Here is a 70,873-nt window from a genome sequence, read left to right as displayed (position 1 = left end):
ACAACACCTCATCCATACTTAGGGACACTTCTGGCCTAGTGTCCAACCAGTTTGAACAGGGAGGTGAGAGGTCCTCATAGGACCTTTGGGGAAGGTCAAGAGAGTCAATATGAAGCTTCTCTCTCCGACCATCCAATGGTTGGGAACTGGTAATTTCCAGATCTGGAGTCCAGGAACCTCCTACTGAAAGTACCTCCCCTTCACTCACCTCAGAGGGTATGACAAGGGGGCTAAGGGACTCAATTGGCTCTTTGTTCTCACCAACAGGTTCCTTTTCCAGTCCTGTGAGCTCCCTGGGCCAGAGTTCCAAGTCTGGCAAACACCATTCTTCCCCTTCGATCCAGTTCTTTCCTGTTTCTGTCAGGTGATAGCTAGGGGTCCTGCAGCCCTCTGCTCCAGGACTTTGCAGAGACCCTATGGGGGGCTCAATGTCTGAGCCACACAGCATGAAGTCCAGGATCTCCTCCAGCTCGCTGGTGGCAGCAGCAGTCGTGATGCGGTACTCCTCGGCTTCGCAGGGCTGCCCCAGCAGGGCTGTGTCAAATGCATACGGCTCTCTGCAGTCTATATCCAACCCAGTTTCCTTCCCTATCAGTTCTGGACTGGACCCGAACTCAGACTTCACCACTGGGTGGTCTGGGGAGCGGCTAGCAGAAAGCAGAATGTCTTGGAGTCTAGAGCACAAGGGGGAGTCCTGACACAGTTCTACCTGAGCAGATGACAGTTCCTGCTCTCTATGTGAGGATGGCTGAGTACTCGCAGTCCCTTCTGAGTGTTGTGCTTCTGGGATCTGAGGGCTGTCTTGAGAGTTTTTGAGGGGAGGCTCTTGTACCACCTCCCAGCATGTCCCATTGACAATCTTCCGAAGTTTCACTCTTCCAACTTGCCCCTCTTCTACAGAGTCTGAGTTCGGTGCCCTAACTTCAGGGCTCCGCTTCTTGCTCCCACCTGTCTTCCCAAGGCCAGATGGGCTTGGGATGCTCTGTAGAGGACTAGCTCTCCCTGGTTTCTCCTTGTCTTCTGGTACTTTATTTATACTCTTCTGCCGCCAAAGGCGCCGGCCAGGGGCTGTGGGTACTGAGGTGGGTCTGCTTACCATGCTAGAAGGCTTGGATGTACAGATATCCGGAGACGGCTTTGAGCGACTCAGTCTGATCTTTCTGGGCAATAGCCGCTCATCCACAGAAGGGTACATACTGGGTGGAGAAAGTGCTGTAGGAACAATGGCAGGGTCACTCTTGTTCTCTCTTGGTCCCTGACTGTGGCTTGATGGTGAAGAGCTTTTTTCTTGTGGAGTTGGGCAAGCTCTGGCCTTCTTCTTGAGCAGGTTGCCAGACAAGTTCTCTGCATTCTGTCGGTTGCTTTTTTCTAGGGGCCCCTCCTCCTTCCCTGAGGACTTCAATCTCACTGGCCCAAGAGGGCAAGGAGTCTGGGTCACAGGCAGTGGAGTCCGAGGGCGGCGGCTGGATGCCACCACCCTGGCAGAGATTGGTGCAGCTGCTGGAGGCTGTAAGCACTCCCTGTTCAGTCTTCGGCCCTGGGGAGCCTTCACCAACTTCCCACCCTCTAGCTGAAGGGATTCTAGCTCAGATACACGGAGCTGACGGGCAGCAGAAAGCACATCCTGGGCTTCTTCTCGAGATACTTCCATCTCTGAGGTATATAAGAAGTCCACCAGCTTCCTGAGTGTCCTGATCTTCAAGCCCCCCAGCTCCAGCACCACCTTCCGACCCTGAGCTGGCCTCTCCCGCTCCAGGCGCTCTGTGAAGAAGGGGCTGCAGGCTGACAGGATGCAGCAATGAGCTGGGACTGCCTCACCTGGAAGGAAATCCAAACACTTTATCTTAAGCAAACTGGCATGTTCATGGTCTGCGCAGAGTCTTTACTATCCAAATGTGCTGCTCTTTCTCTCAGTTTTCCTCCATGGAAGTTCAAATAGGAGAAATCTGTTCCTTCTGTCCGCCTGGAACCTTCTGTCATTACCTAACTAACACCATTTTATCTTTCAAAATCTAGTTTAGGGGCTGCTGGGTGGCTCGGTTGACTGTCTGCCTTGGGCTTCGGTCATGATCTCAGAGTTCTGGGATTGTGAGGCTCCCTGCTCAGTTGGGAATCTGCTTCCTCTCCTTTTGCACGCCCCCCGCCCCCGACCAACCACCACTCCCGCTCTCTCTCTCAAATAAATAAAATCTTAAAAACAAAACCCTGAAAATCTAATTTGGTCATTACTTCTTCAGAAAGCCTTTCTCCATCCCATGTCAAGTCTAGGTTAGGTGCTCCTGGGCACGGGGAGGTACTCTAGCTGTCAGAGCACTTAGATATCCATATTTTAAGTGTCCACCTCCTTCACTGAAGTGAAGCTCTATGACTGAGACTATCTGCTCACAGAGGTATAACCCGCTGCTTGACAAAAAGGAGGAGTTCAGATTTTTTTTAAACTCACAGGAGAGTTTTAAAAATTTTACAGAAGCTGTTTGTAATAGAATGTGAGCTCTGGATGTAGACAATCAGGGTTCAATTCTCTCCTGACCCTCTTAGGCACTACCCACCAGGCAGTGGTCTGTCCTCAGCCACCTTCCTTATGGGTACTTCCCTGGCAATCTCAGTCTCTCTCATGGCTTCAATTTCCAAAGGCTCGCTGCTGACTCCCAGGTCCTATTTTTGCCCAAATACCTTTTTCCTGAGCCACTAAACATGCCATAGCCTGTATCAACCTTTCTAGAAAATGAACTCCGTTCCCTAACCCCCAAACCTCCCATTTCTTACATCCAGCTGCCCAAGCCTGGAAACTACAAGTCATCTTTGATTGTTCTCCTTTAACCACTGTATCTAATCAAACAGTGATTTTTATCTATTTATTTATTTTTAAAGATTTTATTTATTTGACAGAGAGATCACAAGCAGGCAGAGCAGCAGGCAGAGAGAGAGGGGAAAGTAGTCTCCCCACCGAGCAGAGAGCCTGATGCGGGGCTTGATCTCAGGACCCTGAGATCATGACCTGAGCTGAAGGCAGAGACTTAACCCACTGAGCCACCTAGGTGCCCCTTATCTATTTATTTTTAAAGATTTTTTCTAATTTTTAAAACTTTAATATAGTTCAAATCAGTGGGCCAGGTTAACTTCAGCTCCTTCACTGCCAAACCCAGGGGGAGGGACTGCTTCAGTTTCTCTGCCTTCTCCTTGTCTATGATGACCAAGGTGTAAAGGTAACTTCTGCACCGAACTTTAAACTTCACATTATCCTTACTTTTCTTGATCTTGATGGATTTGGCATCCCTCACCTGGCTGTGAGCAGAAAGTCCTTGATTTCCTTGATTTTGCAAGGCATGGCTACGGAGAGACTGGGGAGTGCTCAGGCAGCACAGCAAGTGGCAAGGAGGATGGAAAAGCTAAAAATTTTTAGTAACCTCTACACCCAACATGGGGCTCAAATTCAAAACCCTGAGATCAACAGCCATAGGCTCCACTGACTGAAGCAGCCAGGCGCCCCTCAAACATTAATCTTTAAAAAAAAAAAAAAAAGGATACTATTTCTTGAATCCTTATTGCATGCCTTGTAATATACTAAGTCAGGGTTTTACCAGTATTCATTCATTTGCTCTTCTCTTCACTGCAATCCTGTGAAGTAGCTGCTATTACAGATGAGTAAACCGTGGCATAGCTAAGTAACATACCCACCACAATTACACGGTTAGCAAGTCACAGGAAGAGGATTTGAACCCAGGGAGTTTCGTTATGAGCCTAAGCCCTTAACTGCTCCAAGTTTTGTAAATTCTTTTTGTTTATAAACCATACATTTTTCTCTATTCTCAATGTCTAGTTTTAGGCCACCATTCCCTCTCTGGATTCCAAAATGACCTCCTATCTGGGCTTAACAACAATCCAATAATTCTCATGCATCCTAAGTGCTATTTTTAAAGTAGGCATCTGATCATGACCTTCCTCTTAATACCTTTAAATACATTTCCTGGGGCCCCTGGGTGGCTCAGTCAGTTGAGTGTCTGACTCCAGGTCTCATTCTGGGTCATGATCTCGGAGTAATGGGATTGAGCCCTGCGGCAGGCTCCACACTCAGCAGGGAGTCTGCTTGAGATTCCCCCCTCTCCTCTGCCTCTCCCCGCTTGCACACACACTCTCTTTCTAAAATAAATAAATCTTTTTTTTTTAAGATTTTATTTATTTATTTGACAGAGAGAGATCACAAGTAGGCAGAGAGGCAGGCAGAGAGAGAGGAGGAAGCAGGCTCCCTGCGGAGCCGAGAGCCAGATGCAAGCAGAGAGCCAGATGCGGGACTCGATCCCAGGACCACGAGATCATGACCCCAGCCGAAGGCAGAGGCTTAACCCACTGAGTGACCTAGGTGCCCTAAAATAAATAAATCTTAAACAAAATAAATACATTTCCCAATGTTCTGAGGATAAGACCTACTTCTTTGCACACTTCAGAACTCACATGTTGCTGCTAATTTCTCTCCCTGTATCTCTCATCAATACACTTCCTGGAGTCTGCCCTCTAGCCATAGTGAACCACTCACAAATCCTTGGTTGCATCTACATCTCCGTACATGTTGTTCTCTCTGCCTGGTGAAATCTTTCCCCACTTCCTTCTACTCCTGTTTGTCCTCCAGATCTCCACTAAAAGGTTATTTTTTCCAGAAAATCACCCTAACCCGTGTCCCCCAAACTCCTCATGTCTGGGAAGGTGCCCCTCTCTTGTGCTCCTGTCTCAGCCTTTGCTTACTCCAGTGTTATTTATTATATTGCAGTTACTTGGATCCACTGTTATCTCCGGTTTCTCTCCCCTTTACGTGATTTCCGTATAAGAAGGGATTTTATCTTCATACAGTATATATGCCCATGCTTGTACACTGTTCTAACATACAACAGGCAATTGCTTTTTTTTTAAATTTTGAATTAAGGAATGAATCCCAACTCTGTACTTACTAAGAGAACGAACAGGTAAGACGATTAACTCCCTAAGCCTCAAGTCATTCATCTGTAGAACTGGAACTATATCACATTATCTCACAAGACTGTTGTAAGAATCAAATGAGACACTAGACGATATTGTATGTACTCTGCAAAGTACAGAGTGCTACACGATGTTGGTTGTCATAATCCCTTTTTATAAATGAAGAAACTGAGCTCCAGAGAGATGAAGTGAGACTTGGGCATTTGTCACTTAATTTCTAAGTAACAAAGCTAAGACTCTGACTCCTAGTCTTGGGCTTTTTATAGGATACCAGGCTCAGGGTGCCTGGGTGGCTCAGTTGGTTAGGGGTCCGACTCTTGATCTCAGCTCAGGTCTTAATCTTAGGGTCATGAGTTCAAGCCCCCCACTGGGCTCCACGCTGGGCATGGAGCCTACTTAAAAAACCAACAAAAATACATGATCGGGGTGCCTGGGTGCCTCAGTCGGTTAAAGCCTCTGCCTTCAGCTCAGGTCATGATCCCAGGGTCCTGGGATCAAGCCCCGCATCGGGCTCTCTGCTCAGCTGGGAGCCTGCTTCCCCCTCTCTCTCTGCCTGCCTCTCTGCCTACTTGTGATCTATCAAACAAATAAGTAAAATCTTAAAAAAAAAATACATGATACCAGGCTCTACTTCATACTGACTGAACATTCCATGTATAAAGGAAAGGGGTGGAAATAAACTATATATTTTTAAGTCTAACAACAAACAATAAAACCCTTTAATTTGAAGATGAGAAAAATTAACCAAAAGCTTGGCAAGAAAATGAGAATATATGCAATAGTATTGTCTAACATTTATATTGTGCTTAGTACATTAAAAGCATTGTTTTAGGGGTGCCTGGCTGGCTCAGTGGGTTAAGCCTCTGCCTTCGGCTCAGGTCATGATTCCAGGGTCCTGGGATCGAGCCCCGCATTGGGCTCTCTGCTCAGCAGGGAGCCTGCTTCCCTCTCTCTCTCTGCCTGCCTCTCTTCCTACTTGTGATCTCTCTCTCTGTTAAATAAATAAAATCAAAATTATTTAAAAAAAATTGTTCTAAGTCCTGTGTGTATATTAGCTCCATCTTCACAATCACCGTTACATTTTAATTATCCACCTTTCACAGAATTTCTATACTTAATAAACTTTACATTATTTCATTACTTTCTTTCTTTCTTTCTTTCTTTTTTTTTTTTTAAAGATTTTATTTACTGGGGCGCCCGGGTGGCTCAGTGGGTTAAGCCTCTGCCTTCAGCTCAGGTCATGGTCTCAGGGTCCTGGGATTGAGCCCCACATCAGGCTCTCTGCTCAGCAGGAAGCCTGCTTCCCCCTCTCTCTCTGCCTGTGTCTCTGCCTACTTGTGCTCTCTTTCTGTCAAATAAATAAATAAAATCTTTAAAAAATTTTAAAAATAGTGATTTTATTTATTCACCTGAGAAAGAACCTAGGGGTGAGGGAGGGAGAAAGGGAGAAACAGACTCCCTGCTGAACAGGGAAGAGTGGGACACAGGGCTCAATACCAGGACTCAGAGATCATGACCTGAGCCAAAGGCAGATGCTTACCCAACTGAGCCACCCAGGTGCCCCTCTACTTACATTTTTTTTAAAAGATTTTATCTATTTACTTGACAGATCACAAGTAGGCAGAGAGGCAGGCAGAGAGAGAGAGGGGAAGCAGGCTCCCCGCTGAGCAGAGAGCCCGATGCGGGGCCCGATCCCAGGACCCCGGGATCACAACCTGAGCCGAAGGCAGAGGCTTAACCCACTGAGCCACCCAGGAGCCCTCTACTTACATTTTTAAGAGAAAAAAAGCACAGTCTCATTTTCACTCTTGGAAACAGTAACTGTCCTAGAAACAAACAGCTCTTTACCAAATAACTTATAGTGCTTAAGGGTGAGGGCACATTTTCTTGGTTTTGTGCTCTATTCCCTGGCCCTGAACTCATTTTATCATTCTATAGTGAGTATTCTTTTTTTTTTTTTTAAAGGTTGTATTTATTTATTTGAGAGAGAGACAGTAAGAGAGAGCATGAGAGGTGAGAAGGTCAGAGAGAGAAGCAGACTCCCCATGGAGCTGTGAGCCTGATGTGGGACTCGATCCCGAGACTCCAGGATCCTGACCTGAGCCGAAGACAGTTGCTTAACCAACTGAGCCATCCAGGCGCCCTATAGTGAGTATTCTATAGTGACTTTTTAATTGAGTCCGCACTAGTGTCTTACCTTCTGCCTGCAAAAGGACATCACAGAACACACCAGTCTGTTGCTGGTGATGAAGCTGCAGAAAAGCTAAGCGGAGAAACCTGGGATTCCTGTATAGGATTTTGGAACTGGCAGGAGAGCACATGTTGGTCTCTTAACAAACTTTCTAGGTTTTCACAGATCAGATTCCTGTAGATGAGAAAGTGTATTTCAGAAGAATGCCTATACCTAATTTGTTTTTCATTTTTGAAATGGTAGGAAAATCTTAAAAGTGGGAGATAATAGCCACGGGCTGAGTTACCATAAGCCCAGAAATTGTGCCAAGGGTCTCTTAAGAATATCATAGTGGTTACATGTGGGAGCTTAGAAGCAAGAGTAGATTTGAATCTCAGCTCTATTATTTATTAGCTTAGCTGTATAATCTCAAGCAAATGACCTAACTTTTCTGAGTCTCACTTTTCTCATCTAGGAAGTGATAATGATAACAGTACTTACCCGGTGGAGCTGTTTTAAAGATTAAATGAGTCAATGCGGGTAAAATTGCTTAGCACCGCGAGTGTCTGACACGTAACAACTATCACTTCTAAAATGGTAGCTATTGTTGTCCTCAAACCTTCTTCATTCACATTACCACTGAGACTCAACGCCTACGGTGCTGACAACTCGTATTCTTCCTGAGCAACACACTTCTGAGTTCCATAGGTATAAACCTCAATTTAACACTTCTAAAGAAACAACATTGAATAGACAATTCTCTAGGAAGTTGTACACACCTTCTTTTCTTTTGAGCTCGCTCTATCACGCTAACCAGCAGAGGGTGCACAGTAAAGAAAAGCAGGTGCTGAACTTGGTGGGAAAAATCTCTCACAGAAATAAGGACACTGCCACCCTTGCTTCAGACGTTCTTGACCAAAGCGAGCCTAATACGGCCTGGGAATTGGCAAAGATTCTAGCCTTTAGGTTTGTCAGTCTGGTTAATCGACGGGCTAACAATGGAGAAGGCATAATTAAGCATTCTACCCTCCTGATACAAGCTGGATATCCTGAATTCAGGCTTACTCCATTTCCAGCTTTTTTGCACTGAAACCCCCACACTCACTGCACAGGAAGGAACAGCTGGTGTTCCTTCCTTGGTATGCAGTTTTCTGTCAGGTGGCACCGAGGATCTGAACAGTTCCCGTCAAACTATTAGGAAAGAAAAGAGTGGAAGGGTTAATTAAGAAGGGGTAGGCTCAATTTCCATTTCAGCCAGAGAAATGGGGGCGGAGGGTGGCTGCTCTTGCAAGGTCCCAAACAGAGGCTCTGGGGAGGCTTCCCAACCCACCAGCACCCGGCCTTGCTCCCAGACCCAACCTGGAAGAGCTCTGCAGTCGGAGTTGCGCTCGCCGACGTCTTTGTGCTTGGGTCCTCTGTCCAGCCTGCCTTGCTTCCTCCCAAAGTCCAGCCTTGCGCGGGAAGGTTTAACAAAGCAGCTCAGGTGGGCCAGTGGCCTGAGGGTTCCTCTCCCTGTCCAGAACGGAGGAATCGGGGTTGGCAGAGAAAGCTGGGCTTCAGGGAAGGCCCTGCAATGCTGGGCGTCCCGCACGCTCTGGCCGCCCTGGCCCAACTCCTTTGAAGAGAGAACTCTCCGCGCGAAGATTTCTGGGAATGGAGCGTGGGGTTCCCCGAGGCCCGAATTCAGGGCTCACCGTCACCACCACGCCCAGCCGCACGGGCTTTGCAGCCACCCCCTGTTGCCTTCGTACCGCTGCGGGCCCCCCCACCCTCCTGCACCGGGGCGTGGTGACAGCGAGGGCCTGAGGCCACGCGGCCCGCGCCACACACCTCGCGCAGCCGTCCTTGCGCAGGGCGCGTTGTGGGCCCGACGTCCTTCCTCCTCCCCCAGCCCTCGGTCTGACGTCTGCCTGAATACGTCATCCCCATTGGCCGAAGGCTCCTCGGACGACCAATCACAGAGAGAGGAGCACTTTGGGCGGGAGGCTAAGTCTCGAGGGACTTGAGGGCTAAGCCAAGGTAAGATGGTCGGGCGGCGAGAGGTAGGTGGGAAGAGCCTGCTCGGGAGGGATCCTTATAGAGGCCGTCTTATCCCTTGGCTCGATGAAATCTCAGTGACAAGAGAGTCAGGATGCCCCAGTAGGGCAGGCTCCAAGGCGGTTGCAGGACACCTCTGTCTTCCCCCTGAAGAGTCTGTGGATAAACGGCCCTGGCCCTGTGATATGGCACCAGGCTTCGCGGAGGAAAAAGCCGGTGGAGGGCTCTCCTCGCACCTTGATCGGCTCTCTCTGCCCTCTTAGTGCAGGGATTTCCAGGAATGAGGTCTTTAGGCTGGAGTGCCTGAATTCAGGCTTTTCACAGATTCCACTTCACGCGAAATCTCGGAGAACCGGTGCGACCAAGGGGGTTGCTGAACCTGCCGTGTGGAGTGGCCTCCGGTGTCCTCCCAGAGGTGACTTAGTGCACTTCCTGACTGGAAACAGTTGTGTTCAGGGGTGAAATTAAAAAAAAAAAAAATGATTTCCGGTGCCAGGGTAGCTCAGCTGGTTAAGCGAATGCCTTCGGCTCAGGTCATGATCTTGGAGCCCTGGGATCATCGAGTCCCACATTGGGCTCCCTGCTCAGTAGAGGGTCTGCTTCTCCCGCTGACCTCTCTCTTTTCTTTCCTTTTTTTTTTTTTTAAATATATATATATATATAATATATATATATATATTTAATTTATTTGAGAGACAAGAGATCACAAGTAGGTAGAAAGGCAGGCGAGGGCGGGGCGGGGGGCGGGGAGCAGGCTCCCCGCTGAGCAGAAAGCCCGACGCGGGGCTCCATCCCAGAATCTTGGGATCATGACCTGAGCTGAAGGCAGAGGCTTTAACCCACTGAGCCACGCAGGCGCCCCTGACCTCTCTCTTTTCGTGCTCTCTCTCTCTCTCTTACTCTCTCTCTCAAATAAATTTTAAAAAATTCAATGATTTTAAGATTCAACATTTAGAGAGAACGCTCATTATAAATCTGAACAGCAGTTCTTACCAGTGTGTGTGTTAGGTCCTGGGGCCTGCTATCATTTAGATGCTCTGCGAAGTCCAGCTCTAGAAGAAGATGGCTGAATCCAAAGCCACTGGTGACAGAGTGTGGTGAAAACCAGAGCAGCGTTCACTGAGGCCAGCGGGAGGCAGATCGCGGAGATGCCCTGCAAAGGAACAGACAAGAGTGTGGAGAGGTGAGTAGTACCGTGCGCTCAAACACGTTTCTATTGATACCTAACACCTTTTCAAAAAGGAGTTGAGTATGTCAATTATACCATAATTATCAATTATATATAATTAAATATTTTTAAGGGATTTGGGAAAGTTGACTGAAATATGGGGGGTGGGGTGCATTTCCAAGTCAGGTAATATTTTCCTAGTTTGAGGCCTGCTCTCAAGGTGGAAAAAAGTTCAAGGAACAGAACACATTTTTGGTTGCAGTTATATTTTGAAGAGGAAACAACTGGTGAAAGGATATAAAACTTAGCAGAAAGAGGACACACGCAAGCAAGTAAGCAAAAAAAAAAAAAAACAAACAAAAAACGACAAGGCAGAACAATGTTTGTTTATGACATCTTGCTGTGGAATCAAGACTTGAGGGCCACCTGGGTGGCTCAGTGGGTTAAAGCCTCTGCCTTCGGCTTGGGTCATGATCCCAGGGTTTTGGGATCGAGCCCCGAGTCGGGCTCTCTGCTCGGCGGGGAGCCTGCTTCCTCCTCTCTCTCTGTCTGCCTCTCTGCCTACTTGTGATCTCTGTCTGTCAAATAAATAAAATCTTAAAAAAAATAAAAAGACTTGAGTGAGCAGGTGAAGTACTAGTAGAAGTGATCCTGTGGACTTATAAGAAAAACAGAAATATTGGGGTGCCCATGTGGCTCATTCGCTAAGCGTCTGCCTTTGGCTCAGGTCATGATCCCAGGGTGTTGGAAGCCCTGCATAGGGCTCCCTGCTCAGCAGGAAGACTGCTTCTCCCTCTCCTACTCCCCCTGCTTGTGTTCCTTCTCTCACTGTGTCTCTCTCTGTCAAATAAATAAATGAAATCTTAAAAAAAAGAAAGAAAGAAAGAAAGAAAAATAGAAATATTATATCCCCTCATGAATTTGTTATTATGATTAGGTTAATTTTCAAGAAATAGAGAGGACTCACTTCTTCATTTCTTCTTTTTTTTAATCCAACACCATTTAAATATATCTTGTGACAGTAGAATTTCTAAAGGGAATGGTGAACAGCCATCCTACCCAGAGCTTTAAAAATGACAAACATTCCATGGTAATGTGTAGCCACCAGAGGGTAGAAATGAGTAAAAATATTTTGTCTTCCTTTGTATTTCTAGCCAGTGCTTTTTGGAGTTGATTTTTTGTTGTTGTTTCTTCTCCTTGGCATTTATGGTTTTAGCTATTCTAGAGGTAGAGACAGCACAGCTTTCAGCCCTACATAATAATTTTAATATTTTAAACAATTTTTATTGAACTAACTTATTTTTAATATTTCTATTTTGGATACAAAATTATTTCCCAGCTCTTCCCTAATCTTTTACTATAGATTCCTATTCTCTGTTTGTTAAGTGGAGATGACTGTGGTGGGGGGGATAATTACACTTTGAGAGTTATAAAATCGAGCACTGAATGTAATATTCAATGCATTAAAAACAAAAACAAAATGAAAGAAAGAAAACAAAGGAAAAAAAAAAACCCTGAAATAAAAACCAACCATGTATGTCTACACATATACTCAATCCATTGACTTCTCTCTATTTTTACTGCTACCATTGTAGTCAGCTCGGTATTACAGCAGCTTGACCTTCAAACTAATTTCCTTGCTTTCACCCTTGCCCTCTTTATTCCATTTGTCACATAAGCCAGCAGATCTTTTCAAAATCTGAGATCATGTCATTCTACTGTTGAAAACATTCACAGGCTTCCCTCTACTGAGAGTAAGTTAATCAAAACTCCCTCTAACCTGTAAAATCCTTCATATTTCTATCACTCCCTCCTCATTTTGACACTCTGCTGGATCCACCAGGTTTCAGCTTCATCCTTGGGGGCTTTGGCATTAGTAGTTACTGTTGTTCATATGTTCTCATAGTTGGCTGCTTCTTCCCATTCAGATTTCAACTTAAATGCCAAATTCTCTGGAGAGTTTGTCCTTGACATCCAATGTTGCATAAGCCACAAGTCATTCTTATCAGTCTCTTTTAAATTTCGGCTTAGTGTTCCGTCTTACATCTTATTTTTTAAATCTTCCTTCTCCCTCCACTAGAATGTAAGCTTTCTTTATTTTTTTTTAATTTTTTTTTAAAAGATTTTATTTATTTATTTGACAGACAGAGATTACAAGTAGACAGAGAAGCAGTCAGAGAGAGGAGGAAGCAGGCTCCCCGCCGAGCAGAGAGCCTGATGTGGGGCTCGATCCCAGGACCCTGGGATCATGACCTGAGCCGAAAGCAGAGGCTTTAACCCACTGAGCCACCCAGGCGCCACCTTTTTTAATCTTTTTGAATGTAAGCTTTCTGAGAGCAGGGTACTTGTCTACTCATTATCTAGAAGAGTACCTGGCTCATAGGAGGTGCTCAAAATAACCCAAGTGGAACTCGTCTTTTTACTTTGGGTCACCTGCGTGTAAACAGTTTTTCCACTGAGTATTAATCCTTGTGATGCTTTATTTGGAGATAGCTGTTCCAGATAGATTTAACTTTTAACAAGTTTTTCACCACCGAGTTATCTTTTTTTTTTTTTTTTTTAAATAGGCTCTATACCCAATGTGGGGCCTGAAATCATGACCCCAAGATTAAGAGACACATGCTATACCATCGGAGCCAGCCAGGCCGCCCCCTGAGTTATCTTTTTTGATTTGTATATAACTTTATTTCAAATATTATCTACAAATTCATTAATATAAAATGCCTTACCCAGGATTACATAACTGGTAAGCCAAGCGACTTCATTTACTCATCCATCTGTTGCTAAATGTGAGATTTTACACTGAGCTCTGGGGCTATATCTTGAACTAGAGAGACCCTTTCATATCTTCACAGAGCTTATCTTCTGGTGAGGAGACAGGAAAGCACACACAAAAGGAAGGCAAAATACTTGCAAGTTTTTAGTGCTGATGTGAGGAAAACAAGATCAATCAATCTCTAGAAGATCATAGAATATTCTAGAATATGGCTCTGATCTAGGAACCAATGAATCAACAAATGTTTTTTTTCCCCCAAACATTTCTTGTGCTGGTGGTTTTCTTTTGGCAATCATCTTTGGCTTCAGAATTTGCTATGGAGAATCAGGAATACTAAATGGAGTGAACCCGGCCTTGGGCTTCCTGCTCAGCGGGGAGTCTGCTTCACTCTCTCCCTCTGTCCCTTACCCCGGCTCAGGCGCACTCTCTCTCTTTCTCAAATAAATAAAATCTTAAAAAAGTAAGACGTGAGAAGATAGTAGCAGAAGATTCCTAGATAATGAGAGCGAGAGGTTGTTATTTCTCTGTTAAATGTATTTATTTTTCCAGTCTGGTTTGTTTAAAGCCCACCAAACAAGTGCTGTGATGCCTTTTTGAGAGAAGTCTTTTTTTTTTGCCACTTGAGATCAAATATGAGGGTCTGTGAGACTGCAGACAGAATATGAGGGGGTGGATAATGCCTGGTTCAGCTTAATTGGAAAGGCACATAACAGAGGAGAAGTGGAATTCCGGTTTAGATAGTTAAGGAAAGGTCAGATTATAGTTAATAAGTGTGACTTTAGTGTATTGAGTGAATAAATGTAACACCTTGAAAGCAGATGAAGAACTTGGCCTTTATCCTGACCACAGTGTAAAGTGATGGATAGAGCATGGGCTTTGGAGTCAGATGGATGAGGGGTTCACTTCTTAGCTGGATGATCTCAGGCAAGTTTCTTCACCTTGTTGAACTTTGATTTCCTCATTTGTGAAATGATGGTAGTACTATCTCCATGGTGTTGTTTTAGAATTTAGAGATAATGAATACAAAGTGCCTTTCACATGATCGATGCTCTGTTATTGTTTGCTATTATGGGGCATTGGTGAGCCACTGAAAGTTTGGGGACAAGGTTGATACTGGTGATAATAACTTATTCTTAGTTTATAACCAAATGCAGTACGTTTTAAGAACTTTATGTGTGTTTTAATTCTCACAGCAGTCCTGTGAGAGATATATAGTTATTATCCCCATTTTACAGTTAAGGAAACAGAGACTCAGAGAGGTTATATAATTTGTCCAAAGTCACATAGTAATACATTTACTTAAGTGTCCTTGCAGAGGAGGAAGGTTTGTAGCCAAGGCAGTTTGAGTGCAGAATTTATGCTCTTAACCATTACTCTGGATTTTGAAAACTTTATGAAGATTCATTTGGCAGCAGTCTAACAGGATAGAATTTAGGCTTTTCAGTAAGAAAAACAAAAGGAAATTTTAAATACGTCATTATCATCTTTGTTTAGTAACCACCAAATGACCATAAAATACTAGTCTTTGTCAAGCCTGTTAAAAAAAAAAAATCCAGTCTCTGTCTTTCATGGCATAACAGTGTAAGAACATATTAAGGATAATTCTTAACTCAGGAAAAGAATACTCATATAATCCTCTACTTGGGTTAAATGTAAAAAGAGAATGTAGGAACTCTAGCATCTTAAGCTCCAAGTATACAAAGAAACTGTATTTTCTTAACAGGAGACTTGTTTTTTCTTACACATGCTGTGAATGCCTCTAAATATATTGCTCGCTTATTGAATTCCACTTATTCTCCCCGCTCAAACCCTCATTTTTTTTTTTAAGATTTTATTTATTTATTTGATAGAGAGATCACAAGCAGGCAGAGAGGCAGGCAGAGAGAGAGGAGGAAGCAGGCTCCCTGCTGAGCAGAGAGCCCGATGCGGGGCTCGATCCCAGGACTCCGAGATCATGACCTGAGCCGAAGGCAGCGGCTTAACCCACTGAGCCACCCAGGCGCCCCAAACCCTCATTATTTTGATTTGGGGACAAGTGGGAAGACAGTGATTTTCCTCAACAGCCTAGTGGATTCAGCTTCCTTCTAGTTGAAATATACATATAGACTCTAAAAACTGTTAACAAGTCCAGGCATTTATTTTTTTCTCATTAGCTCTTATGCAGTTAAATAAAAAGGATGAAATTGAGAATTTACCTCAGATATTCCCTACCATCCTAATCAATACATAATAGTTCTATTTCTAGGATTTTTCTCTCCTTCCCTTCCTGTCTTCTTTTGGGAAAATGCCTTTGGAAAATGCCTTGTTGTTGAAAGCAACAAACCAAATAGCAGCAGGCAAATAAAATCAGCTCTTCTTCTATTTCCCTACCCGGAAACGAAGGGAAAGAGAGCAAGAACCCCACAACAGAAGAGAACTGAAGCTTAGGCGTGCCATCCCGAAAAGCCCTTGTCCCTCCCCCCACCCCGGAGCTCTGCAGCAATTCCTCAGAGATTGTGTAGTCTCCACTTTAAATATAAATATATATATAAAACTTCCCCCTGTCTCTTTCTCTCCTCCTCTCACTCTCCTTTTTATTTTTTTAATTTCCTATAATAAAGTTTCCTATTGGATAAAATCAGCTCCCTGATTTATGCCTGGTTCCTATTGGAAGTTCTCAGGGGCTGACATCACTTAGGAAAGCGAGGGGGTAGGGCTGCCAGATCAGTTTGTCACCACCCAGGCTCCCTAGCCTTTGGCTGGGTGCAACTTCCATTTTAGGTGTTGGATCTGAGAGAAAAAAAAGAGAGAGAGAGAGAGAAACTGAGAGAGAGGGAGAGAGAGAGAGAAAGAAGAGCAGGAAAGATCCTGAAAGGAGGAAGAGGTGGTGAAAAATCAAGTACCTTGCTGGATTTGTCTTTCTCAGCACACTGACGAAGCCTTGGGTTTCTTTCTTAAAGGACTGGTTTTTAGAAGTCCACATTTGAGGTGTGTGCCTTTTTAAAAAATGTGTGTACAGACGGGTAAAGGAGGAGAAGCCAAGTCGAATTTTTGTCTTACGGTAACCAGAGGGAAGTTAAAAACGAGAGAATCTGCTCTGCTGACGGGTGACTTTTAAGCAATTATTATTTTGTCTTTCTACTTACTTCGGGAAATTTGGGTATTATATTAGAAAGTAAAATATTCAAGACCCAGAAACAAACTTCTAGGTCTCTCTAATATAGAGATTAATAGATTCAGAGGGGTGAGAGCAAATTTACATTTACATGTAAATTTACATTTTGGTGTGTTCTCTGATTTTATATTTTTTCTGGTTTTAAGCTAACAGATTTCTATTTTCAGAGCCCAAACCGAAAGTTCGGTATTTTGGCATGTTGCGTGTGGGTTGGGAAAGGAATTTGTCCGGGTCGGAAGCTAGTTTTACGGATGGTTCTTCATATGTCTCAAAACTTTTTTTCCCCCCGTTATCATTAGATTTGTGGAAGTGGAAAGTTGTAGGGAGTTTTTTGCAGCTTTAAATGGTGGTGTTTTTTTTCCTCCAGAGAGTTTGAAGGGCCCAGATCAGTTTCAGCTCTGCTGTTCCTGGGTGGATCCCTCTTTTACTTTTCCAGGTGCGGTGGGTGGGAGCCTCATTCTCCGGCTAGACCTAGCCTCTCTGCTTTGCTTTATAAAAGAAAACAAATGGATCCATGTTAAACAAACTGCCATTCCTTTCTTCCTAAGACTACCTTTGACGGCAGAGATTTGTGGAGGTGTAGGTTCAGTTTGCAAGTACCATAACGTTTGGTTAAATGCTTCCAGGGATAAGGAAATTCTAATCATGCTTTTTCAGTTCACCTGAATAAAGTGGTAGCACACCTGGAAATATTTTTAGCTTTGTGCCCCTTGAAAGGGCCGTGGATTTAATAAGATGAGGCTAAGAGAAAACACTCAATGCAAACTTTAGTGCTTAGAATGCATTTAAGAAAGCACAACAGAAATTCTTATTTTTAAGCCAACTGAAAGTTGTTTTTTGGAGCTGAGTTTTTTTTGTTTGATATATTTGCCGTGGAATTAAAAATCTGTAAGAGCTGAAGGCCCATGACTGCTTTCATATATTTAATCTTAAGATTTGTTTTGATTTTGTTTTTGCAAGTACATTCTTGGAAAAATACTGTTTGTAGATAATTATATAGCCAACTCATCAGCAGCTGAAAACTGAGTGTTCCCTTCTTTCTGTCTTTGAAAATGCGAATCAGTCTGAAAATTATAGCTGGAATAGATACTGCCCTGATTGTAACAAGATGGGCCTTAATAGATAAGCAGCTCTTTAGCTTTAAACTGGGATGTATCTTTAAAAATCCTCTGGTTTAGTGCCCTCCCCCCATTCTTTTTAGACCACAACTCTTCCTTGAATTTCTTTACCAGAATGAGAGTATTTCTTGAAAGATGATTTCATCCTTGTGAGGTTGTGGCTTCCGAGGAAACAACTTTGTTCCTTCTTTTAATATAATCTATGCGAGGGCTACAGTAAAGTCTTGATGTCTGAATCTCATAATTATAGCAAGTGCAGTTAAAAAGAAAGGAAAAAGAATGTGTACAGTCTGTTGGGCTGTAGTTCTCATTTAATATTTTCTGAATTTTCTTTCAAACATTTCTCTGCTTTGACTCCAGCCGAGGGGAGGTTTCTTGGTGGATCTTTGGAGGGTTGGTCATGTTGCTGCCAGAGTGTCGGTTTCCCACTCAACCTTTAGGGGGAGGGATGAGGGAATCTGAAGAAGGAGTACAAAGGCAGTTTGAAAATAGGTTCTGGATGACTGAGTGGTGGTGATTTGGTTCCAGCTTTAAATACTGGGCTTTGTGTAGCTACAGTGAGCATCCTAGTAACTAGCGTCCAGGACTATTTCCACGACTGAGGCTTTGTTTTGATTGGTGTGTACTATAGAGCATTTTGGTTGATAAGATGGAAGATTTGTCTTTTACCTCACCTCTACTAGTTCTTTCAGGAAATACAAGGGGTCCAAATAAGCAAATCTTTTATTTTCTGTTTTGCTCCTCATTTTGGTTTTTGGGTAAAAAATGACAAGTAAGTATGAGTTGTGCAGATTTCCTTTTTTTTTTTTTTGTTCGGCTCCTATATACTGTTGGTTTCTTTGTTATACGACTAAGGTACGGTCTGTAAGGTGGGTGTCTCTTTGGGTGGTTAGAGTTCTAGCACCTTTCTTAGGGTTCCAAATTATGGAGAGTCACAGGGGCAAGGCTATGTTCTCTGAGTGTAAAAATTGGGACTATTTGAGACTTAAAAAACAAAAAAAGAGCTCCGAGTAATTGCAATTCAGCCTTAGGTTTATGGTTGCTCTCTAGGGATGGGTGAGACAGGACGGATGCAGATAAATTAAGCATAGATCACTATACAGTTGGAATAAAAAAATGATTAGCTCTGTATAATTTATTGCTTTCTATTTTAGTATCTGATGGTCCCTTGTTACTTCCAGCCCTTTCTCCCCACCCCCTTGTTTTTTTTACTGCATGGTAAGCATTTTGCATAAACTATTTGCTTAATTTCCCACAACAGTATTTTAAGGAATGTGAGCCTCAGAGAAGCTGAGGTTTGCTGAAAATCTCACTGCGTGTAAATGGCCAAGGCCAGATTAAATCCTGGTCTGACTGACTACAAAGTCCATGGACTTAGCCACTAATGTACTACCATCCTCCAAAGAGAACAGAAGCAAGAACCAGAACTAAAATGAGCCCTTGCTAGAGGCAGAAGTGTTTAATTTTGCAGAGGGCCAGTCCCCACTTAGATTTCCAACCCCCTGCATGTTGGGATAATATATGTAAAAAATCCATGTTCCATAAATCCCACAGAGAGCTGAATATGTTAGAATGGGTATTATCTCACTTTAAAACAGGAATCTTCCCATGTGCTCATCGTTGCTGACGAAGTCATCCTGACTTCTTAAACTTACCGGAAATGCCTCCAACTTTGATTATCAGTGAAATTTCTTCTTCCAGACAATTTTGGAATGATCTTGCCAGCTTGCAGGGAGAGGCTTGTAACAGTAGCTCAAATAATGTTTATCACACTGTGTTAAAATTGTCTACTTTTTTTTGTCTTTCCCTCTAGACTGTAAGCTGCTTGAGTGTAGATGCTATGTTACTTCTGTGTCCTCTTAGCACCTATCTCAGTGTCTGGTGTATACCAAGGTGTCAGTAAGCCTTAGTTAAATAAAGCACTTGATAGGAATCATTGAGGGACTTTTGTGGGGAAGCCTGAAAGGAAGTTGAGATGGGAAGCAATACAGCCTAGATTAATGAAATCACATTGTGATTTAGAAACTTCTGCTTTTTTTTTCTGTTTGTAGTTTCGACCTTTTACACATTTCCTCTCGTTTTAACGTAAGGTTTCTGGAGATAATCAAAGTTTTAAAATTTTAATTAAAAACAAGATTCTGTTTCTTTTCTGGGCAGGATGTCCAAAGAATAGTATAAAAAGTAAGGGTCCTAATATTTCATAATTTAGGCAGCTGTAAACTTCAACCACTGAAACCTTGAATACAACCATTGCCTAGGGGAGAGGCACTGCTTACCTGGAACAGGGCAGCAACAGGAAAGTATTGCTTTCAGACATGTTGGAAGTGAGTGGTATTTATACTAATTAATAAAACCATAAAAAGCTTGGGATGATAGTTTTGACTATCAGTGTTCTAAAGGAAGTATGTTCAGATATCATTATATTTTTTAAATTAGTGCTTCTGCCATGAAACTTCAGGAAATTTTGTTCACAAAATGTATTGGGAAGTTTATGAATTTGAGAACCCAAATTAATTTTCATGGATAATTTAGAGTGATAGTAACAAGGAGCTTGCCTAAAATAATGATGCATAGGTTATCAGTATATGATTTCATGTTCTCTTCCATTGCACAAGGATTCAAATGCCAGGATCATAAAGCTGAAATAGGGATCGCTCTCCCTAAATGCAGCAGCCTGCAAGGTTTCCAATAGAGAGCATTGATACAGCCTGGCAGCAACATAGTAAGGAGGGAAGAACTGCTATTCTGGTTAGAACTAGCAAGGGGGAAATAAGTGTATGGATAGATTGGTATTTGGTTATATTGTATAATGTATTTTGGGGAGTAAATGTGCTCCCCCACCCCATATTTGGGATTACATGTCATTGGTTATTAAATATTAAGCACTGAGAATAGAGCCCACATTTACTGTTGTGGTTCAGGGACAGTGTTCCCCATTTTTAGGGCCATTTCCTCTCCAGTGAGTCCTTCAGTATGACTGGAGTGGTGTGGGCAATTTAGATGAGGCATTTAGTGGGGACGTTATAAGTATCGTTTTCTTAAAGCCTTCTTTTCTGGCCAAAAGGTAATGTGGTCATCACTTTTAGAAAAGATAACCTATTGTATGATAAAAGCAACTTCAAACTTTTGATTTTGAAAAAAATTTCAAACTTAGAGGAAAGTTCCAGGAATAGCACAAGAACTGCTATGTATCCTTTAGTCACTTAGACACCCATGGTTGACCTTTTGCCTCAAATGCTTTATTATTCTGTATTTTTTTTATCAGTATGCTGATGGAACAGAATTTCCAGTCTAAGAGTTCCACAGACCTGGAGAGGCAAGGCACAGTAGCATAGTGGTTACCAGCATGGATCCCTGAGCTAGTCTACTAGGATTCACTCTTACTCAGCTACCTACTAGTGCGTAGCCTTGGGCAGATTGTTTAACTGCTCTAAGCCTTGATCTCTGATGGTAAAATGAGGACAATTATTATCCATCTCATAGAATTGTCATGATGCTTAAGTGATTTAATATATGTATGTATATGTTAATGTCTTATAAGTTTTTGCTGTTAGAATGGGTGCTTTAAATGAATTCAAGTATCTTTTGTCTGTTGGACTAAAGACCCTTTAAGGTCTCTTAAAACCTGATGTTCTCTGGTATAGATGTTTGTATTAGGGAATAAATGGGCTTCCCATTTATTTATTTTATTTATTCCCATGAGTAAGCTTTTTTTTTTTTAAGATTTTATTTATTTATTTTTAAGGATTCATTTATGTACTTGAGAGAGGGAGCATGCACACAGCGGGGAGGGGTGGTGGGAGAGGATGTCTTAAGCAGTTGAGTGGGGAGCCCGATGCAGGGCTCCATCTCAGATTCCTGAGATCACAACCTGAGCCGAAACCAAGATTATGTTGCTTAACTGACTGCACCACCCAGATTTTATTTTTAAGTAATTTTTTAAGTATTTTTAAGTATTTTTAAGTAATCTTTATGCCCACCGTGGGTCTTGAACTTAACAGCCCCGGGATATCTTGCATGCTCTACAAACTGAGCCAGCCAGGCACCCCAAGCTAACTTTTTTTTAACAGGGGAAAAAGTGTCTAATAATAGGTAAGTCTGGGGAGTTATTTGGGCAGGGTTGTCCAAAATATAGAGATGGATAACTTTTAATAAAGTAAAGTGAGCATTATTGGGAGAAGAGAAACAGATTGCAGAGCTTGAATACCTTTTTTTGTTTTTTAAAGATTTTATTTATTTACTTGACAGGCAGAGAGAGGAGGAAGCAGGCTCCCTGCTGAGCGGAGAGCCCTATGCGGGGCTTGATCCCAGGACCCTGAGATCCTGACCTGAGCTGAAGGCAGAGGCTTTAACCCCCCTGAGCCACCCAGGTGCCCCGCAGAGCTTGAATATCTTAATGGTAATTTCTTCAGAGACTTGGAGACTTTAGGGACAAACAGCCGTACAGGTTTCTACATTTTTTTTTTTTTTTAAGATTTTATTTATTTATTTTTGAGTGCATGTGCACAGGTTGTGGGGAGAAGGAGCAGAGGCATAGGGAGCAGAGGCAGAGGGAGAAGCAGGCTCCCCACTGAACAAGGAGCCTGAGGTGGGGCTCCATCCCAGGACCCTGAGATCATGACCTGAGCCAAAGGCAGACACTTACCACTGACCAACCCAGGTGTCCCTCTCCCATCTTTTCCATCTACAAGAGATAGAACTCTAGCATCCAAGGGTAAACTTTCTTTAGTTTTGCAGAGAAGGGACTGGAAAAGGTTTGTTTGGGCTTATTATTTTTGACATTGGATCAGATTCTTTACCTTGAAGTGTTTTCCAATCAGGATTTTGTAGAATAATATCCAGCTATGAATGGTTGTACAGGAAACTACATAAAAATGAAGGCAGGCTTTTACTATCTCCTTTCTTGAAATAAACTTTCCTCTTTTATGTTCAGGAAACATCATTCTCTATTTTCAATCCTTATTTATGGACATTTGTAAAACTGGGGCATGTAGAAATTTTGAGTTCATCAGTGCTTCCTGTGAGAAGTGTGCTTCTAAGAAAGAGGTCTGGCTTGTATGTGGAAAAGGCAAACTGTGGCCTGTGGGAAATGTATATGTGTTAGATGCAGCCTTGCCTGGAAACTTCTAGGTTTCTTCTAGGTGAAGGTCTTCCTTCTCGTCAAACTAACCCATGAAACCGGTGTTCTGAAAAGTATTTAAACTAATTTCTGTTGATACTCCGCAGCTTCCTATCATAACTTCCCACCCAGCTCTTTACATTTTTTTAACCCACATTTTCGTCTACTGATTCTTCTACATTTTCTCCTTTTTGTTTGTTTTCCTGATCTCTGGTGTCCTCTATCTTTTCTCCTGAGGTTTGTAGTCTTCATGGGTATTGCTTTGCCTTACTAACACTTAATATGGAAGAAGTTTCTGATTCTTACCGTAGAATAAATTGTACTTTGGTGCTAAAGGTACAAGTATTAGGATGCTGCTTCTGGTTTATTTCCGTTAGATATAGATTTAAGATAAATTGTGATTCAAGAAGATCTAGTGATTCATATTAGTTATCTTTTTGATTCTCATATCTCATCCACATTTACTAATTAATTACTCATTTTGGGTCACTTGACAGTGGAGCAAAAGAATTGTACTTTTCCAAGAGTAAATTACCAGTTTTGTGTGTGTGCTTCCCGTGTTGTTCTCTGTTGGAATGCAGTAGCACATTGAGAGATTGCTTTGTGGCGTGAAAAGATTTTTGTTTCAGGGAGCTTATATTTTAAGGAACCAAAATATATTCTGATGGTTGAGGACATAAGACATTGTTATGGAAACTGGGTCAACTTTTCAGTCCTTTTATCAAAGCACCTACAGTTTCCATTTCTTTGCAAGTGAAGTGAATTTCCTTGAAACAAAGTAGCTGGTATGGATTCCGCGCACCTTTAAAATCGAGCAGCCTGTTTTAAAGGAGAAATGAGTGCCAATCTGATTTGTTTCCCCTCTTTCTGTGTCGGAAGGGGGAGGTTCTGTAACTTCTCTGCTGTTCTGCTCTCCATTGACGGCTTTGTAAACCAGGACAGAGCTGGTCATTTGAATGTGTGCCCTGCTGAAGGTCAGGCCGCAAGAGACCCCAGCTGATGGGCCTAAGATCACAGTTAGAAAAAAAGTATAGAAAGTTACATTAAATGGAAATCAAAGATGTGTTAAGTGCATTTCTAAAATTAAATACCATCACAGATCTCTCAGAAAGAGAGCTTCCAACAGTAAACAAGAATCTTTTCACTCTTTCTTATTTTTATTTTTAAAAATTGCCTTCTTAGGCTATTTTAAGAAAACATGACAGCATTCTTTCTTTGTCCCATCCTGTTATCTTAATACTGTACATGAGCTCTTATATACATGTGAAAATAACTGTTTTGCAACCATTCATAAGACTCAGAGGACAATATATAGCCCAACATACTGATTGAAAGAGGGAATTGCTGGGGCACCTGCCTGGCTCAGTTGGTGGAGCATGGGACTCTTCTTGGGGTTGTAGCTTTGAGTCCCATGTTGGGTGTGGAGATTACTTAAAACTAGAAAATCTTAAAATTAAAGGGGTGTCTGGGTGGTTCAGTCATTCATCTGCCTTCAGCTCAGATCATGATCCCAGAGTCCTGGGATCCAGCACCGCACCGGGCTCCCTTGCTCAGTGGGAAACCTGCTTCTCCCTCTCCTGTTTCTCTTGCTTGTGGTGCCTCTCTCACTCTCTCTCTCGTCAAATAAATAAATAAAATCTTTAAAAAAGAAAATTGAATTGTTTTGCACGTATAAATGTCACTCTCTTGGTATAGAACTTTTTTGCTAGAAACCTTTTGGTGGGAGGGGGCAGGATTTCTTTACTCCAAATATTTAGTTGTAACAATACAAGAGTTATCTTTTAAATCTCCTGACAAGATGTAGTGAATAAACCTTTGTGTGCAAAACGAAAGTATAGAAAGAAAAATGAACAAAGCTATTTTTCTAAAATTTAACGTTTTGTTTTCATTGGCAAAGTCAAACATCTTCATTCATTTAAAAAGAATTTTGAGAGACACCTGGGTGACTCAGTCGATAAAGTGGCTACCTTTTGGCTCAGGTCATGATCTCAGGGTCCTAGGATCGAGTCCCACATCCAGTCCCACATCGGGCTCCTTGCTCAGCTGGGAGCCTGCTTCTCCTGCCTGCCATTCCCCCTGCTTGTACTCTCTCTCTTTCTCTCTCTGACAAATAAATAAATATTTAGAAAAAATAAAAAAATTTGAGAACCTGTGGTATGCTATGCACTAGAGTATTCCAGTACACCAGATAGACCTCACAGAGTTTATATTCTAGTTGAGAGAGAGAGATAATAAATAAATAAATGTATAGTATGCCAGAGTGTGGTGATACCACTGAAAAAAAAATAAAGCAGGGGCACCTGGGTGGCTCAGTGGGTCAAACCTCTGCCTTTGGCTTGGGTCATGATCTTAGGGTCCTGGGATCGAGCCCTGCATCGGGTTCTCTGCTCAGTGGGGAGCCTGCTTCCCCCTCTCTCTCTGCCTGCCTCTCTGCCTACTTGTGAACTCTGCCTGTCAAATAAATAAATAAAATCTTTAAAAAAAAATCAGAATATGTAGAGTGGTGAATAAGAAGTGCAAGGGTAGGGGGAAGTTTTTGAATATTAGAGAGTGGTTGGGAAAGGTCTCACTTAATAAAATATGTTTGAAGATTTTTATTTATTTATTTGGCAGACAGATCACAAGTAGGCAGAGAGGCAGGCAGAGAGAGAGAGAGAGAGGAGGAAGCAGGCTCCATGCTGAGCAAAGAGCCTCATTCGGGACTCGATCCCAGGACCCTGAGATCATGACCTGAGCCGAAGGCAGAGGCTTTAACCCACTGAGCCACGCAGGCACCCCTAAAATATGTTTGAGAGAGAGACCTAAAAGATAACTAGGGTAAAATCAGGTAGATAGGAGTAGAAAATGCAAAGGTCCTGGGGCTCATTGTTACCAGTGAGCAAGAGAGATGAGGGGAGAAGTAGACCTCCTGAGGTTCAATGGATATGTGTTTGGGGGAAGAGGGGATAATTTAGGACCTTGTCATGCATTGTACAATGCAAAAAAGTGTCTCCTCCTCAATTCAGACCCCAGTGACAGCAGCCATTAACAATTTTTTGTGTGTTCTTTGTGAAGAGTTGAGGCAATACCTGACCCAGCCTCTATCTTTGTCCCATTGCAGAAGTTCTGTGTGAGTATAGTCAGCACATAATTTGCAGAGTAGCATTTTGCATAGGTTGATGACCCTTGTCTTGGAGAATATAATAGTAGGGAACTACTTAAAATAAGCTTATATGTGTTTGGGAAGTAAGATTAAAAAAATTTCTTCCCTAGAGAAGTATATTTCTCTACCTTCTTATCTACATAGTCAACTTTAACAGGAGAACTGATAGCCTAGATCTGGTATGGTTTCCTTTTGAGTACATTTGTTCCTTTGTTTTATGACCAAATATGCCTGCCCCACTTATCTGTTGGTTTTCCTTTGTTCATTTGACGAAAAGGCTCCTGCTTCCCCCAAGTCCTAATCGTTGGTATTTAATGGCTTCAGGGACCATGATATAGGTCACCATATTTATATTTCTGTTTTGCACTGTTTTCCTTTTCCAGATATATGTTTAAGCATTAAGGCTTATTAAGGACATACTGAGCCACTTGGCCTGGTTGACTTTGGTGGGATCGAGGGATAAGTACCCACTATTTAGTGATTGATGTACTATGGCAGCCATTTTTGCGAAAGTAAAAGGATATTTGATTTCCAGAGTACTTGTGTTTTGACTCACCCATTCTTACTTTCCCTCTCAAGATAATCTGGTTTAGCTAGTCTTGTCCTTCAGTGAAAGAATCTCTCTGTCTCCCTTTCTCTCTCTCAGTTTGGAGTTTAGCCCTACAACTTGACCTGATTACCCTCTGTCCTTCTCTTTAATTATACCTATCTGTCGTTATCCTGTTACTTAATATCATCCTTGGGAGATGACCTCAGTCAGGAAATATTTACTTCCTTACCATCCCCTTCTTTGGTCAAGTAACTGTGTCATCTTGCATAGGAAAAACTCTAGGCAATCACAGATTCCCCTAATTTTGAAGTTGCTTTAAATAACTGCTTGGTGCATATTACTTCAGTATTCATAGATGTTTGTAGTTGTCTTTTCAAAAAATATTTATTTATTTTAGAGAGGGCAAGAGCACACGCGCACGTGAATGGGGAGGGGCAGAGGGAGCGGGAGAGCCAGTCTCAAAAGCAGACTCCCCGCTGAGTGCAGAGCCCCTGTAGGGCTCCATCCCATGACCCTGAAATCATGACCTGAGCCGAAACCAGGAGTCGGATGCTCAGTTAACAGAGCCACCCAGGTGTCGCGTGCTTGTAGTTGTCTTGAAAGTGTTTTTCAGTGGTATTCTTCTTTCCTAAATCTTTAGTGACACGTTTCCTGTGGAAATACATCTCTTTATGGTTCTTCTAAAAACATTTTGCTACTCACTTGCTCTTACTCAAACTAGAAGTTAAAGTGACTTTTGCTGGAGTAAGAGTCAGATGTAACCCTTGAATCAGTATTTTTAATTGGACTAGAATTATCTAGGATTGTGAATTCTAGATTTGGGACTTTGGACATATTTTAGGGTGAGATATGGAACCAGTCTTTGACAATGTTGGCAGCTCTTTGTTTCTGGGAGGACAGTTGAAATAAGTTGTTTTAAAAATAGTCAGGGTTGGGGGTGCCTGGGTGGCTCAGTGGGTTGAAGCCTCTGCCTTCTGCTTGGGTCATAATCCCAGGGTCCTGGGATCGAGCCCCACGTCGGGCTCTCTGCTCCGCAGGGAGCCTGCTTCCCCCCTCTCTCTGCCTGCCTCTCTGCCTACTTGTGATCTCTGTCTGTCAAATAAATAAAATCTTAAAAAAAAAATAATCAGGGTTGTCCAGTCTGCATTGTAAATAGGGATATTCTCTGTTGTACAGCTCAGGATTCAAAAAAATGAGATAATTCTTTTCTAGGTTCTGAGCTTAGAGTATAGGATTTAGGACAGTGTCTTTCTAGCTATCCTTATATTTAAATCCATGCTTTCCATCAGCCTCTAATCCAGCCTGGAATAATGACCTGAGCTATCTGGTGGACAATAATAGGCCCGGTACAGTATTTAATAACCAGTGCCCTTCTTGTTAGAGGAATGTGGTGGTCGGAGGGTTGTCAGGAATAGGCTAGTACAGTGGTTCCCAACAGCGGACTACCAGTCATTTTGAGAGCTTTTTAAAAACATGAATTCCCAGGCATTCCCTCTAGAAATTCAGGTATGGGGGATGAGGAGGTAGATTTGGGAGATGGTATTTTTAATTTTTTTGTTCTTTTAAAGTTTATTTATTTATTTAAGTGATCCCTGCCCTGAATGTAGAGCTTGCATTCTTGACCCTGAGATCAAGAGTCACATGCTCCTCTGATGGAGCCAAGCCAGGGGACCAGAGATTGTATTTTCTTAATAAAGCTTCCCAGGTAATTCTGATAATTTAGATTCGAGGACCATAAAACCTGAACATTTGAGTTAAGCTGCATATCTATATGATTTCTCAGTTGGGTGGTTATTAAATTAGTATGAGAAGTATAGAGGAATAGTTCATGGTAGTGGACATGAGAAGTTGACTAATTTGAAGTTTTCTACCTCTGTATGTTGTATTGTATAGGAATTACAGATGTCACTGCCTGATTTGGGGGTTATGCCAGTACTTAGCATGGTACGGAGAACTCGCCTGTTGTGAGGGAGGGAGACTTTTAGACCGTATCTCCACTTCCCCTCTCCATTTTGAAATTGTGGAACAGATTCAGGAGAGGATGTTCTCACTGAAACTCAGCTGGACAATTTGTTTAAAACTCAACAGGAAGGGCCAATGTTACTTCCTGTCTGAAAAGGAAGTGTTGGCTTCCTTCCCTTCCTCCTTGGCTAGCTCTGGCCAACTTCTAATATGGGTGGGGGAGGGACTGATCATGTTAATACTTTTCACTGACTACCTGTGCCTTGGGAAATCAGATTACCATCATTGTTCAAGTCTGGGAACATCATATTCACTCCCTTCTTTCCTCATTTGAAACGTGGAGACAGGTGTTGTGTGGTCTTTTGTCTCTTTGCTCTTATGTGAGAGCCCTGTGGTGGGTTTGGCTGTTGCAGTCCAGGAAGCCTCCCCGTCTCCCAGACATTACTTTATATTCAACCTTATATCTCCTCTGTATTCCCTGACATTTGAAAATAGATCAAGGAGCTGTAGGGAAGAAACTGAAATCCATTTGATGCTGAGGGGTAGGTTGCAGAAAAGAGAACATAATTGGGCAGAAGGGAGCGGGTGACAAAGGTTTCTTATTTTTAAATTGAGCCAAGAAAACATTCCTTCTAAGTGGGGCCAGTTGGCACTCTTCCTGCTATTTTAGTCCAGGCTTCTCCTTCCTACTGGCCAGTCAATTGTATTAAGTGTTTGATGTGAGTTTGAACTGTGGTCTCTGGGGTTGGGGGGAGGGAGAGTGGTGGAAACAGCTGGTGCCTTCATCAAGCTATCTCAATTATGCTTCTTCTCAGAGTGTTTGGGGTTGGGGGGCGTGGGGGATTAGAGGAATTGGATGTATGTTAGCAGAGCCCCAGCAACTCCCATGTAGTGGGATTGGATTCTCAGGCACTCTTAATACCATGTGGGATGCTGGCTAGTTGGAATGTAGCTAAACCTTCTTCAGTCACATTCTTTTCTCTGCCCCCCTCCACCCCAATTCTTTAGCTTTGGGCTTGATTTGGAAAGTGGGGTATGTGGGAAGTTAGATAGCAAAACAGACTCAATGGTTTTCCAACCACTGAGTATTCAACTTAAGTCTTGGGCCCCTCCATTGACTTTCTCCGTACCCATTCATTACTCCTTTGGTTGGGTTTTCTAAATATGTCTGCAGACAGCCAGAGATACAATTAGAACCAGGACCTTTGGTGAAGTCATGTTGAATTGTAATGGGTTGACTATACTGTTCTTTTTCCTTCCCTCACACCCTGGGGTGAATGTATTTCTGAGTCAGCACTGCTTTTCTGTCTCACCTGCTCAGTTTGAGGCAGAGAACCTGCCAAGCATCCTTTTGGAGCAGCAGCATTGATATGGGTGTGGCCAGTCTTCTGGGGTGAGTCTTTCACAGCCTTTTTTTTTTTTTTTTTTTCTTTTAAAGTATGTCTGAAAACACTCCTAGAGTTTTTGGTTTCCTTTTATATGACTACCTCACATGATACTACTTAATTGGCTGATTTTTGGCCTGGCTGTGATGAGGGAGAATGGGATAAGAATGGTAACAATTGGGGTCACCTAGGTGGCTTGGTGGGTTAAGTGTTCCTCTCTTGGTTTCTGCTCAGGTCATGATCTCAGGGTCATGAGATGGAGCCCAGTGTTGGGCTCTGCACTAGGGCGGAGTCCGCCTGAGATTCTCTCCCTCTGCCCCTCCCACTCATGCGCTCTCTCAAATAAATAAAATCTTGGGAAAAAAAAAGGATAATAACAACTGGTACTACTTCTTCAGATATTCTTTTTTCTTTTTTTTTTTTTTTAAAGATTTTTATTTTATTTATCAGTGAGAGAGAGAGAGAGAGACAGAGAGACAGAGAGCAAGAGAGCAAGAGAGCAAGGGGAGGGGCAGAAGGAGAGTCTCTCAAGCCAACTCGTGCTGAGCAGAGCCTGACAAGCGTCTGGATCCTGAGATCATGATCTGAGCTGAAATCAAAAGTTAGGGCTTTAACCGACTGAGCCACCCAGGCTCTGTTACTTTTGAGAGAAAAAAGGAGTTAGTCTGATTCAGTGCTAGGTAAGAGATCTGAAACTTCTGTTTGTGTGCTTCTGTGATAGTTTGCAGTGGTTAGGCTCTGCTATTGAAGTTCTGTTCTAAAGCCTAGCGTTGCTAAATACCCATTTTACTACCCAGCCTTAGATGGCTGACTGGTGTGTATATTCCTGCCCTACCTCCTTCCACCTGGTTATGTCAGATCCAAATATGAGTTAATTCCTTCTAAGTTATGCTATTTCAGACTTAGGCTCCTTTTGCATCATATACAGTCTGAATGAGGGTTCAGCCCAGACTACTTGTAGCAGATCCAAGAAGAAGGGGGAAGGAGTTTTTAGGAGAAAGAAAAGGAATAAACGATGAGAAATTATAGCATATTACTAGTCCCTCCTGGTTGGAGAACTCTGCTGAGCCTGTGCTGTGCTTTATGCAAAGGGAATTGAGCCCTGTGGGCAAAGGGTGTTCCTTCTTTGGATTTCAAGAATCTCCCGGCTAATAGATTAGATTGACTTGTATCTCAATCTTTGCTTCTGGGGTTTAGGGCTAACATCCAATGTGCTCCTACAAGATAACAGAAGAATGCATCATTTATCCCATTCTTGAAATTAGTTGAGGACCCTTATTAGAAAGGAAGCACCCCCCCCCCCTCCCCTCAGTAGAGGTTCCAATCTACAGCCCTTGACCCACTCCAGGGGCAGTAGTGAGCTGGAAAAACTGAGGTTGCTGTCTTGGCCTCTTTGCTTGCAAATACTACTGAGCAATTCTAGGCCTCCCCTCATTCCCTAGGGATGTAGAGAACTTTGCTCCCAGCACCTGCTGGTGCTTATCCTGCCTCTTCTTAGGGTGGAGCTTGCTGCCTTTGTTTGTTGTCTGTGGGGCCTCTAAGAATTAACTTTCTGCTTGTGGGGGGAAAGGGGTTTGAAGACGGTGGAAAGGGGTGACAGAGGATGTGTTTTAAAGTCGTTCTCCAGCTGGGAATGTTTCCTTGACTGATTCCGGAGTGGCAGTCAGATTGCTATTCTGAAGTGTTCTTTGGGTGGTATCCCATGTATCGGAACGGAATATGAGGAGCAGCTTTAAAATCCCCTACGCATGCCTGCAAAGTAAAGACACTTGCCAAGTAGGAATCTTAAAAATCCCCTCACCCCCTTTCAACCCTTAGATCCACACAGTATCTTTCTGCGGATTCTCAAAGGCCTTAGCTTTGTCCTATGTAGTGTTGGCTTGGGGCAGGGAGGAGGGTTGTTTTCCTGAACATGATAAGGAACTGAGCGGGGCAAAGTGGGAGCTCTGACTGGTGATTGGTAGACAGGATGCCCTGGAATGCGGTTGGCCTGCAGCCCAGAATCCAGCACTTTGTATTTGTTTGTTTCTGGGAGACTGTGGTCTGGTGCTACTGTGACAGGAAGTGAGAAAGCTGGGAGTGGGGGAACAGAGAGGGGCCATGTCTTTGTGGTTCTCCTGTGAAATCTCTTTGTCCCTGGAGAGCAGCTCTGCTCCAGGGCTCTACTGAGAAGAGAGCAGCCTTTGTGTGTCTAATGGGTCTCGGAGCATCTAGCTACTCTGAGGGATTAGGGAGTGTGAATTCTGACTGTGGCCTTTTGCATCTCAGTACTTGAGTTATATAAATGGCTTCCATCTCCTAGCATTGGGGAGTTTCACCGAGTTTTATGTGTGTTACTGTTAATTTATAGATCTCTAGGATTTAATTAAGAAAGGAATTCTAGAAAGAAATAGATATTTGTTTATATAATGTTTATTCACTCTCTATATTGCAGATACTTTGTTGGGTCTGAAAGGGACAGAGAGAACCAGGAGATGCTGGGGCCCAGCATTTTACATTTCACCCTTCCACTTGGCACCCTACTACACACAGAGCTAGAGAAACCTACCCATTCTTTGATTTCATTATTGGGAGGTACTGGTAGTTCATTGTTAGCACATTACTAGGGAATGGTTAGTAGTTTCCTGGGATTCTCTAGCCACCCCCCACCCCGAAATAGCACCTGTAGCACTCTCTGTGCCCCTCCTTCCTTTTCCCTCTTATTTTATGTTTTCCCTGCCCTCCATTCCAGCTGTGAAACAGGCATCTCTTCTAACTTTGTGGATTGGGTGGCTGAGTCCTCAACCTCTTGCCAAGCTGGCTAGGCCCTGAGCATACACACAAACCCGCCTTTGATTGCCCAGGGGGACAGCTGCCCCAGAGGCAGATTGCTAACATACCGCTAGAACAATCCCTCCCCTCTGTTCTGATACTGGCCAGCACGAAACTTCCCTGCTTCTAGTTCCTTCTGTTTCCTCCCCTAACTCTGATCTCTGCTTTTCGTTTAGCGAGATGCCACATTAAAAATGAGAGTAGGTATATTTGTAATTAGGTTTTCTTTCTTGAGATGGGGATGATTTGAGAATGTGGCATGTGGCCAGATTTCTAGAGCAAGCCCTCCAGTGGATAGGTGACTGTGTAAAAAGTTGCATTACTTTTGCCCCTAGCACCTTCCCTCCTGAATTCTTATTCTTTTACAGAATGGGAAGTCTGAGGTAGATTGCAAGCTATTTTTCCTCAGAATCAAATAAATTCTTGCTCATTATTATTTTTTTTTACGATTTTATTTATTTATTTGACAGAGGGAACACAAGCAGGGGGAGTAGGAGAGGGAGGACCAGGCTCAGGGAGCATAGATATGGGGCTCAGATGCAGGGCTCCATCCCAGGACCCTGGGATCATGACCTGAGCTGAAGGCAGACACTTAACAACTGAGCCACCCAGGGGCCCCAGTTCTTGCTCATTAAAATGAAGGTAAGACCCAGGGACGCCTGGGTGGCTCAGTCAGTTAAGCACCCCACTCTTTTTTTTTTTTTTTTTTTTTAAGATTTTTATTTATTTATTTGACAGGGAGAGATCACAAGTAGGCAGAGAGAGAGAAGGAAGCAGGCTCCCTGCCAAGCGGAGAGCCCGATGTGGGACTTGACCCCAGGACCCTGAGATCATGACCTGGGCTGAAGGCAGAGGCTTTAACCCACTGAGCCACCCAGGCACCCAAGCACCCTACTCTTGATTTCAGCTCAGGTCATGATCTTATGGTCACTCATATTGAGCTGTGTCAGGCTCAGCTCAGCACACCTCAGCACATGGAGTTGGCTTGAGATTTTCTTCCTTTCCCTCTGCCCCTCCCCAGGCTCTCTCATGCACACTCACCCCCCCTCCCATAATAAATCTTTTCTAAAAAATTAAAAAATAAAGTGAAGGTAAGACCCAAAAGTCTTACCTGTCTTCACACCATCCTCCTTCTCAAAAGTTTACTTTTGAGGGGCCTGGATGGCTCAGTGGGTTGAGCCTCTGCCTTCAGCTCAGGTCATGATCTTGGGGTCCTGGGATCGAGCCCCGTGTAAGGCTCTCGCTCACGGGGGAGCCTGTTTCCCACTCCCCCACCAGCCTCTCTGCCTACTTGTGATCTGTCTGTCAAATAAATAAATAAACAAAATTCATTAAAAAAAAAGCTTTTGGTCAGCTTCTCTATTGGAATTAGAATGTCTTTTACCCACAAGATGTGTAGAAAGTGCATACCCTCTTTACTCTGTCAGAAAGAAGGAACATGAACTTGGAGTAGAACGGGTGCATTTCCACTACTCACTGGCTCTATGACCTTGGGCAGGATACTGAGTTCTTCTGATGTACAGTTTACTCATTTATAAAAAGGGGCCATTTATAAAAAGGGGCTAGTGTCACCCCAGAGGTTGCTGAGAAGATTATGTGTGGTAACTTAGAAGGGGAGATCAGTTAATTAATAGATCACAACTTTTCTTCCCCTGTAAAGTCAGATTTTTTTCTTTCTTTTAGATAGGGAAAAACATTTCCTTCAGCATCTGTCCTATAGCTGAAACAGGACCTTCACACTTTCTCTTATTTCCTCATAGACTCTTTTGTTGCTTGTCTCAAAAAGTGTGTATATTCTCAACGTGATGGAGGGGTGTCTTACTGCTCTTTTCAGTGCTTTGAGGAAGCAGGACTATAAATGTGATTCAGTTAGCTGGTTGCAGCTATCCCAAGTCACTGTCAAAGGAGGGGCAAGGGGAACGCCTGGGTGGCTCAGTCAGTTAAGTGGCTGCCTTTGGTTCAGGTCATGATCCCAGGTCCTGGGATTGAGTCCTTCATGGTGTCTTTGCTCAGCAGCGAGTCTGGTTCTCCCTCCCTCTCTGCCTCTTCTCCCTGCTTGTGCTCCCCCTCACCTCTCTTTCTATGACAAATAAATAAGTAAATAATCTTAAAAAACAGAGGATGGGGAAGGAAATGTTGAGAATGCCATAGATAGAAAGTAAGGGGGTTTGGTGAGAAGCTACTTCTTTAAAAAAGGAATGTGAGCTCAAGCAGTTTGGTGACCTCTAGAAAACCCTAAGGTTAAGCTTTTTTTTCCATGAAAATTTTTTTTTTCTAGCCTAGGGTAGGGAAGGGTATAAGGTATCCTAGTTAATTTTAGGATTTCTGTTTTATGACACAGGAGTTACACAATACCTTCCCAGTTTGATTAGACTTTTTCTCACTTCCCATTGTGTACTTGACCTCCCTTTCTTTTTCTCCCTTCTCCTGTAGGGAGGAGAAAGGCATTTGGCCTCTCCCCTTCCTCCAGTCTGACACCTCCTTCTTTTTGCCCCTCCCTCTTATCTTTGTTTCCTTATCGGCCTCTCCCTAAAGCTCTGCTTTCGCCTTATAAGGCTAGGTGAGGCTTCTTTGTCAGGGTTGCATCAGGGATCCAGGTAAGCAACTGATGTGTCTCAGACTTTCAGGATTGAGAGAAAATTCAGCGTTGTCTGTCCCAGTGGAGGGCCTTGGAGAGGCATGTGGGTAATGGGGGTGGAGAAGGAGGCGGCCTGGCCTGAGAGATCAGAAGGACTTGTTAGACCAGTCCTGTGTGTGTGTGTCATACGTGCCCCAGAGAGAAGCAGGTTTTGTTTCTTTCCATACCCTTTCAGACTGGGCCCCTCACTAGCTGAGAGCCACACCCTTCCTTTGCTTCAAAGCCAGTCCAGCATTCAGCCATTTAGTATGTTATGGTTTGGGGGTTCCCAGAATTCAAGGTAGAGGAAAAGAGAACAAGGATAATGTTCCATCTGGTTTCCGAATTTAGGGTCAAGATGATGGAGTTGATTTTTTTTTTTTTCTTTTAAAGTCACAGTCACAGTAAAAACTAAATTCTGATATGTAAATTTGGGTCAGGATGATAAGACTGAGGTGAGTTTAAGGTGTCCTGTTGATCTGTGGAGATGTCCAACTCAACCTCCTTTTAACAATATCTTAAAAAAAGAACAAAACTTTCAAGATATTTATTTTCCTTCTTTGCTCTGGATCTCCAATCAGAAGTATCACTCTTCCCAAAGAGGACAGTGATTTGTCATACTTCTTAATTCGTCAGAGAGGTTCATGGTGGACACATTGAGATCTAGTTTTTCCCTGTGAAAATGAAAGTCCCCAGTCTGTCTTTTGGGTGCTTTTAGGTGGCGAAGCTGGACCTTGCATCAGGCCCATTCACAGCAAAGCTCAGAAACTGCTAACACCTAAGAAAGGGCCATTTCCATCATACCAGTTTTGTAACTCTGAGAAGTGGTCAGTTGAGATCATGAAGTGGGCGGAGTACTCTTTAGGTCTTCCTGCAGATCACGTCCAGGGACTTGGGCTTAGTGTGGCAGTTAAGTCTGCCAACAAAGGCAGGGAACACTGGAATTGTTCTCACGGAGCTTGAGATGGTGGAACATCAGGTGGTAGGTGGGGCACTTAGACCTTGGACCTGTATATGCACTCTTGGTGATAAGAAGCCAGAAAAGAAAATACTACTAAATATATCCCTTTAATTTAAAAATAAAATGGCAGTTTTCTGTGCATATGGTTGAACAGGAATAATTGCTTTGAATTTTGGAGCACATGTGGTTTTAGGCAAACAGATACTTTTTAGGGATCTAGAAGACGAACCTTTGTTGGCTTGAGCCTTACATAGTATAGCTCTGTGGTGTTACAGGTGCTATATTTTATTGATTGGTATTCTTCAGTGTGAGGCTCAGTGTGCTTTTTAAAACAGTCATTTGAAATCACTAGGATGACATAGAATTTTGCTTATCCTTGCTTTTGGGGGAAGGTATCACTTTGTGACATTGGTTTTGATTTCATAATAAAAAGGAAGGAAAGAGGACGACTGGTTTTGGGATTGGCTGCAGAAGATAAAATTTCTTTCCGAAGAAACTCTAAGACTATTCTGAGGGGGTTTAGAGTTCTCCATCTGAGGGCAGATACTTTCTCTTCTTTCCATAAGGGGTAGCTTGCCTAATTCTGGTCATGTCTTTGGATATACTTTTTTTTTTTTTTTAAGATTTTATTTATTTATTTGAGAGAGAGAGAGAATGAGAGCTAGCGAGCCTGAAAGGGGAAAGAAAGGTCAGAGGGAGAAGCAGACCCCCTGCTGAGCAGGGAGCTGGATGCGGGACTTGATCCTGGGACTGCAGGATCATGACCTGAGCTGAAGGCAGTCACTCAACCAACTGAACCACCCAGGCACCAATGTCTTCAGATATACTTATCGGAATAGCAAGGATGTAGGAGAAGTTCAGTCACCCAGCCTATACTTTTACATATATTAGCCCATTAAAGCTAAACCCTGACAAGTAATGAAAGTGAAGATTACAGGGGTTATAACTTACCCTTTGAGTTAGTTCTCACAGCTACTTTCAGGCAGAGCCAGAACTTGAACCCCAGGTCTTTTGACCCCTAGTCTGGAATTTTATTTTGTCTTTCCCTTTGAGAGTGTGGAGAATTCCTGTAGTTTACTGGGCTTCTTATAAAAGCGGAGAGGGGAGCATGTGGAGATATATGTGGCTTATTCAAAAGTCCTATTAACACCACCAAACTCTGGCCCCTTGTGTTAGCTATTTGTGGTAGTGTTTTATCAGTAACCATATTAATAGCTTGCTGTGTGTCAAAACATTTTCTAAGCACTTTATGTGGATTGTCTCACATACTTCTTGCAGTTACTCTTACGTGTATTTTATTTCCCCCATTTTACAGAAAAGGAACCTGAGGTTTAGAGCTTAAGTGGTATTTTGCCCAAAGTTCTATAGCTAAGAAGCAGTGGAACTGGGATTTGAACCCAGGCAGATGCCAAAGCCTGTATTCTTAACTGAGAATCTTAAGTTACATTCCTATAGCCACATGACAGTAGGATAGGCCATTCCAGGGGCTGTGTTATTGTTGATACTTTTTACCCAGCTACTGGTTGGCATCATCTCTTTGGTCCTTCTGGGTATTTGATCCAATTTAACTTTTGGTTTGGGTTTCTTACGGAAGAGACTGAATTTTTACTATTGTCATCACCCGAATGCTGGAGACTTGGCTGTAGATTCAAGGTCTATAGCACCTATGGCTTGTTACAAGTAAAACCAGTCATAGTCTTAGGGGAAGGTCTACTCTTAGGGGAATGGCAGGGCGCACTTTATGTGTGGTCTTTCTCTCCTCATTTGGAGAATTCCTTGACCATCTTTTTGTAGTGAGAGCCAGTGTAATGCATTTGAAAATATTAAGAAAGGTGTTGGCCTGGACTCCCGTGACTTTCTTGACTCTAATTGCCAAAGTCCATTAGTGGTTTGCAGATTCTGGTTTAAAGCACAATTTTTTTTATGTGTATGGCACTGATGAAGACTCTTCAAGTCTGAGTTGTGAGGTGGGCTGTCCCCCCCACAGTGGGAAGTCCCCCACTTCCGCTCTCTTTTTCCTCCCATTTGTGTCCCTTCTCCCACTTATATCCTCTATGTAGATATTATGAGTAACCCTTTAATGTAAGGAAAAATGGAAATCCCCTCCCCCACTTATTTCTTGTGATGTTTTGGCAGAAAGTGCAAGGACTATGGGGGGGAAGGGCTGGACTGTACATCTTTACGGGGCTTGTACTTTCTAGGCTTGACAGCATGTAGTAGAAAGAGAACACAGGCTTTGGAATGGAATATACTTGAGTTTAAATTCAGAATTTGCTATTAACCAAGACCTTGGGTAATTTCTTCACCTAGAGCCCATTTTCTCATTTGCAGTAAAACTTCCTTCTTTAGCATTGTATTACTACCATAATAAATGTAAAACACTCAGTAATTGTTAGTTCTTTTCACCTTCCCTTTCTCTGTGGTCAAAAACTGCTAAGGCCTCCAATAAGGGGTCAAGAACTTATTATAGCGGGTGTGTAATCCTGCACCCTGTGTCCTGGAAACACTGGTCTAGGTGGGACCTCCTAGTAAATAGAGTTGGAGCAGGGGAACCAGCTCATCCACTCCTTAGAACCCAGTTATGCTTTTGATCCGGTTAGTCTCATCTACTAGTTCACAAAATAGTTTTGGGCTGAGGCGTTACCATTAAGTAATGTAATTGGGAGATAGAAACTAACTCTTGAAGCAACTTCAGACCTCACATTTGTATGACCTGCGTTATCTCACCTGATCCTCTTAGCAGCTCTCAGTTGAATTGGGCTGGTGATGCTGGCATCTCTCAGATGAGAACATGGCATTGACTTCCTGCCACTGTTGGCTAGTGGCAGCGCCAGGACTGGGACCAGTCTTCTGCGTCCTATCCTACATAGCCTCTGCCTCTGCCCCCTTTCAGGCAGAAAATCTCACCGTGCTGTCAGGTCTAGGAATCTGATCCTTTCTTGCTGCTTAGCTGTGTCGTCGTCTTCTGCAGATTAGAGCCTGGTGCTCAGTCCTTAAAGCCGTGAAGGATGCGAAAAGATCCTGCATCCTGATTTAGAGCCCTGGGTAGTTTTCCGACTATCCTTTCTTAACTCCCTTTATTGAAAGTTGTAGGGGTAAAAAGTAGCTGTTTACCACACAATGACAATTTCTCTGCAGCAGGAAGTGTTGTTACTGTATGCCCCGTGATAGTGGTAGTTTGGGTATTTATTAGCAAAGAAGATTACAGGGTGGAGGCTGCCAGAGTGGTAACTGCAGTTCAGGCCCTGTTGAAATCTAGAACTGGAAGATCTCTCTTGCGCTTTAGAGTCCTCCCGGTATGAAGGTTCGTAGGTCATCGTACAGACCGGATATGTTCAGTGCTTAAAATGAAGCAATAGAGATGAGGGAGCAGCATTTAAAAAAGTTTTTTTTTTTTTAATGAGGATACTTATTAAAGACGTTTGAGTGGCCTGTTGGGATGTAGGGTGGGAATAGGAAAACTCAGCAACAGACCGGAAGGAAGAACAGTAGTTGATAAGTGATTGCAGGAACCCAGAGCCAAAGACAGAGAAATTTAGAGGGGGCTGCCACATTCTTGGATTTCGGTGCTGGGTCCCTGGAAGATGTCTTAATGGTAGAGGATTAATTAGGGAGTTTATTGGACACCTGTCTATCTGTTCTTCTGGGTACTCCTGCTTGCAGAATGCTGCATATACTCTAGAGCAAACAGGCCCCAGTGCTTGTGTTTGGTAGGGGCCCTGGGTAGCGTGGGAAAGGGAACTGAAGCAAAAGGCTCAGTCTAGGCTAGTCCCCACATGTCTTCCCCACTATTGCATTGGTTTCTCAATGTCTTTGTGGGCATGCTGGGACTGGGCTTTGAGGTTTCTGCCTTAGAGGTGGGAAGAAGGGGGAAGGGCATTCCAACATCAGAAATTCCCCTCCCCCACTTTGATTGCTGGGAATAGGGGATAAGTGAATTTTTATCTATATTATAACCTATTCTGTACAGAAGTACTCCATGACAGTAGAATCCAGGTTTTAATAAAAACTACATCAGGGTCCTGGTATCTGAAGACAGAACAAAGTCCCAAGGGCATTTGTTACATTAAGCAATTGCAAGTCCTATGACTCCCTTCCATTCCCAGATTGTCTTTCTCCCAATACCTGCCCCTTCCTCTTATTTTTTAATGTTTTGGGTATATTTTATTTTCCTCTCAATCTCATTTTTCCTCCAAATATTTCTGCAGCTCTCTCCTTCCTGCTTCCTCCTTGCTGTGGTGGCTGGGATGCTTCTCCCATGATTTTTTGAATCTAGACTGGGCTGTACTCTGTTAAAACCAGTCAGTTACGACCTTGTCTTAACAGGTGTGTATGGAAATATGTTTATTAAGAATAAATTTTTTAAGTACCTCTTTTTCTTTAAGGGGTTGAGAAGAGGGTGGGGAATAGGGGAAGAAAGTGTATTTTAAAACCTCTTGACATGGTATATGTTGGATTGGCCATAAAGTCTCCTGTAGCCAGTTTGTAAGCGAGAAACCCTATTGAGTCCAATGGTGTGTCTACAGGGCCCCTCCATTTACTGGCCGACTTGCAGTTAATGCAGTAGGGTGTGGGGAACTCTTCCTTTTTATACAACAATCATTTATTGTATAAATAGAACACAAATCCTTTAGCTACTTGGGTGTCTAACCCGAGTTGGAATAGGTAAAGATATAAAAATGCAGTTGGTTTATTTAGAGCTTTCTGCAGGATAACAGGGATATAGGAAGTTCCCAGACATTGACTGAAGGTTAGAATGTGAACTATTTCAAGGGGCAATTTCAGAGTTCGAGCCCAGTGTTCATTTTCCTACTTCCCGAAGAGGTGAAGGTCGCTGCAAGTGGAGCCTTTTTACATACAGAATTTTTTGTGGTTTTACTGCTTGCTCTCTTGTCTCCTTGAGCCAAGGCCCATGGTTTGCCTTCAGCATTATAGTATGGTTTTGAAAAGTAGAAAGACTCCTTCATAAATGTATTCAAAATGAGGGCCTTCATTTTGTTGCCTGCATTTGACGGTAGGAAGTTTTTTTTACCATTTATGTTTCTTTCTTTTTTTTTTTTTTTAAGATTTTATTTATTCATTTGACAGATCACAGGTAGGCAGAGAGAGGAAGGGAAGCAGGCTCCCCGCTGAGCAGAGAGCCCGATGCGGGGGCTCAATCCCAGGACCCTGGGATCATGACCTGAGCCGAAGGCAGAGGCTTTAACCCACTGAGCCACCCAGGCACCCCACGATTTATGTTTCTTGATTGATTGGCATTTTAACCTGCATATTCATTTAGTAAACTTTGCCACCCCTGAGGCAATTTCAGTGTTCAGATGTGGGGAGGTAAGAACTGTAGGTCTGTACTGTTCCCTTAATTCTAGAAGTGGCTCGCCTCTGCGGGCCAGTGAGTGCTGGTGTGTGCTGTGGAGTTACAACTTTCACTGACTTAATGCCAGCAAATTTTTCCAGGGAAAAATAATCTAATACTAATCTCCTGTTATGACTATGACTATAGTACTTAGCCATATTCTCCCTCTCCTGCCAACAGTGTAGACTTGGATCTAGTTGCACCTTTCCATGCGGTGGTTATTTCTGTTGAGGTGTTAAAGGGTAGTGGGCAAAGGATCCTGCTTGAGCGGACAGTGGTGATGGGCTCCTAGGCTTGGTGGTGGTTGGCTTTCTGCCTTGCGGTAAAACCACAAGAGGGCATCTTTGGCTCTGGGATTAATGATTCATCTGTCTTCTCTGACCTGTGACCTTTTTTCTCCTCTCCCTTACCTTCTCTCAGTAGTGTGAAGTGAGGGGGGCCTTCTCCCTCTTTGCTCCTCCCTCTGTGATCCACACCTTCCTTTTTACCCTGCCCTGCGGCGGCTCCGCCCCTTACCTTCATGGACGACTCAGAGGTGGAGTCGACCGCCAGCATCTTGGCCTCTGTGAAGGAACAAGAGGCCCAGTTTGAGAAGCTGACCCGGGCGCTGGAGGAGGAACGGCGCCACGTCTCGGCGCAACTGGAACGCGTCCGGGTCTCACCACAAGATGCCAACCCACTCATGGCCAACGGCACCCTCACCCGCCGGCATCAGGTAACCCCTCTCTCCATCAGACTTGCAGGTAGGACTTTGGCATGGTCATAGAGAGGCTATGATCCTACTTGGGAAACTGCTTTCCTTGTGGTGATGGGCTGTCCGGTGCCCGTGTATCATGGTGAACCTCCTTTCCAGTACTGATGTAAGAGATAGGGAATATTGCTGCTCTGCTGAGTTGAATAGATGTATCTCAAGAAGCATCTGTCTGACTTACTGTTTTGCTGGAGTGGGATTTCTGGTTTGGGATGTAATTCTAGTCATGGTAAATCATATAGTTAGGAGCTGTACCTAAGGTCCTTCTGTTTTCTCTGATCACCCCCCCCCCCCCCAACTTGGTATCAAACATTCAGAAAGGTAAATGCCTGCTTAGTGGTTGGTGAGGTTGGGTATCTTACACTCTTAGCTCCGGTTCATTCTTGCTCAGGGAACAGTCTGCTCAGAAGGTGTGGCAGTATCCATAAATTGTGTATTCCTGCTCCATATTGTCCTTGTATGCTTGTTTTGTTAGCTTTGCAGATCATGTCTTGTGGGGAGGGTATCACTGTTAATTCTGTTGGTTAGAGCTGGAGAAGGAGCATCGTGCTGTTATTTAACCCAGATAACCACAGGAGCCAGTGGTCTCTGGGTTGGCTGCCTCTGAGTGACTTGGGGGAGTTGGTGTTAGAAATGAGAAGTATCTTGTGTTTCCTGTGGTTTCTCTGGTCTGACTTCGCTGTGATGTAATCTGTCTGAGGGTGTGTATGTGTAGGGTAGACCTTGCCTGGTAGATTCCACCATCTTAAGGGATCTCTGGTTGGGAACTAACAATAGTGCTTATGCTCCAGTAGTCCTTTACATTGATTACTTATTTATTTTTTAAGACAGAGAAGATCCATCATGCTGAGGAGCATATTGTGTGAGAGGACAAAAGTCCATTTAGGAGACTTGGAAGCAGTACGTTTGCAGTGTTCCTAGGATTTTTATAGGAATCAGAATAGAGGGTTAGCAATGAGCGGTATATATTGAAAGGGGAGAGCAGGACGGCTCAGGCTTGGAGGTGGTGGGGAATTCCAGAATTTAGTACTGGGTTTCTTTCTTTCTCTCTCTCTCTTATTTTTAACTTCTGTTCGGCAACGAAGCCACACCTTTCCTTCTTCCTGAAAGTAATGTTTAACTTCCTCTCCCTGCAGCATTACACTCCCTGTGTAATAGGAGTAGGGTGGGGGAAGTCTTCCAAGGTGGCTGGATCTCACTGTTTCCTATTGGAAGAGGAGCAGTCAACTGTATTTTTACGTAGTGTAATGTTGTTAGATTATTTCCTGCTGCTCAAAACAGAGCAGCTTATGTTCAGTGGCTCTAAAAATTGGTGATGATGATGATGTTGAGACAACTGTTTTTGCAGAGGGGAATTGGGGTCCTCGTTTTCTTCCTGCTTGGAAAGGGAGACTTTATCTCTTGTGTCTCTCTTTAAAAGCTGGCTGATGTGGGAGTTTCCAGTGGTAGTAGAGCATGAAGATGGATGGAGCAATAAAGAGGGTTTTTGGAAACTCCCCAACCTAGCTTTTCTAACTTTCCTTGTATTTTTAAGGACTTACCTGAGTCTCTGCTGTTTACTCAGCAAATAGTTTTTGAGTGCCTATTATGTGCCAAGCATTGTTCAAGGCACTGGAAATATATCATTGAACAAAACTGACCAAAAATAAAAATAGAAAAAATGTCTGCCCTCATGGAGCTTACCTTCTTATGTTCCAGAGACCCAGTCTGCCAGTTCCAGGCCCAATTCCACTTTTGAGGAAAGTGCTAAAACTAAGGAGTGATGTGGTTCTTCTTTAAGTCCTTGACAGAAGGACTCCAGGCCACAAATACCTATTTGAAAACCCTTTCCTGTTTGGAAAAAAGATCATTTGTATTTGATAGAGCAAAGGAGGGCCACAAAATGAATTGTCTTCTTGTGGGCTATGTTTCAGAACGGCCGGTTTGTGGGCGATGCTGACCTTGAGCGACAGAAATTTTCAGATCTGAAACTCAACGGACCCCAGGTAATGTCTTTGGCTCAAGGTCTGGGTTGCTTCATTTTTCTCTTACTTCCCCAGCCTGTAAGAGCATATTGGTGTCTTGCAAAGTGCCTGATACATTGTAAGAACCCACCCATTAATTAGATTCTTTCATTTAGGAAAATAAAGTAGTGGAGCATAAGTGTATATGTGTAGTTGTATTTTGGAATGAGTTTTAACGGCCACTGTTCCTGTATTTGATCCTTCAGTTATTGCATCCCTTTTCTCGGATGGGCGTGCTTCTGTTCTTACCTGAAATCTCACTGGTCTTGAGTCTTAGGCAGTTTCTAAAGAGTAACAGAGTCAGTTAGAAGAGGGTTTTTGGGGGGACTTTCTGGTTCATCTTAAAAGTTCTTTACTGGTGAACTTCTTTCTTGAAGGATCACCCAGATGCAGATGTAGCCACAGTTAACACAGTTCATAGACACTTTGATGACCAGAACTGGGAAGTTAAATCTGCTGTCTCTGTCACTTGGGTGTTGATGTGGCTATAGTTGACTCAGTTTATATTTGTTAAAATGACTAGAACTGGGGACTTACATCTTCTGCTCTTTTGTATAAGTTCAAAAGGTGGGGACATGTACTCCACTAAAAATCCTGGGGCCCATGGAAGATGCATGAGGAATCTCTCTAGGGAGACTACTTCTCATTGGGTTGGACTATTGATATATATGGCTTAATAGTCATTCCTTCCTTTTCCACCTTTCCATACAGGATCACAGTCACCTTGTGTATAGCACCATTCCCAGAATGCAGGAGCCAGGGCAGATTGTGGGGACCTACACGGAGGAGGACCCTGAGGGAGCCATGTCTGTTGTCTCTGTGGAGACCTCTGATGATGGAACTACTCGGCGCACAGAGACCACAGTAAGCTAAGACTTGTATAAGGTCTGGGATGATAAGAGGAGGTCTTCCTTTGGTCTTTCTTGGTGGTGGGGGAGAGATTAAGCACTTAGGGTAGATGGAAAGTATCAATCTGTAGTGAATGCATAAAGAACGTGTGATCTCTGGCTAGACAGGGAAGATAGAAGAGATATGGGAAAATTGAATGGAATGGGGAAGAGAGAAGTCTGCAAGGTCTATAATAACTTCCCTTATAGGCATAGTTACTGCCGGCACAGATTTCCTGCCTGGGCACTTCCTGTAAGGTAGAGAGTGAAAGGTAGATGGTAAAATGTAAGGCATTTCTAGATAAAATGAGGTAGCGGTAGGGGTTTGTTTCATTTCTTAGGTCTAGAATTGGGGTGCCTGGGTGGCTCAGTGGGTTGAAGCCTCTGCCTTCGGCTCAGGTCATGATCCCAGGGTCCTGGGATCAAACCCTGCATTGGGCTCTTTGCTCAGCAGGGAGCTTGCTTCCCCCTCTCTCTCTGCCTGCCTCTCTGCCTGATTGTAATCTCTGTCTGTGAAATAAATAAATAAAATCTTTTTAAAAAAGGGAGGGGGGCGCCTGGGTGGCTCAGTGGGTTAAGCCTCTGCCTTCAGCTCAGGTCATGATCCCAGCATCCTGGGATCGAGCCCCATTATCAGGCTCCCTGCTTGGCAGGAAGCCTGCTTCTCCCTCTCCCACTCCTCCTGCTTGTATTCCCTCTCTTGCTGTGTCTCCCTCTGTCAAATAAATAAATAAAATCTTAAAAAAAAAAAAAAAAGAGGTCTAGAATTGAGGCTTATATTATTCACACTTTTCTCTTTCCTTATGTGAAGGTCAAGAAAGTTGTGAAGACTGTGACAACACGGACAGTACAGCCAGTCCCTGTGGGACCAGATGGGCTGCCTGTGGATGCCTCATCAGTTTCTAACAACTATATCCAGACTCTGGGGCGTGACTTCCGCAAGAATGGCAATGGGGGACCTGGTCCCTACGTTGGGCAAGCAGGCACTGCTACCCTTCCCAGGAACTTCCACTACCCTCCCGATGGATATAGCCGCCACTATGAAGATGGTTATCCAAGTAGCAGTGACAACTATGGCAGTCTGTCCCGGGTGACCCGCATTGAGGAGCGGTACAGGCCCAGCATGGAAGGTTATCGGGCACCTAGTAGACAGGATGTGTATGGGCCCCAGCCCCAAGTTCGGGTAGGTGGGAGCAGTGTGGATCTGCATCGTTTTCACCCAGAGCCTTATGGGCTAGAAGATGACCAGCGTAGCATGGGCTATGATGATCTGGATTACGGCATGATGTCCGATTATGGCACTGCCCGTCGGACTGGGACGCCCTCTGACCCTCGCCGACGACTCAGGTAGGGAAGAAAAGGGGAAGGCAAGGGTCTTAAACCAAGACAGAGATAAGGGGTAGCTATTCCTTCTCCTTCTAAGTGCTTTTTTGAATCTGAGACACTGTCTTCCCTTTTGTGACTTTACCAGATACTGACTTGCTTTTTTGTCTTTTTCATGATGAAAATCCTATATTCTAATTATTTATAATGACTTGTGGTTATTGGTCTACATCCTGAAGAGTGGCCTTTGCTTCCATGCCAAGAGTTGCCGCTGTTTCTGCCCAAGATCTGGCTTTTTGGTGATAGGCAGCTGCACAAGGGAGCTTGGTGCTTTGGGGCTGTGCGATACTGCCTTGCTCCTATGAATTTCTTTAGCATTTGGTTTGGTAATAAGAGAGAATTGAGGGTTTTTGGCTTTCAGGGCCAGAGTGGACAGTTAAGGGTGTATGTGAGAACCCTCCCTGTGGTGATTTTAGTTTCAAGTTAAAAACAAACCTTGATCTCACCAAAGCCCTGACACTTCATGTTTTGGTTTTTACCTTTGATTATAAAGTGAAATGGGGGTGGCATCCTTTGAGGGTGGTATATAAGTGACATTCTGAAAGGTTACTTAGCAGCTGCCTATTCTGACTTTGCTACTCATCCCTGGGGATTCTTTGGTGATACGAAAAAGGGAGTGATTGATATTTGGGCTGGTAGAAGGTTTGCCTTGAAAGAATGCTTTGGAATGGGGGTTGGCAAACCTTTTCTGTAAAGGACCAGGCAGAACTATTTTAATAGGTTTTTGCAGGCTATATATATATATAAAATATGTATATATTTTAATGTTGTTTTTCTCCTTTTACACCCTTTTAAAAATACAAAAACCCCTTTTTAGCTCTGGGACTGTACAAGAACAGGTTTGGCGCATGCTGCCAACCCTGCTTTATGATAAATCACAGACATAGTGTTTTCCAGGCAAGGAAAAATAATAAGAAATAAAGGAGAAGATTTATGGATGTCTTCGTAGTAAGGATAACCTAGCAGCTATTGTTGAATTTCTGTATGGGGTCATAACCTTCTAAAGCAAATGCCTTGGTGCTCGTTTTCCTCCTATTAGGTAGCTTGGTTAGTAGTGAACTGGGCTGGGCCCAGGTTAGAGGCTCCATTATCTCAGCCTGAGTCATTCACCTTTTAGGTATGGTATCATTTGGACAGCTTGTCCAACTCCCATGTGACTCACCTTCTATTGGGGTAAGGGGCAGTGGGGGGAGCACCAGACTGCACCTGGTGCAACTTGAAGCAGTGGTAGGTAACAGCTATCACCAAAGGAGTCTGCCCAGGGCGTTGGCCCGTCTGCTTGAAACAAGTCTGCTTTTCGGACTTCCTCATTAGTAGAGTGATTGGACCTAGGTGGGTGTGGGTGGCCAGGTCATTCTCTACTGTGGCAACTGACATAAAAAGAGAGCATTTTTGGGCCTGGTTCTTGGGTCCATTCCAGGGTGGCACTGGACTTGGAAACCTGCTTGACTAGCAGGAACATTAGCTGCTTCCTGTTCCAGGCCTTGGAGAGTAATACAAGGTCAAACGGAAACAGTAAGGCAGAATAATTAGTGGATAAAGCACTGAACCAGAAGACTTCTGGTTCTAGTTGTGCCTTTGCCACTAGCTGTATAGCCTCAAGCAAGTCATTTAATCTTTCTGGGCACAGCTTTGTTATTTGTAAAACAAAGGAAAGAATGTCACGATCCCCTGCTTATAAAAGAAGTGAATACAACTGAGTGACCAAAATCTTGGTTATGGCGATTGTTTTTGTAATTGCTTATACTAAAACAATAGTGAAAGTAAGACGTGCTCGCTACAAAACTAGAAAAATGTAGAAAGGCACTCCGGCCATAGAGAAAGAACTGTGGTTAACATTTTGGTGCATTTGCTTTGATTTCTTTTTTTCCTATGCAGGTGGACATACTCGACATACTCTGACCTTATTTTTCCCCTACTAAAATGGAATCTTCCTTAACATTACTGTTCAGAAGCCTCCTTTTAAAGCTTAGCTATAACCTGCTTACTTTGTTGCAATGATATTTGAAAATAGGGATTTTTACTAATGCTTTGTCCATCTGAGTTGCTGTTGAGTGGTTGATGTTGACAGCTCTGAGGCAGGGCCTCTGCTGCAGCTAACTTTCAGGGTTTGGTGACAGTGGGAGGGGTTTTGTGGAACAAACAACAGGCTTATTTGGAGAGTTCCACACAATAGATTCTCTCCTCTCCTACGGGAGCCAGATAATGGGTCTCTTCCTTCCTGGTGGTTATGAATAAATAATAGTGTGACAGATTCACCCTCTAGTGGTTGCTGGTAGTACTGAAATAGGAAGAATTCTCTCCAGTGAGACTTTTCTCTAAGCCTTCCCCTGCTTATTTTGTTCTTTTTCTTAGTCATTGGTTATCCCAAATGCTGTGGCGTTCAGTAGCCTCTGTTTCGACAGAATCCAAGGTATTGTCATCTGTAGAAATTGGAAGCTGGCAATCATTATCTGGAGCACGTTTGTTGAGTAGCAGAGATGACGTTGGGATGAACTGTGAAAATTAATGTTCAAGCTTCTACTAAAGCCAGGTCCCCCTTCGGTGTAGCACGAAGGCCTGTACTCTTTTTACTCTTATTACCTCCTCTTTTATAATTTCCAAAATAAGATAAGGAGAGGCTTAAATACGAAATGTGTTTAAGGGTCTAATCCCAGCAGCTGTTTCCTGTATGTAAATGCCTCATTTTCCTGTTTAGCCGAAGGCTTGTAAGAGTTGTTCTCAGACATTGTTTGCGGACTTCTTTGGTTTAACTCTGTCTTCTGAAGGTTTATTTCAGTCACTATCCAGAGAGCTTAGCTGTCAGGTATCATTTTAGTGCTAAGCAGTCAGGATTTGGTTCTGTTTCTGTGATTAACGTCTCTGAATGCTTGTTACTCTCCTCTGAGCTAGTAAACTTGACAGGACAAAATGTAGTTTTAATCTAACTTCAGATGCTTTTAAAATTAATCCCTTATCTCCTTACGAAAAATTGATCAGTATATCATTTACAAAGGACAGGTAAGATATGGTGTGCTAGATTTGAAGTTACTCCTGCCTCCTGCCTTGGAGGTGAGGGGTCATGGGTCATGGGAGGGTCATGGGAGCTCTCCACGAAACCAGACTCGACAACTTGATGTATTCTTTTCCTTTTGGTTCTTCCAACACTGCAGGAGCTATGAAGACATGATTGGTGAGGAGGTGCCATCGGACCAGTACTATTGGGCTCCTCTGGCCCAGCATGAACGGGGAAGTTTAGCAAGCTTGGATAGCCTGCGTAAGGGGGGCCCCCCCGCCTCACAACTGGAGACAGCCAGAGCTGCCGGAGGTGATCGCCATGTTAGGATTCCGCTTGGATGCTGTCAAGTCTAATGCAGCTGCATACCTGCAGCACTTGTGCTATCGCAATGACAAGGTGAAGACCGATGTTCGGAAGCTCAAGGGCATCCCAGTACTGGTGGGATTGTTAGACCACCCCAAAAAGGAAGTGCACCTTGGAGCCTGTGGAGCTCTCAAGAATATCTCTTTTGGGCGTGACCAGGATAACAAGATCGCCATAAAAAACTGTGATGGTGTTCCTGCCCTTGTGCGATTGCTCCGAAAGGCTCGGGATATGGATCTCACTGAAGTTATCACCGGTGAGTTATGGGCACAAGGGCAGCTGCTGGGTTGGGGTTACTGTGACCCGTAGAGATGTTGAGAGCTAGAAGGACTTTCAGCCCTTTTACTTTTGACTTAAGGTTGTGAACTGGTGGTCTTTGGGGGCAGATTCATCTCTCTGATTTATTTGGATCACACAAAGTGTTCAAAATTTCAGAGAATTGCTTGCTGAAATTTAAAACTCAGAAGATTTCATTTAAAATTGCAGCTTGTTTGGCTTCTATTAAAAATGTGTGGGAACTGGCAACAGTGGATCTGTTTTGCTACCTGACAGTGGTTAGTCTGAGCTGACTGGTAGGCATGTTCTCCCAGTTGTAGTAATCCTGAACCTTTTTGCCAACTACTGCCATATAACAAGTTGTCTCCCCAGCACTGAAGCTGAGTGTCTTTTGCTATTTTTCCACTCTTTGTAATTTCTTTTAAATATCTGCTTGTCCTGACTCACCTGCCTGACATGTGTAGATACTTGAGCTTGTGATCCTTGCTTTGAAGAGTGGTTTTTCATATTGTGGGTTGTGATCCATTAGTGTGTATTGAACACAGTTGTGGATCCCAGTCAGTATTTCAAGAGGAAGAAAGAACAAGAAGTAGAATAGATTATTAGTTCTCAGGACTGGTCTTGCCCACTAGGGGACATTTGCAATGTCTTGGCTTGGGCAGGAGGGAGTGCTACCAGCATTTAAGGAGTAACGGGCATAGATACTGCTCAAAATCTAATAATGGATAGGTCAGCTTGCCACAGCAAAGAAATATCTGGCCCAAAGGGTCAGTGTTAATGAGGTTGAGAAACTCTGGTGTGGATAACCCAGAGAATATTGCTTATAAATAGTAAGTATTGTTTTATGAAACTTTTGTTTCATGATGTACAGATATGTATATATATGTTGAGCCATAATGTATATTTCTTATCATGGGTCACAAACAAAAGCTTGAATACCATTACAAGGTATTTGGTCATTGGGGAAGACTGAGAAATGATGGAATAAGGGATTCTCTTTGGCATTCTTCAGACATACTGTCTTGGGTGTTGGAGAGGTATCTGATGGGTTGTCTCTGCCAGGAACCCTGTGGAATCTCTCATCCCATGACTCAATCAAGATGGAGATTGTGGACCATGCACTGCATGCATTGACAGATGAAGTGATCATCCCACATTCTGGTTGGGAGCGGGAACCTAATGAAGATTGTAAACCGCGCCATATTGAGTGGGAGTCGGTACTCACCAACACAGCTGGCTGTCTTAGGTAACATAAGGGCTTCAAGAATATGAAGATTGAATTTTTGACTGACTTAAGTTTACAAAAGAAATTCTTTTTTAATTCTTTGGCCTGTCATTCAGCTTCCATTCCTGTCCGTATTGTATACTGTGACTCTAGCCTGTCTTACCTTTGTCACTACTTGCTTGTGTGCACATATGTTTGCTATGTTGGTTTACTTGTTCCCCTGCACATCCTCACTTCTGTGTCTCTTTGACTTTGTTCATTTAATTCAGTGAGCATTTGTTCAGTATCTACCACATGTAAGGCAGTTGTCTAAGTCTTGAGCCTGAGTGTGTCCTCAGTGACCTGTATTTCAAGTAAAGCTGTGACAAATGCAGTAGGAGGAACACAGTACTAGAAGGGTGGTGGTGTTGGGGGAGAGGTATTCTTCCTTAAGACTACAGTGCCCTTGTCTCTTTACCTTTTTTTTTTAAAAAGGATTTTAAGTAATCTCTACACTCAAACTTAAGACCTTGAGGTCTGGAGTTGCATGCTCTACCACATGAGCCAGGCAGGCGCCCCTCCTTATTTATCTTTTGAGGCTAAATTCAAAAGTCCCTATATCTCATGCAAGGTTTTCTGATTTCTTCCTAAATCCTATAAATGCTGCAATATAGTCTTTCTCTCTTTGGAGTATACCCGTGCGTGCTCTGCCCCTTTCTTCATTTGTACTTCCTGTGCAAGAAGTATCCGTCTGATCTTAAAGTATTGTTGGTTTACCTTATTTAGACCCTCCCTAAGTGTGTGTCATCCCCTCACCCCCCACCCCCTGACCTTGTTAAAAATGTCCTGGAAGAAGAGTTGTCTTACTCAGCTTTCTCTCAACTGCAGTACCTTGTTTGTAACAAGTACTCACTAACTGTTACAGTAAAAAGAAAAAGTACGGAGGAGGCTTGTAGATGTTGAAGATAACTAAGGGAGGGTTTGTAGATTGGAGTCTTCTTGAAGCCTCTCCCTTCCCCCTCAGGAACGTCAGCTCAGAGAGGAGTGAAGCTCGCCGGAAACTTCGTGAATGTGATGGTTTAGTGGATGCCCTCATTTTCATTGTTCAGGCTGAGATTGGGCAGAAGGACTCAGATAGCAAGGTAAGTTAATGGCTGAGTGAATTCCAGGCACAGCAGCCATGAAGGTACTTGTCGTGCAGACCTCACCATCTCAGGCTTTTAAGGGACATTAGGTATCTGTACCAACCCTTGCTCCCTAAAGTAGATGTTCACCTTAGAAGAAAACAGTTTTCTTTAGAATTTCTTCTACCTATATTATCTATCTTAAAGCTTTGTAGCTGTTTCATAATGTTTCCAAGGTTATATATTTTCCTAAGTAGGAAAAAGTCAGGGTGATCCTCAGTTTTGTGTCACACCAAATGGTGGCAGAAACCTTCATTAGTCTGAGGCTGCAAGGATTTTGAGAAGCTTGGCGCACATAAGAGACTTTGTGAATGATAATGGATGGGGCTATGCTTTTTGGGGATCAGTATTTTAATACTTGAATCAGGGAAACCTGTTCTTGCTGGGAAATCACGATAGACGTTCTCCTTGTTCACTAAGCCCTCTATCTTGTGTTCCCAAGCTTGTGGAGAACTGCGTTTGCCTTCTTCGGAATTTGTCGTATCAAGTTCACCGGGAGATCCCACAGGCAGAGCGTTACCAAGAGGCACCTCCCACTGTTGCCAACAATACTGGGCCACATGCTGCCAGTTGCTTTGGGGCCAAGAAGGGCAAAGGTGAGTCTTGGTTCGTTGTTCCTTGCTCTTTAATGTAGGACAGGAAGGGGAAGGAACACTTTTAGCCTTAGGTACAAAATACTTGCTGAGTGGTATGTGAGTCTGCCTAGTCAAGGATGTCTCCTTGCTCTGCAGCTGCTTCCCTGTGTCATGTGCTTCATTCAAGGTGGTGATGATGGTGGTGGTGGTACTGGTATCAGTTTGGGGGCAGCAAAGGACGAGAACTCAACTAATCTGGGGCCTTCTCCCCCATTCCTCCTCTGTGTTTTCTGTGTTTTTCTTTTTCTCCCTGCTTTCCTACTTATTTGCCCATGATCCTGTTGACATCACTCTCCTGCATTTTTCTTCCTTCCTTTCTTTCTGCTTTCCACCTTGGGTGACGCACTGGAAGATGAGTGGTTCTCCAGAGGTGAGTGGAATCTTTTAAGGCGCTTCCCTACTTCTAATTTGCATGCTTTGGTTTTAGCTTCTCTAGTATTTCCTAACCCTTCCCTATGGATGCATGTAGGAAAATTCATTTGAGGAAGACCACTGAAACAAGTTCAGCTCTTTGGAGCCAATGGCTCATGGCATGCTATTCCTGGGCAGCAGTCCCAGTTACCAGACCTCAGGACCACAGCGACAACGGTGCTTATCCTCATCTTACTTGTCTGCTGCCTGTTTTCTGTCCTTGTTTCTGCGCAGCCCCTTGCTGGGATGGGGGAGGGGAGCTTGGTTTTCTGTTTTCTTCTTTTTGGTGTCTCTCCCCACCCCTGCCCCGCGTCAGTGCATCTCTGATCCAAAAAGATTTTGACTGAAGAGTAAAAAGTGCACTAAGTGGACTCTTTTCTTTCTCAAACTTTACCCCTCTGTCCTTTTTTTAATTTCCAAAGGGAAAAAACCCACAGAGGATCCAGCAAATGATACAGTGGATTTCCCTAAAAGAACTAGTCCAGCTCGAGGTAAGTTAATCTTTTTATTTTTAGTCTCCAGGAGTTTCATACACATAGTCCACAGATGAGTATTGGGTAGCCTAACTGTAGACTGTGCAGTATGATCACTGTTCTCTTTCCTCCAACTCTGGATGTGGAGTGATGGTGAAGCATTGGGAAACTGGTATTGTAGCAGTAACTTATGAAGGACTTGTTTTGGCAACTTTTCAGATTATTGGAGGGTGGGTAAGGTCCTGATGGCAGTCCAGGCCAGAAATGTAGGTGCCCTAGGTATCCACTATAGTTCTTAGTCATTACCTGTTTTAAGAAGCCTCTTTCTCACAGTTTGGGTGTTTATATTTATCAGAATAGTGGGTTTAAAATTCATAGCTCTTCATGGATATAAAAACTTAACATGTTGTTAAATCTAGGATAGGCCCTTTTACTTAATCATAGTAAAGGGAGGGGTCAGAATGACTCCGTTAAGTTAGAAACAATTCATTTGAGACGAGGAATCTGTAATCCTGAGTGCTGTCAATGGGCAAATGAATCCCCTGAATGTCAAGGCCAAAGTAAACTGTGAGAGAGGAGAGAGAGGAGTCGCATATGATGAGTTGATGTCTGTTCTTCTCCTACCATGGATGAATTAAGAAGGCATGGACTCAAGACTCTGAGTTGGCTGTTGGGTAGGTGGGAGAGTATAGGGAGCCTGATGGTACAGGAGCATAAATCTGTCAGTCCAGAGTATTGAAGCTGGACTTCAACCAGCCAGAGCCTGGCAGCCAAAGCCTGACTAGCTTTCTCTGTTTTTCTGTCCTTTCTTGTGCAGGCTATGAGCTTTTATTTCAACCAGAGGTGGTTCGGATATATATCTCACTCCTCAAGGAGAGCAAGACTCCTGCCATCCTAGAAGCCTCAGCTGGAGCGATCCAGAACTTGTGTGCTGGACGCTGGACGGTGAGTACCTTTTAGAAAATGGATTTAGAGGTGGAAGAACTCGCTAACTAGTTTGCCGCCATTTGTAATCTGTTCCACGTCTTTCCATGTGTTAATTTCTAGTACGGTCGATACATTCGCTCTGCTCTGCGTCAAGAGAAGGCTCTTTCTGCCATCGCCGACCTCCTGACCAATGAACATGAGCGTGTAGTGAAAGCTGCGTCTGGAGCACTGAGAAATCTGGCTGTGGATGCCCGCAACAAAGAGCTCATTGGTAAAGAGTTGGATGTGAACCATTTGTTCAGCATCTAGTACAGAGCCTTTCATCTGATGCTGTTTCGTTTATTACTGAAATGACAGAGGAGGGATCCCAGTAGCTCTCTGTAGTTTGCAACTCCAAGCATTCTAGTTTAATCGTTCTTAGGGAGATAAGAAATGAGGACTCTTCAAAAACAGAACAGAAGCAGCTTTATTTAATCAGCATGTCCTTTGTTAGCAGGCATTGCTAATAATTCCACACATGCTCACTGATCATGACCTCTTTACAGAGGTCCAGGTTTTTTTTTTTTTTTTTAATATTTTATTTATTTACTTGACAGAGATCACAAGTAGGCAGAGAGGCAGGCGGAGAGAGGGAGGGGGAAGCAGGCTCCCCACTGAGCAGAGAGTCCCATGCGGGGCTTGATCCCAGGATCCTGGGATCATGACCTGAGCTGAAGGCAGAGGCTTTAACCCACTGAGCCACCCAGGCGCCCCAGAGGTCAAGTTTTTTATAGAATAAGGAAAAAGGCCCAGGAAAGAACTTAATGTAATTTGTCCAGAGTTAATATAGGTGGGCTGTGGCAGAGCCCAGTTTTTTGTTAAATTCATAACGACTATTTTATTAAACGATTACAGTTTAAATATCTATACTATCTTCATTAGACTACCTGAAAAAACTAGCATATTTGATATAAAGTATTCATGTTGTTTCAGTGTGACTAGAGGAGAGAATAAATGAATAAGAAAGACCATGGATTCATGGCTATTCCAGCTCCTTTGCTCCTCTGGTATGATAATATTATAGCAGAATGAAGTTGATTCCTGGGGACAGTACCTCATTTTCAATGATCAGTGTAGTTAAGTGTAGTCTTGGGCTCCTTATAGCTGAACTTGGCTTGTTCTCCCTGCGCATGCTGTAGGTAAACATGCTATTCCCAACTTGGTAAAGAATCTGCCAGGAGGGCAGCAGAGCTCTTCCCAGAATTTCTCTGAGGACACTGTGGTCTCTCTCTTGAACACCATCAATGAGGTTATTGCTGAGAACTTGGAAGCTGCCAAAAAGCTTCGAGAGACGCAGGGCATTGAGAAGCTGGTGTTGATCAACAAATCAGGGTGAGTTTAATGCGTAAAATGACAACTGGAAGAGTTTGAGTGTGAGAGGGGGGAGCTGCTAGGAAGGAGCGCTCCCCTTTTGCTTTCTAAGGTTATTTTCCCTTTTTTATATGTAAAGGATGAAGAGATACTGCTCTGTTCTTTGCCTTGATGTTGAGCTATCAATCGATAACCTGCTTTTCCATCAAACGTTTTTTTTGTGTGTGTCAGTGGTGGGGACAGAATACAGAGCTTGGTGAATACTTGCTCCTGCCCATTTTGGCATTTCTAGTGTGACATCCATCGTATTAGAGAATACAGGTTCTCAGCTTCTTCCCTTGTCTTAACATCCAAATTCATGTGGTGTTAACTTTTCTCAAAAGGAACCGTTCAGAAAAAGAAGTCCGAGCAGCAGCACTTGTATTACAGACAATCTGGGGCTATAAGGAACTACGGAAGCCACTGGAAAAAGAAGGATGGAAGAAATCAGACTTCCAGGTAGAGCAGCTCTGGGGCCTTAGGCATGTACTTTTTTGTCCTGGGTCTCATGTACCCCTCTGTCTTTGGTTTCTTCTGCTTCACTGTTGCAAAAAGTCCTACTTTATCCCAAGTCTCTCTTAGTGAGGAAATCATTGGGCTTACCCCTCCTTCCCAAAAGAGTGGTGCCTACATTTCATTTGCTGCCCAAACAGCTGCAGTTTTCCTCTACATCACAGCATGCTGTCAGTGCTGGTCGTGACGGAGGAAGGTGGCCTTTTTGACTTTGCCCCAAATCTGCCATAGCCCTTTGAAGGAATTTGCCAGAGACTGTGTCACCTTCTGATAGTATGAGTGTTTGGTCCCTCTGTCGTCTCCTGAACACCATCAGGAACGTAAATAGAAGCTGTAACATCCTAGATTGTTTCACGATATAGGTGTTTCTTTAACCTGTGTGAGTCCTCTTTCGGTAAGAGTTGTATTTGAGAATAGGGTCCTAATGGTGTGTGTCCACTGGGGAATAAGATGTGGGTGAATTCAGTATTCTCTGACGTTGTTGCATTTTATGTTGGCCTCCAGGTGAATCTAAACAACGCTTCTCGAAGCCAGAGCAGTCATTCATATGATGACAGCACTCTCCCTCTCATTGACCGGACCCAGAAAACAGGTACAGTATCCAGGGGGCATACCCCTCTGCTTTTATCCACCACTGCTGTTCTTCAGTGGGCAGACTGCCTGAGGAATAGAATATATATTTATTACTGAATGAGGGTAATAATACTTCACCTGGGGATTGTCCGAGGCAGGAGCCCAGGTGGGATTCTCTGTCCTTGCTTGCAGTGTTACAGTGACAGGGCAGTGAACCCTAGTCTCACCAATTCTCTCTTTGAGAGAGAACAGACATCTGTCATTGTACAAATGCAAGGTGTACAACACAATGATTTGATATATGTATATATTGCCTAATGATTATTTCTTGCTTTTTCAATTCCCATGTAATACCAGGTAACATTATGGGCTGTTGAAAACTAGAAAATACAGACAACCAGAAAAATAACAACAACAAAACCACTTACTTCTATTACCCAGAGATAACTGCTGCTCTTTGTGGTTTTATTTTTTGCCATGTGAGCAAATACATTTTTTCCCAAAAGATGAAATACATATTTTATTTTATGAAATGTTTTCTTTTTCATGGAATTGTATATTGTAACTCTTATTTTCTTGATGACACTTGGCTTTTGCCTCAGTCAGGGCTCTTGAAATGTGGTGTGAGGATCCATCCCCATGTCTGTTGACTTTTGTGCCAGTTGTGTCAAAGCCCTGGTGGTGCACACTGGCAGTGACGCCAGGCCACATCAGTCATCGCAGTCTTTATTGCTGTGGACTCACAACTTAAAAAAAAAAAAAAAAGAGCTGGTTTCATTTAAGAATATACTTGATGGAGCTGTAAAAATTAATTTTACTTTTTCTAACCTTGAGTATGCATCTTCTTGAAAGATTCTGTGTGCATACAGAGCATGATGGTTGATATAGTTGGAGTTTCCAAGTGTACTAGCCACTTTTTATGGACTCTCATTTTTCCTTGGGGGGGGGGGGGGAAGAAGGAAAGACCAAATACACCTATTCAGACTTGGATATTTGCTAGATATTTTTCTCAAAAATGAATGCAGTGAGCTTGTCACTTTGAGGAAAAATAAGTGACTGTAATTGTTGCCCGAATTTTCAAGTAAAAGTGATAACTTTTTTTTTTTTTTAAGATTTTTATTTATTTATTTGACAGAGATCACAAGTAGGCAGAGAGGCAGGCCATGAGAAAGGGGAAAGCAGGCTCACTGCTGAGCAGAGAGCCCAATGCAGGGTTCGATCCCAGGACCCTGGGATCACCTGAGCTGAAGGCAGAGGCTTAAACCACTGAGCCATCCAGGCGCCCCCAAAAATGATAATTTTGGCAAACTTACACCTGCCATTATGAGCCTGGTAACACCCCGATACTTAAAAAATTTTTTATTGAAATCAGTGATAATAGTAATGAATGTGACTTGGTTTTTTGATGTTGTATAATGAAATGTGTTAAGTGTAGATCTGCCTTACTCTGTGAACCAGTATTTTCCAAGTGACCAATGCATGATGTTTCAGAAGCATACATAGGTAATTGACCCAGTCAAAGTTCAGGACAGACCAGTGCATTTTAATTTAATAAAGTATGAGGAGATCATTCATTTGGATTCAGGTTCCATATGTTGCTAACCTTAGAGGAACTGTACTTGTTGAGTGTTAGTATACTATCAAAGAATATCTACAGTTATCTGAAAAGATTGTTAAAATTCTCCTTTTTCCAGTGTTTTATCTGTGGGAGGCTGGATTTTCTTCCTATACTTCAACTAAAATTGTGTCACAGTAGATTGAATGTAGAAGTGGATATGAGAATCCAGCTGTCTTCTATTAAGCCAAACTTGAAAAAGATATGCAAAAATGTAAAAAAAAAAAAAAGAAAAAACAACAAAAACCTGCTTTTCTAAAACATTAAAAGTTTTATGTTGACATGGAATAACTTTCTTGTTACTTTTAAGTGAAATATGTATTAATCTCTCAGGTCAGTAAAATAGTAATGCATATGGCTTATACCAATGAATGCTTTTTGGTTCTTACTAATTTTTAAGACTAAAAGGGGTCTGGAGACCAAATAATTTGATAATTGCGGCTTAGAGTGAATGGTTTCTTACGCTAGGAGTCTTTTGGAAAGGGATCTCTTTAAGGCCCACGAGGGCTTTGTCTACTCTCTGGCACATAGCGGGTACTCAGTAAAAATTTGATGAAAGAGAGGGAGGATGAACCAGAGAGCAATTTTTATGATGAGTATAGAATTTGAAGAGTTGGTTTTTGACCTGGATAACTTTCTGACTCCATATAGATAAGAAACCTGATCGGGAAGAAATTCAGATGAGCAGTATGGGATCAAACACAAAGTCATTAGGTAGGTGATTAATTCCTGCCTGAGGAGATGGAGTAATATTTCACTGGGATGAGAACTGTCTGGCCTTGTGGTTTTTTTCTAGCACCTTCACCATTTACCATCCTAGGAGAGCATTCATTGGCTGGACATTTCTATTTGTAAGGATAGGAAGAGATTTAGTGAAACTTCATCTATCTACTTTCTTCTACATTCCCACATATGCAAAGGTTTAAAAAAAAAATCATTCTCTATCCCCACCCCTACTTACTACAATATCAATTGTGGGTCCTTAAATTGTTAAAGCCTTTCACCAGCTGGCCCCAGGCTCCCTCACCATTTTCCTTCCATGTACTCTGTTTCAGCACCCCCACCCCCCCCCCCCCCCCCCCCCCCCCCCGCCCTGTCTAATTTGCTATTTTGTCTTTATACTCTTTTGGTTTTGTTCAGGTAATAACCTCTTATTGGAATGCCCTTCCCCTTTGTTTTGCTAAATTTTCTTCATCTCCAAAGCCTTAATTAAGTCCTGTCTCCTTTGTTAGGTTCTTCCTGACTGTTGGCACCACCCCTTACTGTCTCTCCTCTTAATTCCAGTACCATTTATAGACAGCTTGCTTCTGTTTAGCTTATTATCCTATGTCCTACAAGTTCGGTTTAAGTCCGGGACCTTAAGTCAAGGACGAGACCTTAATGCCTTTCTGGAACATTTGACAAAGTTTACTTCCCAACAGCGGTGCCTAATTCACACTTCTCTGCTTAATATATAGTGTACACAAGAGGGGACTATCCTGTTGTACTTTTTTCGCTAGATAACAACTATTCCACACTGAACGAGAGAGGGGACCACAACAGAACACTGGATCGATCTGGGGATCTAGGTGAAATGGAGCCGTTGAAGGGAACACCCCTGATGGTAAAGTCTCTTTTATATACTATTGTCCTTCTAAGGCTAGTTCTGTTTTGAAACCTCCATGTTTTGAGATATAGGAAAAAAAAAGTACCTGGTGAAAGACAGTATCCTTTCCTGGTAGGGGTTTTCAGGTAAAGTAGGAGTTTTGACTCATGTTGGGATTTCTTGGGTCATTCTGCAACGGTCAGGTTAGGGGGAGGTAGACAATAAATGTGACTAATGCTGATCGATGTATTCTCATACATTACTCTTGTCCTGTCCCTGCCTTTTCTTGAATATCTTGCCCTTTTCTTACTATTCTCTTGTTTTGTTTGAGTTGACCAGTTTGGGGATTTTTCCTTCGATCTGGCACACACTCACGAGGTTTCTGTTTCCTTCCTTACTAACAAATTGCATGTGTTCACAGCAGGACGAGGGGCAGGAATCTCTGGAGGAAGAGTTGGATGTGTTGGTTTTGGATGATGAGGGGGACCAAGTGTCTAACCCCTCCATGGTATGTCCTCCAGCCACCCGCAAGATCCTCTTGAGGAAGGAGGCCCCTGTGTGCTGGCAGTTTGCCAATCATGCTGACCTGATCAGGCCAGAGACCCTAGTCTCAGCCACTTGGAGCTTGGGGGGTGCTGCTTTTGTGATTGTTGCCTCTTACAAGGCTGGGACATGCCTCTGGTGATCGGATTCTCCATTATGTGCTACTTTCCTCCCTCCAGATTTGCTCAACTATCGTTTGGTTCTCCTCATTCCCAATCCTATTAACATCTCTTTCTCTTTTTTTTCCCTACAGCAGAAGATTTAGCACCACTATCTCCGCTACATCTGAGCTTATAATATATGTACTTTTATTTTTTGGTGGCGAAATGGACTGATGATTTTTCCCTTTCTTCGCTGGACTATTGTGCCAACTGCCAGGCTGCCTCCTGCCCTTCTAGCCCTAAGTGGCCGCCTTCTTTCCACCAACTCCTAACTTGTTCCAGTGAAGCTTAATTGTCCCTCCTGCCCCCTGCAGATCCCCTCCAGTTGCTCCCAAGAAGCCTGACTCAGTTATATGCATATCTTGAGAAACTGCTGCAGATTAGCTCTTTTTTTTACCAGGTCTCTCTGGGACTCTTGGCCTTGTATGGAGGGAGGGAGCAAGTGGGAGTCCTCACTGGAAGCCATGGGAAGAATTGGAAGTTACATGCAGTATATGCAGTGTCCAGCACTCTGATAAACTGATAATTCTTAATCAAGATTTTTTTCCCTGGTGGGGAAGGGACTTTTATTTTTTTGCAGAATGGGAAGTGTGAGCTCTTCCCTTACCCCAGTGACTATTTTTGATTCAAAGAAGGCTGGCAACATTGGCACATTCCACCTGGCAAGGGCCCTTGAGTAAGTGAAGGTCTTCTAGAACTGAGATTAAGAAACCTTGCTCTCCTCATCTCCAGGGCAGGGACCATCATGGACCTACAGACTCCATCTCTTCTCCAAGCCTCATGACAACCTGGGCTGCTGCCGTTGCCCCTTACTGAGGCTGTCCTTAATCTTCCTCTTCCATCCTGTGATAATGTCTGCTGACTTGGCCTGGCCATTTGCAAGAGGCTGTAGAAAGAGGAGAATGTATCAAGGAAGACTTTTTGGGTGAGAAGGAGCAGAAAGATGTCTTCTGGGGAGGAGAAGAACCTCTAAGAGGAGTTAGTAGGAATGTACATGAATCAGTTAGTCTGAAACTGGCAGGAAGCTTTGAAGCTGGCTTCCCCCCTGCCCTTATGTCTCCTTTTCCTAACCTTATAGCCCTTTCCTCCTTGCCTCTTCCCTGGATTGGTTGGCTGACAAAAGGACTTGATGTACATATTCCCACCCCCTTTACCCTTAAAAGGTGGAGATCGCCCCTGGATTTGCCTCATCTTTGTGCCTTTGGCCTGGGGTGCATCTCCTCCTTCCCTTCCATGTGCCTTTCTTTGCCTCTGCGGTCTCATTTTCATGATTTTGCAAATTATATTTTGTTGCTTTCTTACCCACTATTGGCCCTAAATAGCAGAAAGGAGAGGTGACCTAGAGAACCTCAGATTCTCTGTTGGGAATTGGTAGAGCCTCTGATTTCAGCCATTCAGCTTTTGCTCAATAGTATATGGTTGGGATTTTGCAAAAATCCTGTTCTGATGAATCTCAAAATATGGGAGGAGTGAGTGGTGTGACTCTTACTCCTTAGTTGCTCAAAATTTACTGTCATCTCTGAAGTGGCTGGAGGGAGGTCGCTCGCCTCTGTGCCCTCCCTCCCTGCCTCCCCTGCCCCCAACCCCAGTACCACCTCCTTTCAGTTTAGTGTTCATTAGTGGGTTGGGCTAGAGGAATCAGCTGCTGTGCTGGTTGTTTTTTATTTTTTTGTTCTTTTTGTTTGTTTGTTTTTAACCCTTCTCCTTTTTTGCCTTTTACTCCTCCCCTTAATCTAAAAGCTCTGTTTAGTGCAACTGGAAATCTTTATCCTTCTCTCTCCCCCTCCCCTTATAAATTGAGGCTATGGGGTAAGAGAAAAGTGCACAACCCACTCCCCCCCTTCCCTTCCCCTATACATTAAAATCCCTTATTTACCCCCCCCCCCCCCATTTCTTCCCACTCCTTTTCTGGCAAAAAGGAGCCTTTTCCCCTCTTTGATCCTAAGAACATACTGCACAGGGGAAATTGCCCCCATCTGGACCTGGCTCCACTCTTGGTTTCTCTTCTCCTCTTCTGCTCTTTTCCTGGTGCTCTTTTTCTCGGTGGGGTGTGGGTAATAGAACAGCCATGGGCTTTGGGGACCTTTAACTATTTTTTTTTCTTTTTTGTTTATAAAAACACTAAACATTCAATTCCAGAGAACCAAAAATCCCACCTCCCACCGAACACTACTAAGGGGCATGTCTTCTGCTCCATACCTTTCCTGTTTTTCTTTCTCTCTTGTTAATGCTTTTAAAAACAAATGAGTTTTTTATATAAATAAAGTTTTTAAAGTGTGTATGTGGGGGGTCTGTGTCATTTCTTCACTTCAAGCTGTATCTCTTCCCTCCTTTTCATCTTGGTTACTTCCTTATATGTATCTGGGTCCTTCTTCTCTCCAGAGCAGCCAGAAGGGGGTTATACCAGGATGGAATTACTGTGAGCTCAGTCCCAACTCTTACCAAGCAACATTCTTTTTAATTACATGTGAGACATTTTTCCTCTTAAGATTCTTAAAAATTAAACGTGGTTAAGTAGAGCACAGGAAACTTATTGCTAACTTAGATGGGAAACTGAAGTATAAGGAATTAATGACTTTTCTTAGTCACTGGAATTCTTTTGGAAATTCGATAAAATCAATGTTGAACAAAGCCCATTGCAGTACATGGTCCTTTTGAACATTTAACATTTATGACTAGAAGGTTAGACGCTACCAACTCCCAACTGCCCTCCTAATAAGAAAATGTGTAATTAAAAGGCTCGTGTATATAAGTGAATACTGGGCCACAACATTGCTTTTCATGCTATCCGTAATCCTTCAGTAAGAAGACAAGGGACAGACCTATAGCTGCTCTTGTGTCCTACCAAATAATATGTGGATGGGTAGCAAACACTTGCTGGGTTGCTAGGGATTGTCTTTACCGCAGAGGCCATGGATTAAGACCTATGGAAAGAGACTTATTTTTCTGGGGCCCCTATTTCCTATTATATAATGAAAAAACTCAAGAATTTATGTAAAATGCTTGCTGTATGCCCAATCTTTAGATTAAAAATCTATAGCTTCTGATGATGGTGATGTCTCAATTTTTGTTGAAGTAGGTCTTGGGTATAAAAACTTTCTTGGGCTAGTGAGACCAGGAAATCTAAGCATTGTAGCTGGTCCCTTTTAAAGCTTCTGTCTAACAGTTGTAGTTTTAGACTAGAAGGGTGAGTCACAGAGCCAAAAAGCTATCGGAGTTTGCTTTCCAAAGGGGTTTGGTAGCTTCACTTGAGATGGTTTTCTATCTCTGTGGAAAAAACAGGCTACTGGTGAATAGCCTTTATTTCTGTTATAGTTACTATCCACTGATACTGAACTATAAACAGAACTTACTGTCTCCCTCCTCCCTGGGTTGGTCCATTTGTTTCATCTTATTAAATATTTACTGAGCATCTTCTATGTGCTAGGTGTTGTGGATGTTAGGGTGAGAGAATGAAACAGATGGACACGTCCTCTTTACAATCCATGCGAACCCTGTGTGATTAAGATCTGTGGTCTTCTATTTTTTTTTTTTTAAGCTCTGCACCCAATATGGGGCTTAAACTCAGGACCCCAAGATGATGTGAAAGCCACTTGCTCTACCTTCTGAGTCAGCCAGGCACCCTGATTTGTGGCCTTTTCAAAACATTTCTCTGCTCCTACCTAAAATAAGGTGTTAAACAGAATGATCTGTAAATCCCCTATATCTCTTAAGTATCTTGACACCGATTGAGGAATGCTTTGGAAGCCCGTTGCTATCTCCTACTAACACCAACTTTAGGAATCCCATGGATTTTGTTAAGATATGCTGATGATGTTCTTGAACCTTGAGAGCCTGAGTGGTTTCTGGAAGTGGTTATAGATGATGCTCCACCAGTCTTATATCTCAGTGAGGCTCCCCCCCCCACCCCCCGCACATGTTTGTGAAATAGCTAGCTGTAATGGGTCCTGCTGAGACATACTTTCTGACCGCTCAAAGCTATGACCTCATTTGGCCACTTGTTCTTTCTTGCTGAACTTAAAGTACTTTGTTAGAAAGTGGAAATATCTCCCCCAGGAAGAACTAAGGACCAGCCAGCCTTTCTAGATCATTATTTCTCAATTTTGTCTTTCTATCTGAAGTATAAGATAGTAGAGATTCATCTTGGTATTTTCAGGGATAGATTTAATAGACCAACTAGACCTCACCTTCTGGATCTGAACAAGTACACAAGAATTACCTGGGAACCTTAAAAAAATGCAGATGCCTTTGTTCTATTTCCAAAAACTGATTGGGAAAAAAAAAAAAAGTGACTCAGGAATCTGAAATCTTGATAAGTCACCTAGGTTATTCTGATGCCTGTGGTCAGTTAATTGCAACTTAAGACCATGGTCTAGTTAATAACTTAGTTGAAGGTTTTAGCCTCAAACTGGAATCCGGGATAACTGGCTCTAACTGCACTGGCACCATTGCTAGTAACATGGTGTGCATGATGATAATCACAGTATGGGAGAATTCATAAAGAAAACTTGATTTCAAAGTAATGAATTGCTTATAGTCGAATTTGAGATAATGGTGATAGGCTGGTGTGTAGGTAGGAAAGACTTCTTACCTTACAAACTGTCCTACAGATAATATCTAGGCTGCTGAGAGGTGAAGCTAGTATGGGGCCTGGTGGTACAGAGGGAATCTTCTGGAGTTGCAGACTTTGATGAGTGTGTCACTTCTGGCTACAAAGGGTATCTGGACTGGAGAGCATGTGGCCCCATTGACCAAAGCCAGGGAGGTGTGTTTGGAAACTTAAATCACTCCTGAAAGGCAGGGTACCTCAAAAACACGCACAAAAAAACATTGTAGGAGTGAATTTCTTTTACTTTCCTGTTGTCTGACAGTCACTTAAAGCATTAGGTCTTAAGCTGACCCACGTGGAAGTTAGAGGCAGATGTGGTTGGAAAGAAAGCTGGAGGAAGTGAGGTAGGGAAAGCGTGAAAATAACCATGTTGTCTGTCTGCATTATATCCTGACTTAGTCTTTTCCCCTCTTCATGTGGTCTGAAGTGACCAGGACTAGCTATCCACAAGTGGACGAGTCAAGAGCTTTACACTTGTCAGTATACATCGTAAGAGCTATAAACATAAATTAAGTGTGGGGTTTGATTATTTTAGCTAAGGAAAAAGTGCTACGTTTCTCTCCATATACATCTCTTTGTTGAAAAGGACAGGTTCTTCCAGTGAGGATGCAGAAGAGAATACTATCTTGCTGTTTTTCTGCAGATACTCTAGTGTTAATGTGCACAGTCTGAATGCCCTAAAGGTGGTTGTCCCTGAGGAAAAGAAAATCCGGATTATTTGTGGTGAAGTTGTGTGAGGCACTTACTTGGCTCTTGTCTTGACACCTTTTCCCCTCCACCTTTAAGGCAAGGCAAGGTTAGCATTGGTCTTTGTGAACTTTGGGCTCTTGGTCTTCTTACAACCTACCCTTCTCAGAATCAAGGGTGGGCAGAGTATTGTGCCTATAGCTGGGACTAGTTCAGCCTTCTGTTGGCATTTTGGGTAGATTAGATCATCTGAAATGTCATTTCAGCAGAAACAAGCAAGATGCTGGGTAAATATATTTATAAATAATACTTATGAACACATTGACGAACAAGCATAAAAATAAGTAATCTAAAGATCTTCAAAATGAAGTGATAACTGGAATCCTAAAAAGTAAGCAATTGCTAAAAGCTAGCTTTTACCCAGAGTTTTTGCCAAACTCAGCAGACTTTAAGCATCTATTTTAGTGACTATACAGGGTATGGGAAACAGGAAATGAGTTTTGCAGGTGACTCCAGGTAAAGCTGGAATACCTTCAGCGTCAAGGTGAATAAGAAATGAATTCTATAGAGGGGAGTAGCAAGGAACGCTTGTCTCACATGGTGCTAGACAGAAGGAAGAAGTACAGTATCTTCCCTGAGAATTCATAGCCACAAGATGGCCCTCTGTGGGTTTTCAGTACAAATTTTTGTGCACTGTCCATGTGGTCCAAAAAATTGTAAGTGGGGAATTTAAAGTGGTACTTAGTTGGTCATGCCTCCAGGGGATTTCCAGAAGCAAATGCAGTCCTGGTAATGGTTCAGTTCCCACAGAGAGACTCCTAAGGCAGATGAACAGTCCTGCTCCAGAATGATGATGCACAGAGATAAGGCCCCATAAGTGAAAAAGATGGACAGAAAGACACAGAGGCCAATCCTTAAATACTTCAGATGTTGGCATTTTCACACAGATTGTAATGAGATAACGTTTTGATTATAAGCTAAAGTTTGAAAGTAAGAGAGGATTGCAGTCAGATTTGAAAAAAGCCACTTTCAATTAGGAGAAAGACAAAGTTGAATTAAAAACTTAGATGAAACAGGTTGGAGAAGTTGAAGGGCTACAAGTGAAATGGAAGATAGTTCTCAACAAATTATCCAGAATGAATTCCACAGAAGAAGGGAGAGAAGGAAGAATGGAAAATAGCAATGATGTCGAGGCTGGGACAAGAGAATAAGATTTCATGTATGTTATCTGCAGCTCCAGGAGGAAATTATAGGAAGAGGCAATACCCGAAGAGAGAGATGGCAGATAAATTGTCAGATTTGGTGAAAGGCACCAGACCTCAGATTTAGGAATCCCAGTGAATTCCAAACAAGATAAAAAAGCAACTCATTTCTAGAGACAGGGTGAGATACAGAAAACTTAAAATCTTGAGCAGCTAGACCAAAAACACAAACTACCTGTGGAAAACAGCCCAGATGGGTAACTTCTCAGCATTAACAATGAAAGCCAGAAACGTGGAATTCTAACCATTCATCCTGTTGAGAACAAAAGAACTGTTACGGAAATTGATACTTCGCAGAACTTAAAGGAGGGGGGCTAACAATATTTTTGGATCTAGGCAAGGTTTGCCTCTCAGAAAAGGTAAAATCTACAGGGTGTTAATTGAGGCAGAAGGAAAATGATCTCAAGTGGCAAACCAGATTCAAGAAAGGACACTAAACAAAGACTTGTAAATGTTGGTAGAAGTAAGAAAGCATTAATTTAGAGCAATATGTAATTTGTGAGAGGGGGATATGGACTGGAATGAAATACTGGACAACGGCATGTCAGTTGGGGTGATGACAGTGCTAATTTAATCTTATAGTCAGGGGTGAAAGATAACTAAAGGCTTGTGTGGAACTATCATATTAGCTAAATAGCTGAAGAACAGACAGCATATAAGTTCCAAACCATTCTTTTTTTTTTTTTTTTTTTTCCCAAAGATTTTATTTATTTGACAGGGAACGCAAGCAGAAGGAGCGGGAGAGGGAGAATCAGGCTCCCCACTGAGCAGGGAGCCCCAATGCGGGTCTTGATCCCAGGACCCTGAGATCATGACCTGAGAGGAAGGCCAGACACCTAACTGAGCCACCCAGGCAGCCAAGTTCCAAACCATTCTTAGGAGGTAAAGAGCCTACCTCTATTTCATAACCCTGGGGCAAAGTGTGTGGTCAACGAAGTAGATGTGTGCGGGGAAAGAGCAGTGAGTGAAGTGTAAGAAGGGGAAAAGAGAAGTGTCAAGCGATTTCCATTAAAGTGAAGTTAAAATTTAAATGAAGATTATTTGCTGGCTGGTATGTGAGTTGGTCAGCCTGACCTAAAAACAGAAGGTCAAGACAGAATATTTTCATACTTTGTTGACTTAGTTGCTGATCCCTTGATATGTGAGGCCTGAGCGGCCTCACCATATCCTGATAGGGCTTGATTCAGAGTAGGGATGAGCTAAGGCTGGAAGCTGTCTCTCTGACATGAGGGAGATGTACATTTTGGGAGATGAACCAGAACTACTGGTTCTAGGTTAGAAGAGTTCAAGGGGGAGCACTGGGCTCTTTTTTTTTTTTTTTTGACATTTTATTTTTTTGAGAGAGTATGAGGGGGGTGAGAGGATCAGAAGGAAGGGAAGAAGTAGGCTCCCCACTGAGCAGAGAGCCTGACATGGGGCTTGATCCCAGGACCCTAGATCATGACCTGAGCCAAAAGCATCCTTAATCAACTGAACCATCCAGGCATCCCACACTGGGCTCTTTTAGCTCAGCTCTGTGTCTTGAGTCATTTCCTGGACTCTAAGAGGGACTTAGGACTCAGGGATGTCGTTTCAAATTTTGGGTTGTTGATAGATCTCTGTGACACACATCTGTAATATGCATTCCTTTCTCTTTTAAAGCATGTGCACCTGCAATGGAAGGCATAGATTTTCCATGAGACCAGTATGTGCTAATGTCTTATTCAAGTGCCTGTTGCTTTACTCCATTATTTATTTTCTCTTTGTTGGGGTTAATACCTCTGAAATCTAGCTCATAGGTTTTTGAGATGATTCAGAATGGTAATACATAGAAAAGAACTCCACACTAAACTCAGGCTCTGGAACCAGACTGCCTGAGTTCAAGTCCTTATTCTGCTACTTAGCTGTGAGACTTGGGGCAAATTTCTTAAGCTTTTGGTGCCTTTTGTCATAGGTAACATGGGAATGATAATACTTACCAACAGGGTAACTATGAAGATTAAATGAGATGGTGCAGTTGCACTTAGAACAGTGTGGGCACATAGGCTGTTAACCATATTGTCAGTCTATTAACCACTGGGTACCTCTCTCCTACATATATGTATGTATAATCTATGTTTAGCTGTGTGTGTGCTCTGCTGAGTGTCTGTGTGCAACTACTTTAGGGTTGATTTCAAGGGCAACCCAGATAAGAAGCAAGTGGTGCACATGTCTAGCCTCTGGTTGAGGAAGAGCTAGTGGTAGTTGGTCGCTCCCTGGGTACTTAGGACTCTTCCGTCCCAGCCCCATTCTAGATGTGAGGACGTTTAGGAATGAACCTTGCAGAATTTACAGTAACTGCTGAGAGACTGCTCTGCCACAGGCCCAGGTGGACATGTCCCTTAAAGCTGGCAGTGCTTGTGACATGTAGATTTCTCTGAACCAGAGATACCGCGGTTTTTCCGTTATGTCTGAAGCCTTGAGATGGACTTTTCTTACAGAACCATGAGATATACCAAGAGACTTAAGAGAAAGAATGAGTAAAAAGCTACATGTGTGTGGAGGAAGGGGTGAGATAGGTGATGGGCAACAAAGAGTGATGAGCGTGGGGTGCCGTATGGAAGTGTGGAGTCAGTGTGTTGTACACCTGCAACTAACAGGGCACTCTGTTAACTAACTAGAATTAGAGGAAGAAGATTCAAGCAGTGTATGCATTCAGAAAAGTTAGTGCAGTAACTAGATGGATGTCAGTGCTTTTATAGGTGTTTTTTTTTTTAATGTTACTTTCCAAGGCAAAGATTTTATGAAATTAAAATGAATAATGAAGCTTAATCAGAAAAAAGCGACACGTAGTTGCTATATGCTAGGCCCTAGTCTGATGATAGAGATGCTGCAGTGACCACACACCCTTGTCCTCAAGACCCTTGGAGTAAACTACCCGAGAGCAGAGTTTTCAGCAGTGAAGTGACTAGGGCACTAGCTATAGAGAGTAGTATAAGAGGCAAAGGACAAGAGGACCAGTTAGAAGGAGCTGCAAGATTTCTAGGCAAGAGATGCTGGCTTAGACTAGACCATAGTGTAGAGACAAAAGTTTATCAATTTTAGGTTTGTTCAGCAGTGATAGTAATAATAGCTAATATTTAGTGCTTATTATTTCTGAGACGTTGAATTCTTTGAGTATATTAACAT

The 70,873-nt window shown here is 43.1% G+C and overlaps 2 protein-coding genes and 1 pseudogene across 2 annotated transcripts in view; 1 reads left to right on the top strand and 2 right to left on the bottom strand.

The window, feature by feature from the left end:
• Positions 1-7,319, bottom strand: part of BTBD18 (BTB domain containing 18) — a 7,513-nt gene extending 194 nt beyond the window's left edge. The window contains exons 1-2 of the mRNA XM_032846521.1: positions 7,169-7,319; positions 1-1,818 (exon numbers count right to left, since the gene is read on the bottom strand). The exon at positions 1-1,818 is cut by the window's left edge and continues 194 nt beyond it. Of these exons, the coding sequence (XP_032702412.1) occupies positions 1-1,818; positions 7,169-7,292 (1,942 nt within the window). The 5' untranslated portion in view covers positions 7,293-7,319. The remainder of the gene's footprint in view (positions 1,819-7,168) is intronic.
• LOC116860414 lies at positions 2,375-3,328 on the bottom strand (annotated as a pseudogene).
• An 8,496-nt stretch (positions 7,320-15,815) lies between the features above and the next one.
• On the top strand, positions 15,816-62,842 carry CTNND1 (catenin delta 1). The gene is given in 22 exon segments (XM_032846530.1): positions 15,816-16,089; positions 40,150-40,267; positions 41,715-42,009; positions 43,959-44,030; positions 44,760-44,912; positions 45,747-46,282; positions 49,471-49,585; positions 49,587-49,935; positions 51,018-51,201; positions 52,184-52,301; positions 52,786-52,939; positions 53,331-53,348; positions 53,812-53,880; positions 54,680-54,807; positions 54,910-55,060; positions 55,968-56,160; positions 56,523-56,637; positions 57,196-57,283; positions 59,531-59,593; positions 60,379-60,482; positions 60,886-60,972; positions 61,261-62,842. Coding segments are annotated over 20 exon segments (2,904 nt in total). The 5' UTR covers positions 15,816-16,089; positions 40,150-40,267; positions 41,715-41,814; the 3' UTR covers positions 61,273-62,842.
• Positions 62,843-70,873: the final 8,031 nt, after the last annotated feature.

The sequence above is a fragment of the Lontra canadensis genome, unplaced genomic scaffold (genome assembly GCF_010015895.1).
Source record: "Lontra canadensis isolate GAN:19392208 unplaced genomic scaffold, GSC_riverotter_1.0 scaffold176, whole genome shotgun sequence".
Classification (NCBI taxonomy): Eukaryota; Metazoa; Chordata; class Mammalia; order Carnivora; family Mustelidae; genus Lontra; species Lontra canadensis.
The sequence above is the reverse complement of the archived record's forward strand: the minus strand, read 5'-3'. Positions and strand labels throughout refer to the sequence as shown.